At 46.4% G+C, this 71,794-nt stretch overlaps 1 protein-coding gene across 2 annotated transcripts; it reads right to left on the bottom strand.

The window, feature by feature from the left end:
* Positions 1-31,825: 31,825 nt before the first annotated feature.
* PSAT1 (phosphoserine aminotransferase 1) lies at positions 31,826-60,271 on the bottom strand. Of its 2 annotated transcripts, XM_078062223.1 has the most exons (10): positions 60,128-60,248; positions 57,797-57,886; positions 56,993-57,053; positions 55,648-55,717; positions 52,534-52,739; positions 51,577-51,749; positions 49,410-49,579; positions 41,502-41,630; positions 34,372-34,509; positions 31,826-33,019 (listed from the first exon to the last, which is right to left on the bottom strand). In XM_078062223.1, exons 4-10 carry the CDS (start codon positions 55,713-55,715, stop codon positions 32,914-32,916), a joined length of 990 nt encoding a protein of 329 aa, XP_077918349.1. In that variant the 5' UTR covers positions 55,716-55,717; positions 56,993-57,053; positions 57,797-57,886; positions 60,128-60,248; the 3' UTR covers positions 31,826-32,913. The 2 variants fall into 2 exon arrangements, with proteins under 2 accessions (XP_077918349.1, XP_035978874.1); XM_036122981.2 differs by lacking the exon at positions 57,797-57,886 and having other exon boundaries at positions 60,128-60,271.
* Between the last annotated feature and the right edge of the window lie 11,523 nt (positions 60,272-71,794).

The raw sequence follows: 71,794 nt of genomic DNA, 5'->3' as shown, positions 1-71,794 counted from the left end.
CAATGTCCTAGGATCAGCCTGGGTTGGGCTCCCTGCTTAGCAGGGAGCCCCACTTCTGCTTCTCCCTCTTCCTTTGCCCTTCCCCGCCCCCGCCCCATGTTCTCTCAAATAAAATCTTAAAAGGAAGTGCTATGAATTTGCAACAACGTCAATGTAGCTAGAGTATTATGCTAAGTGAAATAAGTCAGAGAGAGACAAATACCAGAGGATTTCACTCATATGTGGAATTTAAGAAACAAAACAATGATCATAGGAGAAAAAAGAGGCAAACCAAGAAACAGACTCTTAACTACAGAGAACAAACTGATGGTTACCAGGGCGGAAGGGGGAGGGAGGGGAAATAGGTGATGGGATTAAGGAGGGCACTTGTTGTGATGAGCACAGGTGTTGTATGTAAGTGATGAATCACTAAATTGTACACCTGAAATTAATACTACACTATGTTAACTAGCTGGAATTTAAAAACTTAAAAAAATGCTATAGAGTTGACCCTTGCATACCACAAGTGTGAACTGCTAGGGTCCACTTATATGCAGACTTTTTTATAAATATAGCACCATACTGTAAATATATTTTTCTTATGATTTTTTTTTGGGGTGGGGAGTGGGAGCAGACAAGCAGGCAGAGAGGCAGGCAGAGGGAGAGAGAGAGAAACAGACTCCCCCACTGAGCAAGGAGCCCGATGCAGGACTCCATCCCAGGACCCTGGGATCATGACCCTGAGCCGAAGGCACTTAACCAACTGAGCCACCCAGGCACCCCTCTCTTATGATTCTTAACATTGTTCTCTAGCTTACTTTATTATAATATATAATATACATAACATACAAAATGTGTTAACCGACTGTTATCAGTAAGACTTCTGATCAACAGGCTATTAGTAGTTAAGTTTTTGGAGAGTCAAAAATTATAATGCAGAGGTACCTGGGTGGCTCAGTCGGTTGAGCATCTGAATCTTGGTTTCTGCTCAGGTCATGATCTCAAGGTCCTGGGATCGAGCCCCACATTGGCTCCCATGCTCAGTGGGGAGTCTGCCTATGGATTCTCTCTCCTCCCTCTTCCCCTCCCCCTGCTCATACATGCCCACACTCTCTCAAATCTTTAAAAAAAAAAAAAAAGTTATGTACAGATTTCCAACTGTGTGGGGGTGGGGGACGGGAGGTTGGTACCCCTAGCCCCCCCACCCCCGATAGAAAGTACAGTTGACCTTTGAACTATCAAAAGCTGTGAGGACCATGGCTGGGAGCAAACAGCAAGCAACACAGGTGTCCACATCACAAATCTTTTCTTCCTAACTAGAGTGTCCCCAGCCTATGACAGGTGAGGCTCAACGTGCCCTACTCTGATGGCAGTTCCTATTTTCTTCCCCAACAAGCCTAGTCTCAACCCCGCTCTAGCTAATCCTGCTTCCTGTGTCTGAATGTCAGGAGCTCACATTGAGGAGGAAAGGATAAAGCCCCAGAGAGAGGCCGGCAGATGGAACTCCACATTCGTCCTGACGTCTGATGGAAGCACAAGTGAAATGAGCCTTACGCTGCCCTCACCAAGTTCTAAATATGATGGACTGTACTATACACACAACCCTGGAATAAGAACTGGAGATAAATTGATCTGGAAAGTTTCTTCCTGAAAAATCGTCTCAACCTGAGAGCACCAGTTTTTCTGCACCATTTTTAGTACCTATTTTTACAAACCATTTTTCAAAAGTCACCATTAGCCATAAGTCTAGAGCATTCATTTCCAAACTTGAGCACTTTTACGCAAACTTTTCCTCTTCCTCAGCTAGAGAAGCCCAAGGAAAACATTGATAATATGGGCTGCCTGGCAAAGGCTTGCCCCACGAGAACACAAGCTCCATGAAAGCAGGGATTTCCGCCTGGTTGGTTCATTCAGTGTTCCCCAGCATCTAACCCAGCATGTCCACATCCAAAGCATCCAATAGACGTGGGTTGAATTAATGTCACAGGATGACAGTCCTTCTTGTGCTGTAGGGTATGTCCTGCATCACTCTCCCCTTGAGGATTAGGATACTGATGGAGCTTCCTTCAAGATCAATGGCATGCCCTGATGAGAAATAGGGAGGTGTAGGAGGAAAGCATATGAGCCAAAGCTATCTATTTAGTCTTAAGTGGAAACTCTCAAGAGACATGTACCAAAGATGCTGGTGGGACGCTCAAAGTCACAGCCCTCCTCAGGAAGAGCTGTGTCCTGCTAGGAAGTCACTTAACATTAATGGTGAACACTTATACAAATACCAGACTTTATTCAAGTGCTTCATATAAATTACCTCAATCTTCAAAACAAGATGTAAAGCAGATACTATCATGTCCCTTTAACAGACTGGAAAACTGAGGCAGTGAGTTCAATTAACTGCCCAATTTCACATGCCCAGTTTGGGTCAGAACCAGAATTTGAACCAGACAATCTGGCTTAAGTTTCTGGACTCCCGGCATCATCACTGTGGCCACATTGGCCTCCCGGGACCTCCAGAATCCCCATTTCCTGTCTCGAGGTGGGGGGCACAGATAGGGGAACAGTGAGGAATGATGGATCAGTAAAACAGAAGTATTGCTGCCTGACGCAGTAGGGCAAGGGCCCAAGACACCAGCCTCTTGGCTGTTTTTCCCAGACCCTCCCCCCCCCCCACCGGAACAGCCCCTTAGGGCTCTAGGGCTCTAAGTATTGCCTATTTCATCCTTGTTTATAAAAACAAAGGCTAGGTGTTCAACCACTACCCCAGTGGGGAAGACTCCTTCTATCCCCACCTTAGTTGTGGGTGAGGTTCTATCTCTAGGCCACAGTCACTCCTACAGGTGCCCAGGTCCCCCCCCCCCCACCAGCCTCTACCCATCCTGGGGTCCTAACAAGAGTCCAGGACTGGGCGCCTGGGTGGCTCAGTCGGTTAAGCGACTGCCTTCGGCTCAGGTCATGATCCCAGGGTCCTGGGATCGAGTCCCACATCGGGCTCCCTGCTCTGCGGGGAGCCTGCTTCTCCCTCTCCCCCTCCCCCTGCTTGTGTTCCCTCTCTCGCTGTGTCTCTCTGTCAAATAAAAAAAAAAAAAAAGAGTCCAGGACTCCCAGATGGAACAGTAGAGGGACCAGCTCAGAAGAGACTCCGGCACAGAGAAGTTTAATGACACCCCATCCTTCCCTATCCCCCGGACCCCTGCACAGCATGGTTCTGAGCCTAAGGATCAGGGAAGGAGTGGATGTGGGCAAGGTAGCCTCTGCCATAACCAAGCCCAGAGCAATGAAAACCAAAGAACTCCAGCACTAAAGTAAGCAAGGGCATTGGCACATCTTTTTCATTAAAAAAAAAAAAAAAAAAAAAAAAAAAAAAAAAAAAACACCTAACTAAAAGAACAATGCTCATCTTTGACTGAAGTTCTTTGCACCTTCCTTAGGTCCTCAAGTGACCTACTTCTAGCACACGTGTGTGGCACAGGTACCTGAAACTTAGCTGAGCATTCAGGTTATATTCTGACCCAGTTTACATGGAGCTGACTGAAAGGAGGCACAGATCAGGAAAATAAGACATTTGAAAGGGAAATCCACGCTTCCTCGTTTAGATCTGCACCAACTCTTTTGCCCACCACAGGAAATTATGTGGTTCCTCATACAGAGAAACCCATTTCTCTTTGTTTGGGAACATGGTGATTATACTCACAAGAGGGAATAAATAAGATAAAGGACATAACGCACACTGGATTTCTCATTTGGCGAACAGAATGAAAATCATTTGAACATATCCCTGTGGAAAAAATAATCAATTTTTCATAGACTTGCTATAGGTTTCATAAAATATATTGCACACATATTTTTAAAAGAAAATGGCTTTTTAATGATATTTAAAATATATGGCACAGCAAGAATTATTTAAAGCGCATCTCTGAAGCCCAAAGTTTGGTACTCCCTGCTAAAATATAGATGATTTGGATAAGTCGGTCTTCTTGGGATAAATGTGAAACCTCGCTCATCTTATTGTAAAGCTCATATGAAGGAACTTGGTATTTGGGCAGTTAATTGGTATAAATCCTCCCAAGATATTAGATCCCCTGAACCTCTACCAGTTAGCAGTTGCCCATTGGGCTGTGTGCATTAAAAAACTACTCTTACTCTGGAGGACAGCAAGCCATGGCGCTCACAGAAAAAGTCAACACAGAGCAGAACAAGAGGACGCAGAGCTGAATTCAATGGAAGTATGAACATGGCTCATCCAACAAGTGTTTCCCAAGTGCGTAGCAGGTCCAGGAATGTAGGGATACAGGATGCAGATGGTCTGGGTTCTCAATCCCTGATGGAAGCACAGTAACTTCATTTTCATGAGCAAATGGCTTGATTTCCCACAGTGGTGAGCATGCTTTCAGCTGGCATACATGTCCACTCTAAGGGGAAGACTGTGCCCCTGTAAGCATTTAACATAGGTCTACAAAGCACAGGTAAGAATCGGAGAACAACCTTATCCCCGCAACTGGGGAAACAGGCATCTTCAAAGCCATGGCAGGAAGTCATGAGGGTCTTGTCCCTAGAGCATGGGCGGCCCCATTTATCACAGTTCCAGAAAATCAAAGTGTTTTCTCCACTCTGCCAAAGAGGGATGTGCCGGACATGAACCTGGCATTATGCATTCATGCACATGACCGAATGGATGGATGAATGGATTTTTAAAATCTACCTGAAGCAGATCCAGTATACAAAGACAAGTTTGGAAAAAAAACAAACCAACCTTGGCTTTTTCTTCATCATGTAACAGGCTACTTAAACATTACACTATTTTTGCATCTAACATCTTCCTTCAAGAAGCTATGAAGACATTCAACATCACTTATGTCAAAATTGACGATCTAGCTAGGATGAAGGGACATGCCCAAAACAAAGGTCACATCAAATATAGGACCCCAACTTTAAAGCTTCAGGAGTTTAACACAAGAGGAAGTCACTCCAGGACCAGGTTGACTGAAAGGACACGGAGCAGGGAGCATTAAGGGCATTGAAAGACAGTAGGCTTGAGATTACTGACGGGGTGGATGTGGCATTTTGTAGAGGCAGAAGAACACAAGCAAAGCTTTAGCAGCAGAAACAAGCATCCTGTTCGCGGAGAGCTAGGACAGCCCTTGCCCTGATCACAGCTGCAGGAAACCGGGCTCATTATAGGGGAGAGGCTTGTAATAGAGGAAAGGGTAAGAGGCTGCCTGAGCAGTTGATTTGTTACATCAGGGAATCATTTTAGGATCTTCGAGGAGGAGTAACGGGGTGTTCCAACAGTAAGGAGAGAACTCACCCTAGGATTGCTTTAAAGAACACGCTCCCCTTGACACGGAGTCCAGGAGCTCATTTGCACGCGTTTTTTCAATATCCCGTCTCAGTGATTCCCAACTTACGGGCCACAGAGTTACGGCAGAGGTCCCCAAAGTCACATAAGCCCAGCCTAGAAAATGACTTGCTCCCAGAACATTGCCACTATCTTGTTCTAATAAATGTAGATACAGCGTGAGACAAAATGCAAATTCACTCAAAAGCAACAGTAACCAGAATCGCCCCCAGGCACCAGCCGGTGGCTACACAGGGAGTCACTTTAACAACCCCAATGTCACTGGCACCAATCTCCCTGCTCATGCAGCACTCCAGCCTCCACTAAAATGCCCCTCAAAAATAAAGAGAGTGCCCCTCACACATTTCTGGAAGTGTCCAGGGATTTTGTAGCTGTGCCTGCAAACAGGTTCGTTTCTCCAGACAGCCACTGGGTGGCGCTGCGTCCGCACAGCTCCGTCTCCCGCTCCTTCCCGCACCCCAAGCCTCAGACCCCAGCTAGACCGAAGCTGCAGGATGGTTTATACAGAACAGAGGGGACACGCTGCATCCCTCTTTTGAGCTGCCATCCCCAAAGCAGGCATATTTGTGCCACAGACACTATTTTGTCTTAAACAAAAGGAGTGCTTCCAGGTTTTACTTAAAGCTCCTGAACTATAAATGAAAACTGTATTTGAACGTGAATCCAGTGGTGGTTGGTCAGGAAGAAAAATACCAGGGACGGGTCCCATTCTGTGCTCATCATCGTCTCCCGTAATCTGCTGTCAAAATGCCCATCCTCTTTGACCCACATTAAACTTCTAAGTGTGCAAGTGAAAAGCGTGGGAGGGTTTTCACTACAGATTAGCACGCATGGAAAAAAAGCACATGAACATCTGGTACAGAAGGGGTTAAACTAATTACGGCACTCATCCGGTAGGAGATAGGGGCCTGTTAAAAACAATGAGGATGAATCACAGACCTGTACCTCGGAAACAAATAATACATTATATGTTAAAAAAAAAAAAAAAAAAAGCAGGAAGGGAAAAATGAAGGGCGGGAAATCGGAGGGGGAGACGAACCATGAGAGACTATGGACTCAGAAACTGAGGGTTCTAGAGGGGAGGGGCGTGGGGGGATGGGTTAGCCTAGTGATGGGTATTAAAGAGGGCACGTTTTGCATGGAGCACTGGGTGTTATACGCAAACAATGAATCATGGAACACTACATCAAAAACTAATGATGTAATGTATGGTGATTAACATAATAAAATTTAAAAAACACACACACAATGAGGATGGCTTCTAAGTACTGCTCTGGAAGATCCAAGCTGTATTGAGTGAAACGAGTCAATTGAAACCGGTAACCAAAGAGTGAACAGGGCAGATGGGCACAGCCACAATTCTTTTACCCAAATCTGCAATTTTACCCAATGCTGTCGGCTCCCAGGTTTCTCTAATATTCTTGGTGACACCATGATAGCCAAGTATTAGGTTAGCTGTTTTGCAGAGACTTGAGGTTTCATTGAGAAGCTGGCCAGCACCAGTTAGGACCACTGACCTCCTCTTTGAGAACAAAATGAATAAACCCTCCCCTACTTAGTAACTTCCTTTATCTGATTTTGAGTCACACAGCCCCTGTCCCCTTTACCCAGATCCTTTTCCAGAGGTGGATTTGAGGCTTGCTCTCCCATATTTGAGAGGCACCTTTGGCTGCCTCTCCAACCCTTCCCTTGTTTCATATTCCTGTCTCAGTGATTGGCTTTTGCTGCACAGGTGGACAAACGTGGGCTCGGTTCCACCATCAGAAGACATTAGCTATAGCATGACCCCATTTCAAGATGGGAGAGTCTGGCAAGGAGAAAGGTACACAGATATTATATGTCAGGAATAAAGCCTATTGTCCTATTGACAATCTTCCTCCCCACCCCCATTCCTAAAGGGAGGTGGTTTCTTACCACTCAGATCCATCTCGAAGTTATTTGGGAGATAGATACAGACAAGTGCTAGAGTCTGCAGTTGGCCAATTGTCTTCAATTGCTTAAGACCTGGACCGTGGGAGAGAAATCTGGCAGAAGTAACATTTAACCATCTACTGCTTGGTCATGTGCCCTATGTCCCAGGATCTGCAAATAAACCCATGATCGAGATCTAGAACACCAGTGAGGTTTGGGAATCAGATTGGTTTCTTTTGCATGTTTCCATGCTGCCTATGAGGGGAGGATAAAAAGCCTAGTTGAAGGCAGCAGATGGAAGAAAACAGCAAGGAAAGACATCCCAAAAATTGTCCCAGTGGTTACCTCTGCAAAAGCAGAGTAGGTACTAGTGGACTTCGTTACAATGAGCACGTATTATATTTATGCCTTTAATAGACAGGTCTTTTACTCACACTCAGACAAGAACTTGGGTGAGGCAGGTAGGATTTCCTTTAAGGAAACACTGGTTCTCAGGGTCTTGCCAGCTCAGAGCCGGCAAACGCCCCTGTGAGGGACTGCTTACTTAAATTGAGCACCCTCGCACCCCTGCTTGCCTCACCCCCGTCCTGGCCCTGCTCACCCCTCTTCTAGTTCACTATCGTAGTTCTGAATCTCATTTAAATTCAAGCTGGAGGGCGCCTGGGTGGCTCAGTTGGTTAAGCGACTGCCTTCGGCTCAGGTCATGATCCTGGAGTCCCGGGATCGAGTCCCACATCAGGCTCCCTGCTCAGCAGGGAGTCTGCTTCTCCCTCTGACCCTCCTCCCTCTCATGCTCTCTGTCTCTCATTCTCTCTCTCAAATAAATAAAATCTTTAAAAAAAAAAAATTCAAGCTGGATGCCATCTACCACACACACACACAACATACAGAGGTGGCTGTCATTTCAAAAGTATTTTCACGTACATGTTTCACTGATTCTTTACAGCAATCTTGGAGGAAAACAAGACAGGTGTGAGAATTGCCATTCTGCAGACGCAAGACTAGAAAGGTTAGGACACCTGTCCAAGGTCACACTGCTCAAGTGGTGGTAAACTCAACCCAGTTCAGCTGACTCCAATGATTTCCCATCCCCTAGTGTTTCCATGACACCAGGCACACACAAAAATTGATACTGTTCTTCTATCAGAGCAAAGTGAACCTAACGCAAATATTCGTATCTTCCATCAAATAAGGCTGTGCATCCCTCCTCGCCCCCTTCCAAACCACAGCAGGCAGAAGCCCACGGAAGATCAAGGCACCCTGTAGCCAAGACGACCGCCCCACTAGGAGCGGCCCCTCTGAGTTATCTAGGAGGGCAGCCTCGCATGGTCCCTGGCTGCTGGCTGGCACCAGGTGTGAGCCATAAACACTCTGGAAGTCTGGGGGAGGGTCGCATCTGCACAGGAGACGCGAACCTAAGAGAAATCTCTTAGTTAGAAAAAGCTAACAGGAATGCACGCTGCTGCTGGTGGTCAGCACTTCCAGCTTTTCTCCTCAAAATGAGCAAAAGGGATACTACAGCGCTGGTAGCCGCTAACCTAGAAGCTCCGCCAGGTGGCCTGGCGACCTGGAAGTTTGCTTAGGGAGTGAGTTCAGGCAGACGCTGAACCCCCCTGTCCAACCAGCTGTGTTTTAGAGTATAGCAAGATCCCAGCACTGCATTTGATAAAAATGAAGTCCATCCCTCGCCCTGCCCTCTGAGGATTTGTTTCTCTTGGTTCCCAACCGGATGGTCTTTTAAAACTGAAGTAAAAACAAACAAACAAAAAATTAAGAAACAGAAAAGAAACACTCCGGCTTGCTAATTGTGTTTTGTATTCATTCGCGGACGCTCCAGCATACCTGGCAGAATTCATCCTGTTCTTGTTTACCTACTCCTCTAAGAAGAAAATGGATTCATTTCTCTCTAGCCTAGGTTTTAGGTATAGTGTTTAAGCCAGGTCTTTGCCTCCCTCTTCTGTTGAAAAGAGAAATAACATGCAGCAAATTCAAATTCCGTATTTGAGAAAACTTACAGGGAAACTCTACCCTAGGATGTTTACATAAGCTGTGTAAAGCGGCTTTGAAGAGAGCCGGGTATTACAGGACTATCCATAGAACGCTCCGATTACTACTTCCCAGAAAAATAAACTTTAAATCAGAGCAAATCAGGATAAATTGCACACTACCTGAGTAACTGAACAAAATCAGTGCAGGGACTCCTCGGTCACTGGACTAAAAGATTCAAGATTGACTTTTCTCCCCCTTTTAGTAAGATACAAAACTCCCTGGTAACCCAACGCGTTACTGGAGTCCAGGATCTTACAAGAATTTACGTGGCAAAGGCATAACAATTTATCTAAAACTTTCTTTCAACAGCTATACGGATGGTTGAATTTGCATGATCTCACCAGGCAATGATTTTTAAAAGCATTAACCTCACAAATGGGGGGAGGGGGGAATTCAAGTTTCCTGCTGTGTACCAGAAATCTCAATAATAAATTCTTTTGCAAACTCAGTTATATCCTAATCAATTACAACCTCTCACGATATTCAGGGATATGCAGGGAATGCTGAATTTTCTAAAGGGCCTCATACTTTCCAGAATGTAACGGAAGATTCCTTTAAGGGAGTTTTACTTTCTGGGTAAGACGCCCATGCACTGTGGACTACTAGAAGTTTCTGCTGTGCCCCACTTAATGATGAGCTGTACCCACCGTGGGGTCGTCTGGTATTCATACGGTTCTGCCTCTCCCGCGAGGGTGACCGCTAGCGAGCATTGTATTAGGCACTGCGCATACATACAACAAGTTATGATGCTCTTCGTTTCTCAGGTTAGGAAACAGAATTTAAAGGAACTTACCTGAGGAGGCAGGTGAGGTGAGAAGCAGAGCAGCAGGACCGACGGGAACTCAACGTCTGTGCCCTTGAGGGGCAACCCCTACTGCGTCTTTTAAAAAGCTCTGACCCACCAAGAAGGCACACCTGAGGCCAATATTTCTCTGGTGATAACAATCACCTGGGAAGCTTGTTCACCATAGCTTCTCAAACTCTCTACCCTGGAGATTCTGACTCAGCAAGCCCGTGTTCGGCCTAGAAATGGTGCTTTTAACAAATGAGCCAGGTGATTCTCATCCTCAGAGAACTATGGCGGTGGTCTTAGACCAGGGGGTCAGCAAGGTAAAGGGCCAGAGAGTAGTTCTGGTCTCTGTCACAACTATTCAGTTCTGTCCTAGTAACCGAAGTAGCCAGAGAAATCTCATAAATGAATGGCATGGCTGGAGTCTAAAATTGTATTTGCACAAAACAGGTGTCCGGCTCTAGTTTGCTGTCTCCTAGCTTAGACCCTTCATTATACCATTAAAAAGAGACACGAATGCTTGCTATTTGTCACCTTCCTAAGGTTGTTTCTCAAACGGGCAGCTGATCCAATGAACATGTCCCCAACACCCACGAAACATCACCTACATCAAGGGGGGAAGACAAGGTTGTGTCTTCTCTCCCTCTTCAGGGAGCAGCACTTTTAATGTCGGATGCAGGTTTGTGACCAACTCTGTCAACGCAACTCATGACAGGAGGGGAGGACGTTCGTGGGTCAGGCACAGGCCGATAAGCTTTCACTTCCACCTATTACGACATGTGGTAGGCAGAATTCTAAGATGGCCTCCAAGTTTCCCAGCCCCGTGAATCCACACCTTCTTCCAATTATCCAATCACACAGGCATTTCAGTGCCACTCTGCAGAGATTTTGCAGATGTATCTAAGGCCCCAAATCAGGTGACCTTAAGATAAGGACATCATCCTAGTGGGCCTGATCAAATCAATTAAGCCCTTTAAACCTGAGTCCAGAAGTCATGGAGGAGTCAGAATCAACATGACAGGAAGGTGTGGCTTGAGGGAAGAGTCTCCATTGCTGGTTTTAGAGAGAGAGAGGGCCACGAGGCAGGAAAAGTGGGTGACCTCTAGAAGCTGAGAGTGCCCATGGCTGATAGCCAGCCAGGAAAGGTGTCCTCGGTCCTATGACCATAAGGAAACCAGTTCTTCCAATGACTCGTGATCTTGGCAGAGGACACTGATCCCCAAATGAGCACCGAGCCTTGGCCAACACCTTGACATCACCTGGGTGAGACTCCAGCAGAGCAGAGATCCAGCCACGTCATGCCTGGCTGGGCTTGTGACCTACAGAAACCATGAGAGGATAAAGTGACGCACAGCAAACTGCTGAGTTTGTGCTCATTTGTTACACAGCAATAGAAACCTATCATAGAGAGGCCCAGGGCTTTCATGTCTCCATTACTGCTGGAGATTTTTAAGTCCAATGATTTCTGGATTTAAATATAGGTGGATGTGGGGCGCCTGGGTGGCTCAGTCGTTGGGCGTCTGCCTTCGGCTCAGGTCATGATCCCAGCGTCCTGGGATCGAGCCCTGCATCGGGCTCCCTGCTCAGCAAGAAGCCTGCTTCTCTCTCTCCCACTCCCCCTGCTTGTGTTCCCTCTCTCGCTGTATCTCTCTCTGTCAAATAAATAAATAAATAGATCTTTAAAAATAAATAAATAAATAAATAAATATAGGTGGATGTGTCCCTTTCCAGCCATATTTATTCATCATGCCTGGATCCTCCTGGGACTCAGGCCTGTGTACACTGCTCGCCTTTCAGAAATATAGTTAGGGATGCCTGGGTGTTCAGTTGGTTAAGCGTCTGCCTTCGGCTCAGGTCATGATCCCGGGGTTCTGGGATCGAGTCCCACATCAGGCTCCTTGCTCATTGGAGAGCCTGCTGCTCCCCTTGCTTGTGTGCTCTCTTTCTCTCTCTCTCTGGTAAATAAATAAATAAAATCTTTTTTTTTTTTTAAGGAATATAGTTAAAGATGCCTCCTGCAATGATGTTTATCCAAGGTCAACTTGCAGGCTTATTTTAACACACCTGTCATACACAAAGCATCAAATCAGATATTGGGCAGTGGATGGGTGATAGGGGATGAAAAGATAAATAAGGAGTTTATAGCTTGGATGAGGGACAGATGTTTGAAAAATTAACTGTCAGGCAGGCATTATAATTGAAATCTAAGGAAACTGTACAGGGGCTCAGAAAGCAGGACAGTTAATTCTGATAAAAAAATTAAAAAAAAAGATGGAATTTACATGAGAGGCCACTGTCTAAGCCAGAGAATAGAAGTGCACAGCATTTTAAAGAATTAGAAATAAGTTGTAAGTGTCAAATGTTGGAGATGTGGGGGGGGAGGGTGGCTTTAGACTATGTTATTTGTGTAATGGACCCCAAGGGCCCTCAAATCTCTTCCTGCATCCTGGGAATTAGTAGCTCTGATCACCATGTAATCTTTCAGGGCACCTGTTGTTATATCTTCTGTTTTGTTTTGTTTTACTCCTTCATCAGAATAGCTGATGCTCGGCTGAATCCAAAGGAGCGTTTGATTTGCCTGGTGTCCTCTGGGGATGCCCCCGCCTAAAGGCATGAAAAGTCACTCAACATCACAGATCATTCAGCCACGAGAGTGAAAGCCACTGTCACCTGATACCGCTTACAATAGCCAACGTCCTCTTAAGATTCTCCCCAGTGCAAGATACAGAGGTGGGAGGGTAGAAGGAAATGAGGGCGTGTGGCTTAATACAGTGGAATTTCTATTGGCACCAGCTCCCAAGCAACCTTTTAACAGAGATGTTTAATTGATCTTTATTGAGCAGAACCTTCCCTTCTGCTTATAAAAGAAATGATCGTTCTTCCCCCTGGTTGTATCTGGAGGACTTAATAGCCCCTGTTTTCTCTTATAGCGGAGATACTTAACGACCGGGAGACCATCATAAATAGAGTTTATTGTCCAAAATACAAGCCATGTTCCAATCAGCCTTCACAATGAGTTTGCCTTGCTTGTATCTGTTGATTTTTGCAGGGGCTTTTTCCTGACTGACAAGTGCATTGTTCTTGCCACTCTGGGTCTGCTGTCAAATTAACAAATGCCTTCAGCAAAATAATCTATAGGCCCTTGCCAAAGATGCTTGAGGATGCCATAATGTATATCGATTTGATCCCCTCATGCAGCGGCTCCTAGATGAGGCCCAAGAGCTGAGCCATAATCATTTGTACGTATTGTGCATGAATATTGTGCAGGTATGAAGGTGATCATTGTAACACTCCCAGGATTCAGAGATATTTCCAGGAGTCAGTACAAATAGAACCATTGCTTGGTGAGCTATGAAGAGTGACTGAGAGGAAAAGTAATATTTTCCAAGTTACTTTTGTTCATTTTTGAAGGGATTTATGGATATTAGCATTCCATTAATATCTTTAAAGCAGGCATAATACCTGGGCCTGAGGTCTCACCTGAAACATAAGGGGGAGAAGGGTTTATCCCTAAGCTGTTGGCTTTTTTTCCTAGTGTTAAAATATATATATATATTTTTTTTATATAATATAAATATTGGAATATAATATAAATATTAGCATTGAAATAACCTTCAAACAAGCAAGTATTTATATTTCCATTTTAGGTAGGAAATTTTGTATTAAATGTTCCTACTAGTATGGCATTTAAGGAATAAACTAGAGGCTAATACTTGATGCCATAGAAAACCATTATTATTTGAGGATTTGTTCTGGAGTTATGGATTTTCTGGCTCTTTTTTTCTTTTTTCCTTCTGGCTGACCTCGCCCACTTGTCACCTGCCCCTCCCTCCTCATCCTCCAAGCTGCCATCTTGGCATGATCGGCACCATGGCCACAATTCCTAAACCAAATTTTGGAAACTGTTGTGTAAAAAATACAAGTGTTCTTAGATGGAAAAGAAGACAGAATTTTTGAAATCATGACTGTCCAGAAAAATCTCAGATATAGGATCACTCTAATAAGTGAGGCTCTAACATGTCCCCAAACGGCTAGCAAAAGAATATGTGGAGGGAAGCACCTGCCCTTATTGACATAGGAATATCTTTTTTTTTTTTCTTAAGATTTATTTATTTGAGAGAGAGAGAGAGAGAAAGAGAGCATGAGCGGGAGGGGGAGAGGGAGAGAGAATCCCAAGCAGACTCCATGCTGACTGTGGAGCCCTCTGAAGGGCTCAGTCTCACGACCCTGAGATCATGACCTGAGCCGAAACCAAGAGTCCCATGCTCAACCTACTGTGCCACCCAGATGCCCCGACTTGGGAATATCTTTAAAGCAGGCATAATACCTGGGCCTGAGGTCTCACCTGAAACATAAGGGGGAGAAGGGTTTATCCCTAAGCTGTTGGCTTTTTTTCCTAGTGTTAAAATATATATATATATATTTTTTATATAATATAAATATATATTTATATTATATAAATATATATATAAAATATAAAATATTTTATAAAATAAAAATATAAAAATATATTTTATAAAATATATAATGCATAACATTAGTTTAAGTTATACAACATAACAATTTGATATATGTGTGTATTTGTGAAGTGACCACCACACTAAGTCTAGTGCATACCTATCACCTCGAGGTGCCTGGCTGGCTCAGTTGGAGGAGGTTGCAGCTCTTGATCTCGGGGTCATGAGCTCAAAACCCACATTGAGTGTAGAGATTGCTTAAATAAATCAATTAATTAAAAAAAATCCATCACCTCACATAGTTGCAATTTTCTTTTCTTGGGATGAGAACTTTTAAGATCTATTCTCTTAGCAAATTTCAAAGAAACAATACAATATTAATTACAGTCATCATGCCGTACATTACATCCCCAAGACTTATTCTATAAGTGGATGTTTATACCTTTTGACCCCCTTCACCCATTTCACCCACCCTCCCACCTCTGACAACCACCAGTCTGTTCTCTGTATGTAGCAGTTCCATTTTTTGAGATTCCACACTTAAGTGAAGACATACAGTCTTTTTCTTTCTCTGGTTTATTTCACTTAGCATCATGCCCTCAAGGTCCATCTGGCTTTTTCAGTTGGCATCACAAACATTTCAGGACCATGTTGGTGTTATTACCAGGCCCTTGTCAGGTGGTGAGGGCTGAACTGTGTCTCCCCAAAATTCATATGAAGCCCTAACCCCCGGTACCTCAGAATGGAACTGTATTCAGAGATAGAGCCTGTAAGGTGGTAATTAAGTTAAAAATTAGGCCATTAGGGTGGGTCCTAATCCAATCTGACTGGTGTCCTTCTAAGAAGAGGAGATCAGGGCCCAGAGACACCATGGATGCCCACAGAGGAAAGGCCATTTGAGGACCTGGGGAGAAGGTGGTTGTCCAACAGCCAAGGTGGGAGGTCTGGAAAGATCCTTCTTACAGCCATCAGAAGAAACCGACACTGTTGACACCTTCATCTTGGACTTCCAGCCTCCAGAACTGAGAGAAAATAAATGCATTATTTACACTACACCAGACTGTGGTGTTTTGTTATGATAACCCTAGCAAACCAATACAATGCCCCAAAAATGAACATGGAAGGAGGCCTGGAACAGTTGGTACATGACAAGCATTGTTCTGAACATGTGCCCTGTGCAGGGGGCTCTACCATTCTCATCCCCTTTTACAGACACGGAAACTGAGGCACAGAGAGGTTCGGGGAATTGCCTAAGGCCATACATCTGGCATGTGGAAACACTGGAATTTGAACCCAGTTACCAGACTGGGAGTTCCGTTTTTCCTCAAATTTCTGCCTGTATCCCCCAACTGATTGTCTACAAAACCTTCCAGAAAAAACAGAAACCTTCCAAGACTGGTCTAGGAGGCAGCATGGAAGGCAAATCTGAGGATACTCTGCGCCTCTCCTGAGACGCAAGGAATCCCCAGTTGGAAAGTTTTGGAGAGGCAAGGAAAGTTGGTTCCTCTCAAAGGCCCATGCGATGGAAGGAAGGGATACATGGGCCTCGTGAACTGAGGGCCCAGAGGCAGGAAGGTTTTTCCCACAATGGCTGTCATCCACAACCCTGCAGGGATACATCCCTGCCAGCAGGTAGCCCTGGATTCCTCCAGGCATGTTGGCCCCGACAGGCCCATACACAGGATGTGGAGTCAGAAAGGGCTCCGATTTCAAGCTATATTACAAAGCCGTGATCACCAAGACAGCATGGTACTGGCACAAAAACAGACATACAGACCAATGGAACAGAATAGAGAACCCAGATATGGACCCTCAACTCTATGGTCAAATAATCTTTGACAAAGCAGGAAAAAACATGCAATGGAAAAAAGACAGTCTCTTCAATAAATGGTGCTGGGAAAATTGGACAGCCACATGCAGAAGAATGAAGCTCGACCATTCTCTAACACCATTCACAAAGATAAACTCAAAGTGGATGAAAGACCTCAATGTGAGACAGGAATCCATCAAAATCCTAGAGGAGAACATAGGCAGTAACCTCTTTGACATCGGCCACAGCAACTTCTTTCAAGATACATCTCCAAAAGCTAGTGAAACAAAAGCAAAAATGAACTTTTGGGACTTCATCAAGATGAAAAGCTTCTGCACAGCAAAGGAAACAGTCAACAAAACAAAGAGGCAACCCACAGAATGGGAGAAGATATTTGCAAATGACACTACAGATAATGGGCTGATATCCAAAATCTATAAAGAACTTTTCCAACTCAACACCCAAAAAACAAATAATCAAGTCAAAAAGTGGGCAGAAGATATGAAAAGACACTTCTCTGAAGAAGACATACAAATGGCTAACAGACACATGAAAAAATGTTCATCATCATTAGCCATCAGGGAAATCCAAATCAAAACCACACTGAGATACCACCTTACACCAGTTAGAATGGCAAAAATGGACAGGGAAAGAAACAACAAATGTTGGAGACGTTGTGGAGAAAGGGGAACCCTCTTACACTGTTGGTGGGAATGCAAGTTGGTACAGCCAATTTGGAAAACAGTGTGGAGGTGCCTCAAAAATTTAAAAATAGAGCTACCCTATGACCCAGCAATTGCACTACTGGGTATTTACCCCAAAGACACAGATGTAGTGAAAAGAAGGGCCATATGCACCCCAATGTTCATAGCAGCAATGTCGACAATAGCCAAACTGTGGAAAGAGCCGAGATGCCCTTCAACAGATGAATGGATAAAGAAGATGTGGTCCATATATACAATGGAATATTACTCAGCCATCAGAAAAGATGAATACCCAACTTTTACATCAACATGGATGGGACTGGAGGAGATTATGCTAAGTGAAATAAGTCAAGCAGAGAAAGTCAATTATCATATGGTTTCACTTATTTGTGGAACATAAGGAATAGCATGGAGGACATTAGGAGAAGGAAGGAGAAAATGTGGGGGGGATTGGAGGGAGAGATGAACCATGAGAGACTATGGACCTGAGAAACAAACAGGGTTTTAGAGGGGAGGGGGGAGGGGGGATTGGTTAGCCCGGTGATGGGTATTAAGGAGGGCACGTACTGCATGGAGCACTGGGTGTTATACGAAAACAATGGAACGTGAATCACTACATCAAAAACCAATGATGTATTGTATGGTGACTAACATAACATAATAAAATTAAAAAAAAAAAAAAAGGCTCACTCCCTCTCCAGCGCTATTTCTTCAGAACAAGCAGGAAAAAGATGCCAGTCTGAGAGGCACAGAGGATTGCCTTCATCCTCCAGGCCAGAGTTTCTCAACCCTGGCTCTAGTGATGGTTGCAGCTAGATCTTTATTTGTTGGCGGGGGGGGGGTGATTGTCATGTACACTGTAGGATGTTTATCAGCACCCCCCTACCAACTACATGCCAGTAGCACGCCACCCACTTATAACAATCAAAAATGTCTCCAGACATTGCCAAATATCTCGTAGGGGACAAAATCACCCCCGTTGAGAAGAATTCTCTATCCTCTAAGAGGAATAGAAAAAGATACTTCCTCAAGACACTTATTTCCATCTGTCAGACAGCTGTCATAATAATATATGCAAATGTTCTACATCTATGATGTTGTATAGTGCACAACCTGCCCAAATGCCCATGGCAGTCCTCCTCTTCCTCTCTCCCTCTCAATCTCACAGGAGAATGAGGCTAATCTGCCCTACACTTGATCATTCCTTTCTACTTCCTAGACTCCTGAGATACCATAAGGAACCCGAGGGCTGACTATATTGTCAAAATTCTAGCTTCCTGACCTAAGCTCAGGGTTGGGTTTGGGATTGACCTTTCTCCACCCTCAGGTAAAGATGAAGAAAATAAAACCCATACTAATCCTTCTGATTTTCTAGTCCAGCCATTAATGTGACAGGCATGAGGTGTTAATAACCCTTTTTCTCCCTCATTGCTGAAGCAATAGATAAAACAATTTTATAGCTGTGTTCCCCTATCCCTAAAGCAGGAAGTATTAATTAGGAAATAAAGCAGTGACAGGGTGTGCGTTAATGGGCTATTAATGCCTGCCATGGGTGCCCTGCATGGTCTGGAGCCAAAGGCCAGGCAATTTCTACCACCCAGTATGCACACTAATAGCCAATTAAAGTCTATCCTAAATCGGCTCCTTTCTCTTGGTCAGGAGTTTTTTCAATTTAAAAAGTGGTGAAGTTTCCAAGTAAGCACAGGTTTGTTTTAATGCATGTTCCTTTTCTCTTCTTGCAGTAAAAGGTGAATCCACCCACCAGGGATCAGGGGAAGGAAGAACTGCAAGAAAGAACAGGAATGACGGGGGCTGACATTCCGACCTTGAAAGCAGTCCTTTGAGCCTGGTGGCTGGAGGCAAGAGGCCCCTCGGTGTGGGCTTATTTACTCCCCCTGGTTCTTTCCCGTGTGTCCAAGCTGCAGGAGGGAAGAAGGCTCACATGCTGTAGGAGCTTTTGTTCTAGAGAATACTTAGTTCTGTTGACACCTCGTCTTCTAACAATACTTGTCTCCTGGTAAAAACCGGAGCTGAGGTAACGCAGACTGGGGGGTTACTATGTGGCTGCGCCATTTATCTCATTCAAACCCCATAATGGCCCCTGAGAGATTATGATGATGGAGAAACAGACACAGACGGTTAAATAATTTACCCGAGAGCACACAGCCAGAGGATAGGAGAGCCAGTTTTTAAACCCAGACTATCTGCCTCCAATTCCAGGTGTGGAGAACCAGACCCACAGCCTACAGTTTACCTCTGCTCCCCTTGACCTAGTGGTGGGAGGGAAGTGGGTTACAGAATTCCCATTACAGAAGTTTTCTCCTTCAGCAGCAGACATCTGGCTCTCCCAGGAAGCAGGGGCAAAGGCAAGAACTACAGCCTGGCTATTGCAAGTGTGGCCCACGACCACCACCTGGGAGCTCGTTGGAAACAGATCCAGACCCACAGGAGAACAATCAGGTCCCGAATTTTAATAAGATCTACAGGAGATGCATACACATCTTAAAGTTTGAGAAGCGCCAAGCTGGGGTCCAAGTATCCCATACCTAGGGCCAAGTTCTTCTCTGCAACTAATTAAAAGGAAGCAGAGATTCATTCCATGCATTCCACGCCTACTCTGCCTCAGTCACCCGGATATTGTGCAAGCTCATTGAATCCTCCCTAGGACTGAAAATGGCCCTGCGGGTCAGAGTAGTCATGCACCCAAGGTTCCACCAAAGAAGGTGACCAAGGCACACTGGAGCCCAGAGACCCCATCAGAAGAGCCCCTCAGCACAGTATCACATCACAGGAACCCAGGCCGTGGGTCTAGGAGGTTCACACCACTCGGCCCATGTCCTCAGCAGAGCACAAAGTGAAGGTGAGACATGAATTCTTTTTGTGGAGTCTGAATTTTGAGATTTAAAGAAGAAATAGTCTTTTTCTGGGCTGGTTAAAACAGTATTACCAGGGAGTAAAGAGATGGTGTCTCCAGGCCCCTTCTGGACTTAGAATTTAATGCCTATTTATTGAGAACCTCTCGGTGCATTTGCTCAGTACTACATCAAAATGGAGTTGTTCTCTGTGCCCTAAAAGCTTATGATCTAAAAAGGCCACAGAAATGGGGGAGACATAAAAAAATGCCAGAACAATACAACAGCCTTAATCAGACCGTCTTTGCTTTTCTTTGCTTATAAGTCACCGGCTTTAAATTTAATATAGTGTCATGTCTTTATTTTTCTTGAAGTTTTCTTAAAAGACCATATAAAGATTTTCTTCCATGGTAAGACTTTTATATTGTATTTTTCTTAAAATGGAGTATGGTACATTTACCCTTCATCAGATGATTGCTTATAACTCACCTTGCTTTATTAAGAACACTGCTAGAGGCTTCTATGCCCCTAGTAATAAAAATGTACTTTCAGGCCCATTCAAACCAATGAAAATCTGAGTTTTCAGAGCACAAGATAATGAAAATTCTCTAGATTGGTGTCTTTTACTACTTTTAATCTGTTAACAGACCCTGAGTTTCTCAGATGAAAGGTACTCTAGCGTGAATTGCTCTCGTTAATAGCATTCCACACAGGTAACTCTTGATTATTCCAATTCCTCACAAATTTGGACACTTTTACTACCTCTATAACATCTCTAGGGGGTGTGAAAGAAAAGAGACCTGTACAATTTATTTCTCAAAATATACACAGAAATATAATTGCACATGCATAGAGGGAACCTTATAAATAATGTATGAGGAGCAATAGAATGTCAATACTAGAACTCCTCATTTGGAATGACAGCACCGGTCCCAAAATGCCCCCCTCACCAAAAGTGATTGGGAATTTTCAGGGACCACCAAACCAGAGATGGAAAATGACAGGAATCCGAGAGGTTTGAAAAATGAAGGTTCCTGACGACCTCTTTGTGGAAGACAACAGTTGTCTTCCAAAATGGCAAAAAAAGGTTCCAAATAATCTCCTTGTATCTTCATCCTTGGCGAGGTGACTTTTACAGTTTCTCCCATGGAGAGGTAGACTCAGTTTCCCCCACCCTGGAATCTGGGTTCACCGTTTTACAGGCCTTGGCCAGTGGAATGGAGCAGGGACGACGGTGTCCCACTTCGGAGCCAGGCCTCAAGACACGGCGTCTACCCTTCCGTCTTGAGCCCTGTCACCACCGGGAGCGCAAGCCCCGGCTCTCTGGCGGGGGATGACAGACACGTGGCCCAGCCCCACGGACAGCCCGCCCTGAGCTGACCCCACCGGGATGAACTGGGCTTTGAGGGAGAATTAACAGCATGTACGTAGGCCGTATGCTCTGCATACGTAAGACACTACTTTCCTAAAGCATTTTTCGGTTGTCATGAATCCCTGCATGGACATCTTGAAAACACTACTCCAGTCACTGACAATGGAGAGTAAAGAATGCAAACTGAAATTAAGAGTAAAATATATTAGCATATTCAAAATCGCAGAAGATGTTTATAAATTAGCAGACAATCGTCGGAAGAGAAACAGACTCGGATGAAAAAACAGTGCAAAGAACAAGAAGGGTGAGAACAAGAAGAAACACGTCAGTGTAACACCCACTATGCATCAAGGGTATAATGGAAAGCATGTTTGGTTCTTCGTATTGTTTTGATCACAGAAGCATTATTGGATTTGTGCATCCTTGGAAGAAAAGAAAGCATTAAGATTACCTATGGGTTTGCAAACTGGCCCCCGCCAGAGGGCAGGGAAAGAGGGAAGATGGAGGCAGGCCACTGCACATGGGCAGGTGGCAGGGTAAAGAAGCAAGGGAACTTACCAGGCTTGCCTTGGGTGGCCGCAAAGTGAGAGCATCTCTGCACCCGCCAGAACCTTCAGAGTTTATACAGAAGCCTGAACGGGTTTCAGATGGTCGCAACGACACACTGCTCTGCCAGGGCTGTGTCCTTGAAAGCAGCTCCCTCTGTGGGAATGGCAGGCAAGAGGGAGTGCGGTGAGGGGCCTCCACTTGCCAAGATCCAGCTTGCGGGTCAACCTGGGGTCATGACCTCTCAGTGACCTCCGCCAACATTATCAACAAGAACAAGGAAAGATACCAGAAAAGATAGCCCAAGGCAGAAACCACTCTCCACGTTATATAGATATACACACACGAATGCCAGGGCAACCCAAGCAGGTAGATAGATACACAAGTCTAATTAGGGCTTGGAAGTAGGAAGCATCTGGGTACTAGCCCTAGATTGGTACCACCCCCCTCCCTTGAGGGACAAGGACAGCAGGAAGCTGGATGGGGTCAAAAGGGAGAACAAAGAAAGGCAAGTTTGGGTGTGCAGCGATCTGTGGATCCAAGCACGCATGCGTGTCTCGGTGTGGGGCACCGCCGACCTGCAATCTCTCCGTCTCCTGGCCCCCCACCCATGGGTGCACAGACTCTGGGTTGGCTCACTCGCTTGCCTCATCACCTCTGTCCACCGGTGTTGATGACATTTCCTTCCCACAGTGACCCAACCTGGCAGGACACGACAGCTGCCGGGGAGGGGTGAGACCACCAGGAGTCAGGAGAGAGAACAGGTTGTCAACAAGGACCGGGTGGGAAGGAAGAAGCGCTCAGGGGACTGCATGGCATGAATGGCGTGGGGTGCCATTCTGAAGAGCTATAAACACGGCAGGTGCCAAAACACAAAGGGAAGGGGATCCTGAGGACACCTTTAGTTTACATATTTTGCATAAATTCCATTAAAACTGCTCTGAATAAAAAAGGGGGAAAATATGATCATTTAAACCATGATCCATGAGCTCCCAGCCAGAGTGAGAGGGAAATGGGGGTGTGAGTCCTCTGTCCTCTCAGGAAGCCTCAGGGTTCTGAGGCTTGTCACTGCAAAGTGTCTCTCCTTTTGCATTTTTCTCTTAAATATTTTATTTATTTGTTTATTTGAGAGAGAGAGAGAGCTCGCACAAGCTAGGGGAAGAGGCAAAGGGAGAGGGAGAAGCAGACTCCCCACTGAGCAGGAAGCCCACAATGGGGCTCAATCCCAAGACCCAAAGATCATGACCTGAGCCAAAGGCAGTCGCTCAACCAACTGAGCCACCCAGGCGCCCCTCTCCTTTTATGTTTTTCAAGCAAATACCCACCAGAGCTGGTTTCTGCCCCACCACTCTCATGAAAGCGCTTTCCTTGAGGCTCCAGTGATTTCTCTGCTGATGAGTTCAAAGCAGTGCTTCTCAAGCCTCATCTGTGTGACCTCCTTTTATTATTTGTTTATTTATTTATTTATTTTTAAGTAGGTTCAAGGTGGGGCTCGAATTCACAACCCTAAGATCAAGAGTCGCACGTTGAACCGGCTGAGCCACCCAGGCTCCCCCTCATCTATGTGACCTCTAAGCAAAGTTACCATCTCACACAGGGTCTCTATTGGGACAGTATCTTCTTTCTCAGGTTTCTGTGCTGACCAACCCTTCCGAAGTTGTTCTATCTCGCCCTACCCTGCCAGTCTCTTTCTGAGACTTTGCCTTTGGCCCCTCTCTGCCCTCCTTCCCCTCGGCTGTCTCTCGGAGGATCTCACCCACTCCCCAGGTTTCAGCTACCCTGGAAACCTGTCTCCACCCAACCCCACTCACTGCGGCTTTCCACCCGTGTATGTGACTACCTGTTGAACACCCCCATTCCAATGTCTCATACAGGCACCTCAAACTCGACGCGTCCGTATTACTTGATGCCCACTCAGAAAAATAGCCCCAAGACAGGCAGTTCGATACAGCAAATTTCATACGGTGATGGAAATCTAAAAGGCCCGACGGGATGGCGAGACAGCCCAGAGCATCACGGCACTGGAAGCCACAGCTGCCCCCACTGGAGGGACCGAGAAGGGGATGGCATTGCCAAGGCCAGAGCCAGGCTGCCCGGTATGAGCTGGAAGCTCAGCGGGAAGGGCTGCCTGGTGGGGGGTTGGGGGGGCACTCAGAGGCCCAGCCGCAGGTGCCTGAAGCGAGAACAGAGAGGGAGGGGGGAGAGTTACCTGGCTTCAACCTTTCTCCCCTCTCCAAACTCCTGCCAATGTTTTCCACCAGCTGACCCTACCTGGAAAAGAGTTGGCAAGGAAATCTGAGAGATAGAGGTTGCAGGGGCAGCCCCAGGGCCCTGAGTAGAGCAATGGAAAGGCAGGGAGCAAACAGGCAAATGACAGCACAGTACCCGCTTCTCCCTGTGTCCCTGATCCCATTGAGTGGAAGCATCTTTCACTCATCACTTAAACACCACACTTGACCTTTCCCTTCCCCTCACCTCCCACATCTAGTCATTCACCCTGTAAGGAGCTCATTCATCCGTCTCCTCCCCACAGCCACCGCCGTCACTCACTGTCTCCCATCTCGACTCCCCCTCTCCGATCAGCCACTACACCCCTGCCAGGACTTTTCTCAAACGCACGTCTTACATCAGTCTGCAGCTTCATGTCCTACAATGGCTTCCCACTGTGCTTAGAATCAAGTCCAGATTCCAAGGTAGGACTTGGTTGCCTCTCCGTCTTCTTGTGGTGAAAAACTCCTCCACCCACCATATCCTGACCTTCATGCTTGCCCTTGAGTTCTCTGGGGCAGCTTGACTCCTGGTCTTCACACATGCAGAATAGCATGTTCTTCATGGAACGCTCTCCTCCCCCCACCTTCTCCCTCCCTCCTTACACCTGTTCCGTGGGTCTCAATGGCAATTCTCCTAGGAAGGCTTGCCCAGTCCCCCTTGCATGTGTTCCCTTGCGCCTGACCCTTCCCCAGGTGGTGGGGTTACCAGATTTAACAAATAAACCATGCAAGTTTAACTGGACGTCTTGTATTTTATCTGGCAGCCTAACCTGGTTTTATACTTGTCCCAGAGTATGACAATTGCATGTTCATATTTTCATTTCCCTACCAGGCTCCAAATCCCTTCAGGATCACGATCTTGTCAACACTATTCCCCATTTCATTAAATGAATAGGTAAGTGTGAGTGCCTTGGGTGGATGGATGAATGACTTGGGGATGGGAGCTTTACTCAAAATTCTATAGGACTGGACTTCAGATCTAAACAGGAAAGATGTTTCAGACACTGAAAAGAGATCAAGCTGGAGGGGTTAGTTCTGGGCCAGGCTTTCAGGCCATGAGAGCAAACTGTATACCGAAGGAAAATGACAAGAGGGTGTAACCGGAAATGATGATTTAATGCTTTCAGCCTGCACAGAGCTAAGGGACCAACGTCAGCTGGTGGGGATTGCCCTGCTCCATTCTGAGAGTCCTTTGCACAGCTATAAAGCTTGTTTGTGCTTCTGAAGAGCTGAAAATGGCAGAAGAGGCCAGAAGGATGGTACCAAGGATGATAAAATATCTTACACTCTTTGCTTTGGGATGGTTTTCTTTTTTTTTAAAGATTTTATTTATTTATTTGACGGAGAGACACAGTGAGAGAGGGAACACAAGCAGGGGGAGTGGGAGAGAGAGAAGCAGGCTTCCCGCGGAGCAGGGAGCCTGATGCGGGGCTCGATCCCAGGACCCTGGGATCATGACCTGAGCCGAAGGCAGACGCTTAACGACTGAGCCACCCAGGCGCCCCTGGGATGGTTTTCTAATAGAAAGCTCAAATCTTGCTATATGCAGACCCAGTACTCAAGGGCCACGTAGGTAAAAGGTATGACCAAAAAAGTGGGCAAGGTGGGGGGCAACTGTCGGCTCAGTCAGTTAAGCATCTGCCTTCAGCTCAGGTCATGATCTTGGAGTCCTGGGATCGAGCCCCATGTGGGGCTCCCTGCTCAGTGGGGAGTCTGTTCATCCCTCTCCATCTATGCCTCCCCTGCACTTAAGCTCTCTTTCTCTCTCTCCGTCTCAAATACATAAATCAAATCTTTTAAAAAAAAAGTATCTGGGGTGCCTGGGTGGCTCAGTCGTTAAACGTCTTGCCTTCAGCTCGGGTCACGATCCCAGGGTCCTGGGATCGAGCCCCGCATCGGGCTCCCTGCTCCGCGGAAGCCTGCTTCTCCCTCTCCTACTCCCCCTGCTTGTGTTCCCTCTCGCTGTGTCTCTTTCTGTCAAATAAATAAAATCTTTAAAAAAAAAAAAAAATATCTGCTGAAAATGTGCTACTGGGGGATTGGAAACGGCTTCATGGGGGAAATGACTGGGTGATAGCCAGTTGGAGCCTTAATTTGAGCATATTTCTTTAGAAAATGCGTAAGATTACCCAAAGTTTAAATGCATCAAAAATTCAGAAATATTTCCCCCAGTGTATATTTTATAGCAGAATGGTTGCTACCTGAGGTTATTAACCTGCTCACTTGTCATTTCCTAACAACTTCCGAAGATTTCTGCTTCAACCCCTGGACTTTCACGTTAAAGAAAGTACGGTTTTAAAGTGGGCGAAGCGAGGGGCGCCTGGGTGGCTCAGTCGTTAAGCGCCTGCCTTCGGCTCAGGTCATGATCCCAGGGTCCTGGGATGGAGCCCCACATCAGGCTCCCTGCTCGGCGGGAGGCCTGCTTCTCCCTCTCCCACTCCCCCTGCTTGTGTTCCCTCTCTCGCTGTGTCTCTCTCTGTCACATAAATAAATAAAATCTTTTTTAAAAAATTAAAAAATAAATAAAGTGGGGGAAGCGAGCAGGAAGGAGTATTGAGCCAGCAGCCACCTTTAACTCTGCTGGGTCAGATCATTATTTTTCCCCCCAGAATACCCTATAACCTCTTACATTTCTTACATTTCAACTTCAAGTTTTATTTCTCAGCCATTTAAGATGCTTTCAGCTTTTTACCTGGCTAGTTGGAAGCCAAGATTTTATTTTTCTCTTGGGGGCTATTCTGCTAGGCCAGAAACATCAGAAGCAACCTTAACTTTAGGTTGTTATATGACATCTTTCAAAGTATAATCAGGCTGTGTGGTTCATGATCCGGCTATTAGATTAAGGGTCTGTGTTGCCAAAGGGCTGTTCTTCTAAAAATATTGAGAATTAAAGAAACCTGACTGGACAGGGAGGGAAAATTCCACAAGTTGGTCCCTATATCCTGATCAGGAGATTCTTTTCCTTCTTTCCTGTTTCACCAAAAAGCACACTTGCCCATACTACTCACATTCTCAAAACACATTTGTTACTCTCAGGGCTCCTGGGATCTATAACCCCAACTGTTGGCTTTTGACTTCTCAATGTACTTTTGTTTTTTTACACACCTTTGCTTATATTTTAGGGCTTCTTTTCCCTGTGGGAGAGAGAGGAGTAGGTTATAGAAATACTGGTGGAAAATAAGCCATAAATCACTCTACCTTCTCCATCATGAAGAACCGAATAGTGAGAGCCTCGAAATCTCTCTCCACAAACTACTTATTAACTACAAAGGGACAAATAATAACTTGACCGTGGAGAATCCTCATGGACACCACCTTAAGCAAGACACCAGTGAGACAGACGGACATCAGGTGCTTCCTGTCAGGATGCACAGAGGACATCACTTCTGTGGTACCCCTGCCAAAACAGGAAACAGGACCAACTCAAACCGACTCCATCATTTTCAACTACAAGCAGCCTATGCTCTGCCACGGTCAATAACGTGAAAGACAAAAAGGCTGAAGAACTGTTTTGTATTTAACTTAAGGAGACATGAGAACTAGGTGTGTGAGTGGTCAATTAAGTGTCTGCCTTCAGCTCAGGTCATGGTCCCAGAGTCCCAGGATCGAGTCCTGCATTGGGCTCCCCGCTCAGCGGGGAGTCTGCTTCTCCCTCTGACCCTACCCCTGCTCGTGCTCTCTCTCTCAAATAAATAAATAAAATTTTAAAAAAAGAGAGACATGAGAACTAAGTACCATGCATGCTTGTGGACTGGTTTTTGGACTAAAATAAATAGCTATGAAGGATGTTACTAGAATAATTGGCAAAATTTGAATATGGACTGTAGAAGAGTCAACAGTATCAACGTTACGTTTCTGATTTAGATCATCATTGCTGTGGTTACACAGGAAAATGTCCTTATTCTCAGGAAATCATCACTATTTGGACGTAGAGGAGCACAATGTCTCCAGCTTATCCTTAAATGGTTCGGGAAAAAAAAAAAAAGTATAGATGGAGAGAGAGTGAATACCAGGGACATGAAGCTAAAGTTAATAATTGGTGACTCTAAGTCAAGCAAATACAAGAGCTCCTTGTACTCATCTTGCAACTTCTCTGTAAGTCTGAAATCAGATCTATCTACATCTCTACACTGACAACTAGATAGATAAATAAAATAAACCACACAATTCAAAATAAATTCATCACCCAGGGCATCAACCTAAAATCCAGCCTACTCCTCAGGTTATTCTGAAGAAACCTGTACAGAAACAAGGCTAGGATACCAACAGCGACCAGGTCAGCAGACTCACTAATTAGTCTGTCTACATTTCTGCTAGCTTAAATTATGTTTCGTTTGAATAAAATGTATCAGACTTCCTTAAACTTAGTGCTGATGACTTCTACGCTTAAACACTCAAAGTACAAATTCCATACTTTTTCTCCCAGTGAGGCCCAAGGTTGTCAATATTCTCATGCACTAACAAGTAAGCAAGGCTAATTGCTAGAGCCCGATTGTAGAACTTCTGTGTACATAAATTTTCTAATATGCCCAGTTCCCTATTTTCCTAGAAAATCCAATTTACATCCCCAGGATGTCAGATACCACAAATACTATGCTCTTGTTTTTGTCACATCAAATGAACCATTTTATTCTTTACCCTTCTTAAAAAGAAATTCAATAAATCTTTGCTCACTGCTGGCTTTTCTCTCTCTTCCCCAGCACCTCCTTCTTTGATCAAGCTTTTCCATCCACTCTGGAATAATCCAGGGGTAATTAGAACTTCTTACCTTCTTTAGCCCAACAGGAGCCAATTTATCACAAACTGTCATGGATTCCGAATCTAAATTACCAAGAGTCCAATTACCGACAGAGGCAAGGAATCTTCTTTCCAATTAAAGTGATTGATTTCTTCCCAAACCCAGTAGCATTTCACTTTTTAATTATGTTCATTCTGATCGAATGTGAGAAAATTCTTCCTCATTTTATTTTCCTTCCAACGAACACGTTACAACAAACATTAATCACAAAGTGATACAGGCCAGACCTGCTAATTCCTTCGGCAGAAATGAACATCTAATCTATCTGTGGGTTCTGTCCACTTCATGGGTCTTACTGCCTCCTTCAGCTCCGAAGGGGGGAAAAGGAATAATTATGTGTTACATCACCTAGTTCACCAAAGGGCTTGTCAAAACTTCCAGCATCAGCTAAATTGTGATGAAGCGGCACTGGATATTTAGATAAACATAGACTAGTGGGGGGAATGAAGACTTGGAGACAGAATATAATTTCTGTTTCTTGTGCAAAGAACAGAACCGCAGTGTTGGGAGACCAAGTAGTGTGTGGAGGTAAACATAAGGAACATGGAAACAATTGTTTTTTCTCACCAGAGCAACATTAGAATGATTATGTACTGGAAGAATTTTGAAGGAGAAAAATAAAACTTCAAATTCAGTTTGGGGGGGTGGGGAGTAGAATTTGGGAGTATCTGAAGGAACGTGAGGACAGACTCCCCAAGGCCTGAAAGACACTGGTTTTATCTACTTTGCTTTTCATCTTCAAGGGAAGGATGGCTGGTTCTGGTTCCCGCGGCCTGCTGACCCAGGAGCCTGCAAGCTTATCTTCCCTCCCACCTCTCTCCACGTGGTCAGCAGATTGGCATCAGTTCATTCACCTGAGACATACAAAGGCCAAGGTTTTCACTCGATGAGCATCTTCCAGCAATCTGTGTCCTAACAAGTGACTACCCTTTGTACTTGCAGGGATGCAATCGCTGACCATTTTCCAAAAGCATTCACAGATTGATAAAGATGAGTCTGGGAGCCCTCCAAGACTTTAAATTCCCCTATTCAACCACAGAGTCCTATTTGACCATTGTAGTGGAAAATGAAATTATATTGTATACTAAGCTTTTAAAAATTAAAAAAAAAAAATCCATGTATGTTAAGATGGTACGTCTGCCTCTATTCCAAGTTCAGTTCGTGAAACTCAGGAAGACCAATATGACCTGAGTAAGACTTTTCATTCCTTAAACAGACAATTGTTGAGTACCCACTAAGGGCAAGGATGCCAGGTGCTGGAAGTGGAGAAACATGGCTCCTTCCATGATGCTCTAAGGGGAGGGCAGAGAAGCAGACACCTCGGTAGGGAATGCAGGCGTGTGACGGGCAAAAGGGTCACCCCCGTAAGAACATTGTTCCGAAGGAGGCACAAACGAGGCAGGAACTCCAGGCCAGGAGTATGTCACAGCACAAGCAAACGCATGTCCCATTCCAAGAACCATAAACATAAGAAAGACAAGCCCAGGCCACATGCTGCAAAGCTGCCGATACCAGCCTGAGAACCCTGGATTTTTAACATATCATGGAGGAGCATGAGGGAAGTAGTAGTCCAGCTGGCTGTGTAGGGGTGGGGGCGGGGGGAGACGAGGCTGCAGAAATAATCCGCAGAGGGCAGACATCAGAGCGGGCCCTGCGACAGGAATGGAAGTAAGTGGAAATTTGAGACTTGGGGTTGGTACAACGCACAGGGGCTTGCGCCCATCAGGAAAGGATGAAAAAGGTGAGGTCGACTCTGAGCACTCTTCCATGTGAACACTGAGGAGGATTCCATGGACCGGCCGGCTTTGCTATAAAAACATTTATTGTAGTCATTATTCACATCCTGCCGTGAGCCCTTGTTTGAAGCTCTTCAACATCTCTGGGACAAGTGGGGGAGTTATTTCAATCTTTCTTTTTACAGATGAGAACTAAGATGAGGGAAGCTTAGCCCTGACCAGGGGAACCCAAATAACCCAATTAATTGATGGTGAGCTGGGATAAGAGATCTGTACGGTCCTTATTACACAATCCAACAAAACAGAGATAGCTCAGAACTGTCCTATTGGCATGTTTCCGGCCTACGTGGGACAGAGTTCATAGACCTTTACACCATGAGCTATGCTGTAAGGTGGTTTCTTGATAATGGCCATTCCAAAAGCCGATGGAAGCCACCACAGTATACCGAATCACTTAAAAAAAAAGAAAAAGAAAAAACGGGGGCGCCTGGGTGGCTCAGTCGTTAAGCGTCTGCCTTCGGCCCGGGTCATGATCCCAGGGTCCTGGGATCGAGCCCCGCATTGGGCTCCCTGCTCCGCGGGAGGCCTGCTTCTCCCTCTCCCACTCCCCCTGCTTGTGTTCCCTCTCTCGCTGTCTCTCTCTCTGTCAAATAAATAAATAAAATCTTTAAAAAAAAAAAAAAAAACGGATGCACAGGACTCAAGACTTACACCTTTGGTGGAACTAAATTCCCCTTATTAGATGCTACTTTCAGACTCAAGTTCTTCCATCATAAAATTTTTAACAGAACAATCCGTCTAAAAAGCAGGTAAAGGGGCGCCTGGGTGGCTCAGTCGTTAAGCGTCTGCCTTCGGCTCAGGTCATGATCCCAGGGTCCTGGGATCGAGCCCCGCATCGGGCTCCCTGCTCAGTGGAAAGCCTGCTTCTCCCTCTCCCACTCCCCCTGCTTGTGTTCTCTCTCTCGCTGTGTCTCTCTCTGTCAGATAAATAAATAAAATCTTTAAAAAAAAATAAAAAATTAAAAAATAAAAAATTAAAAAAAATTAAAAAAAAATTAAAAAAAAAAAAAAAGCAGGTAAAGTAGGGGCGCCTGGTTGGCTCAGTCAGTAGAGCATGCGACTCTTGATCTCCAGGTTACAAGTTCGAGCCCCACATTGGGTGTAGAGGTCACTTAACATATATACATACGCTACTACATAGCAGGTAAAGAAATTTATTGACAAAGGTTTAGATGTTTTAGGACTTTCATGTCCTCCACACAGTCAAGAGAAAACACTGACAATGGATAAACAAGAGGGAAAAGACTCTTCAGCAAAGATCTTCCGGAACTCACAGCACCACTGGTCAAACACTATAAAGAGAACTGTCCAGTGAACCAACAAGAAGGGAGTTTAACAGAGAATTTTAATTTAACAGCCTAACTGAAAAATAAAGAACAAAGGGCAACCAACCAACCTTCTACCCACTAAAAGGAACGTAAAAGGGAATCAGGGAACTTCGAAATCTGGTGAAGCAGTTTTTTGAAGAGGGAAGGGGGAGGGGAGAGACACCATTGAAAGGGTTAACGCGTCATATGTGAGGTCAAGGATTCTAACAAATTCTCTTAAGTCTCTACATGCATCACCAAGAACCATATTATTAGAAACAGATTGCATAGAGATATAAACTATTTGGTATTAAAAACAGACTTTGCTATATGAACATAGCATATGTCAATTTTATCTCTTTATGAGAAGAACAGGATAAAGAAAGATCCCCCAGCTTGCCCTTCAGCCTGGAACCCCGAAACACTCACCACACAGGCAGTGTGGACCTGAATTAACAGGTGCAGAACCCAGGAGACCCCACTGCTGTCACTGTGGAAGGGATCAAGATTCAGCACCCAGAGGTCCCCACCCAGCCTCCATGCCGTGTTTGTGTGTCTCCAGAAATAAGCAACTTCAATTTGCATAATTAAGTCCACAGGCAAGTTTGAATACTGAGATCTAGCTAGAAAAAGTAGCAGCAAAGACAAAGTTAGCCGGAATTCGCTAGAAAAGCTAAAGGAAGATTAAAAAAAAAAAAAAACTTCCAGTTCAAGTCAGAATTAAGGTGGGGGCCGTTAAGTCCCACCAGCTCTGCAGAGCTGTGGATGTTTTGTTGTTGTTCTTTGAAAAAACGACATCTATAATAAGCACGTTCACTCGAGAAAAATAGCGTGTTCGCTAAGTTTCTGTCACCATTCCCAAGTTACTTTAAACGTTATACACTGTTCAAGGGCAGAGTATACACTGGTTAAGATGTGTTCATAGCTGATGCATCTCCAGAAAGTTCTTCATGAAGGCCGCCAGCTTCTGAACATCCTCAATCGTGACGGCATTATACAGAGAGGCCCGGATGCCTCCCACAGACCTAGGGTGACCAAAGATGCAGCCAGTGAGAACAAAACCATCTCATTCAGCATCAGGATGACCCTCTTCCCAGTCACCTGCTCCTGAGAGACACACTGCACCTGAGGCCATCATGTCCAACCCAGGTGGCCAGCAGGTTCAAACGTCTAATCACTAGGAAATTCTCCCTAATGCAGTGACGGCCCATCGTGCTCACACAGCCTGGATTAACTCAGTCATGTATCCGATGGGAAGCGGGGAGCAGGCGACCACTGAAGGGCCGGTGTCTCGCCTCCCCTGTGGGGAGGACACATACTTCTCACAGAGCGTGCAGGATTAACTATCTGATGTTCAGCTGCAGTGACAGCGATCCGTCCAGTCGTGGGATGGCAACCTCAGGGCCATAAAAGCCATTGCAGAGATTTTCAAAGGGAATTTTGACAAAAGCCTGCAGAGGTGGCCCCACTGTGCACCCAGCCAGGGAATCATGCTAAGGGCCCTGTAAGCAAGAGGAGAGGGGCGCCTGCCTGGCTCAGCTGCTAGAGCACATGACTCTTGATCTCGGGTTGTAAATTCAAGCCCCATGTTGGGTCTGGAGATTACTTAAAAATAAAATCCAAGGGGCGCCTGGGTGGCTCCATTGGTAGAGCATCCAACTCTTGATTTCGGCTCAAGTTATGATCTCAGGGTCGTGAGATCAAGCCCCATGTTGGGCTCTGCGCTGGGCGTGGAGCCTGCTTAAGAGTCTCTCTCTCCCTCTGCCTCTGCCCCTCCCTCCACCCCTGTTCTTATGCTTACATTCTCTCTTTCAAATAAATAAATTATAAAATCTTAAAAAGGCCGGGGGGGCGGGGCGGCCTGGGTGGCCAGCCAGTTAAGCGTCTGCCTTTGGCTCAGGTCATGAGGTTAAGCATCTGACCCTTGACTTTGGCTTAAGTCATGATCTCAGGGTCCTGAGACAGAGCCCCGCCTCGGGCTCCTGCTGGGCATGGAGCCTGCTTAAGATTCTCTCTCTCCCTCCACCCCACCCCCATCCCACTTGTGTGGGGGCTCTAGCTCTCAAAAGGAAGGAAGGAAGGAAGGAAAACAGAAAGGAAGGAAGGAAGAAGAGAAGGGGCGCCTGGGTGGCTCAGTCATTAAGCGTCTGCCTTCGGCTCAGGTCCTGGTCCCAGGGTCCTGGGATCGAGCCCCGCATCGGGCTCCTTGCTCCGCGGGAAGCCTGCTTCTCCCTCTCCCACTCCCCCTCCTTGTGTTCCCTCTCTCGCTGTGTCTCTCTCTGTCACATAAATAAATAAATAAATAAATAAAAAGAATGAAAGAAGAGAAAAACTAAACCAATTCTCTGATAAGCTTCCGGATTGGATGTATACGCACCTATGCCCTTTCAAGGAGATCATATTGAGTTCAAGAGCTTTATCAAGAAACCTTTTTTCTAAAGCATCGTCTCCTTTGGCATTGCCAATACGGAATGGAATATTCATCTTGCTTCTATTCTTGGGCTCCACTGGACATCTGAAAAACATATTGATTATTCCAGTTACTTCTCTGAAATGTGCGACAACCATTAACAAATGAACAGAAAAATCGCTTTAAATATTTTGTCAATACAAATAGAAGATTTAAAAAAATCTGCCGCAGGACATTGATAATTTTTACTTAAGGAGACCACTCTTGCATATGGAACAGTGAGTTAGCATTCCCTTGTATGGCTTGTACTTAATTTCCATGAGCCTCAGTTTCCTCACTGAATAATGGAACTAATACCTTCATTCCAGACTAGCTGTGACAGCTCAGTGGCACGACATATATGCAGCTTCCAATAAATGGCAACCACACGGCGATGTGAGTGACCCTCTCTCTACAAGCCTAGAGAAAAAAATATGCTGGTCCTAACAGTGGCTGAAGGACTCAGCCATGAAGAGCTTTCAAAGCCCTTGTCACATTGCACTGTCCCAAGCTGTGTGACCTTGAGCAACTTACTAAACCTCTCTGTTGTGTCTCACTTTCCTCATCTACTGAATAGTGGGAAGAGTAATGGAACCTACCTTCTAAGGTTGATGTGACGATTAAGTGAGCCAGTATTTATAGGGGACTTTTGTGGCTTTTAAATGGCCACAAATTCTCTATAGCCCTGCAGGAAAGAAGTGGGGTCAAGTTCTCCACACCATTTTTTTTTTTTAGATTTATTTATTTATTTATTTGAGAGAGAACACAAGCAGGGGGAGGGGCAAAGGGAGAGAGAGAAGCAGACTCCCTGCTGATCTCAGGACCCTGAGATCATGACCTGAGCCAAAGGCAGCCTCTTAACCGACTGAGTCACCCAGGCGCCCTTCTCTACACCTTTTGAATCCAGCTGGCCTTGCGACTTGCTTTGACCAAGAGACTGCAGCATCAGGGTCGCTATGCAACTTCCAAGCCTAAGCCTCAAGGGGAATAATACAGCCTCCCTACCTGCCCTCTTAAAACATGGCCTCCACGTAGGCAAGCCCGAGCTAGGCTGCTGGAAAAAAGCCCGGCAACAGCCAGCACCAACTCCCAGACATGTGAGTGAGGTCACTTGCAGACCACTGGCTGCAGGTGAATTACCATTGACTCTGATTGAATAAACATCCCAGGTGAGAGCTGCCGAAGAACCACCCAGCTAAACCCAGCCCAGCCTGCTGACCCAAAGTCATGAGCGAAAAAAATGGTTGTTGCTCTAACAACTGTCTTGTGTGTTCTGTGATGCAAAAACACATAACTGATACAGTTTAAAACAGTGTCTGAGGGGCGCCTGGGTGGCTCAGTCGTTAAGCATCTGCCTTCGGCTCAGGTCATGATCCCAGGGTCCTGGGATCGAGCCCCACATCAGGCTCCCTGCTCCGCGGGGAGCCTGCTTCTCCCTCTCCCTTTGGGTCTACCCCTGCTTGTGTTCCCTCTCTCGCTGTGTCTCTCTGTCAAATGAATAAATAAAATCTTTAAAAATTTTTTTTAAATAAAACAGTGTCTGGAACGTATTAAAACAACCTAAGTATCCGTTAAATTCAACAAATGCATCTTTTTGGTCCCAACATTTTGCACAAGGCTTATCCAAACTCTCAAAAACAAATGACGTGTGAGTTTTTACCTAGGAAAGGTTAGTATTTTGACTTCAGTTTCCGATTTGAAAAATAAGCAGCCAAAATTATGTTCCATGGACAATCAAAGGAGACAAATGGAAGAGCGGACATCTATTCCAGAATAAAAGAAGGAGTAAAATATGTAATAACCCCTTCTCCATTTTCAAGCTCGCCCTGTTTTATTCTTACACTTGTACAGGGTGTGATTCATTAAAATTAAAGAGAAAATAAAAGCAGTGTGAGGAAGCCCCCATGAAAAGTCATGCTCTCCCCTAAGGGCACATACATAATTCCTGCTAAAGTTAGTAAGAGTCAAGTGCGCACCTACAGGCAAAAGAAGGGAAACCAAATATCTGGTAATGGGCTTTGAGCCTGAATTCCGCACACCTCCCCCTTTCACGAGGTGGTAGGTTTCATGGCTGACATTTAAATTAAAAATTCATTGGCTACCCTCCTGATATCCTGCTCCCACAGGAGGGTCCAATTATAGAGGTGGCACGGCAAAGAGCACGTCTAATTTAAGAAAAAAAATTAAAAGGAGGAAGAATTAAACAACTTATTTACAGTTCAGCCCCACCCCAAATGGACCCATCCTATCATGAAAGTGGATGGTATCATGAGAGCTGTGAGTCGGCACCCGACAAATGTTTACATGGCACCCAAGAAGGTCTCTGGGAGAAGGCTCAGGGAGGGAAACAAAGATTCAAGGGGATTAACTGCTCCCAATCTAGGGACACAGCTGTGTAGGGAATTAATATGCCACGTGACAGGTCTGTAACAGCAAGAAGCACAGAGCCGAGCAAGGAATTCTGCCCGAGAGAAAGTGGGAACGTGTCTGAGGGACGTGGCAAGGTTTGGACGGGTGAGCCAGAAGGAAGGCCATTCTGGCAGAACTGCGTCTACAAAAGCCTGGGGGGCCCCCAGCAAGAACTCCAGGAACTGGAGTGTTGGGTTTCCCGGCCAGGGGTACGGCCCGGACGGTGAGGGACCCTGCAGATACACCAATGGGAACTAGACTGGGTCCTTGAGCCATGAGGAACAATCAGGTTTCCACAATATGAAATGTGAATTTTAGAAAAAGAACAACAGTACACAGAGGAGAGAATGGAGTGTGGGAACACCAGAAGGTGGAGAGACCTGCTAGAAAGCTCTTCTAAAGAAGTTCCCTGGTCAGGGGGCGCCTGGGTGGCTCAGTCAGTTAAGCGTCTGCCTTCGGCTCAGGTCATGATCCCAGGGTCCTGGGATCGAGCCCCGCATCGGGCTCTCAGCTCGGCAGGGAGTCTGCTCCTCCCTCTGCCTGCCGCTCCCCCTGCTTGTACTGTCTCTCTCGCTCTGTCTCTAACAAATAAATAAATAAAATCTTAAAAAAAAGACCCTGGAACCAGCCCCCCATGATGCTCCTCATGTGCATATCCTGGCTTGCTCCCATTTCCCAGCTGTCACCTTAACCTGTCTGTGCCTCTGGAAAATAGGCTTAATGTCTGCTTCACAGGGCTGTGCTGACAATAAAGCATTAGTATCTGTAAAGTGCTAGGGCTCTGCTTGCTTCCTTTTATGTCAGGGTTATCGCTAGACCCATCACACGCTCCCCTCTTTCCTAGGGTCTGGTCCCCACATGAAGCTAGCAAGAAAGGTGACCTCAGGTCTGGATATGGACACTATCACGTGGACACCTTTAGAAGATCAAAATTCAGCATTCTGAGTGCTTTCCATAGTAACCCAAAATAATATTAGGAACTAACTCTTAAGGAATGCTCCCTAGATGCCAAGTACTGCTTCTCATGCTTTATGCAAATTAACCCCCACCGGAGCCCATGTTCTTAAGCCCTGTTTTATATTCTTTATTCACATGGATTTTCACTTAAGTCCTCAAGGCAGTCATAAGAAGTACGTACCATCATTACGCCCACTGTACAGATAAGGAAACGGAGTCTGGAGCAGTTAGGTCATTGGCTCAAGGTCACACACTAATAAATGGCAAAGAGGGGGGTTCTCTGCCAAGAATGCTGCACTATCCACGTGGGCTCAAGTCAGGGTCGACCAGCAACACGTGGGTGGTTAGGCCATGGGATGAAGGCGGGGACTTCACGGCTGTCTCATCTAGTCTCGATATCCCTGCCAGGCTCACTGGTGCAGCCCCCAGGAAACTGCCCAGAACTGTGTTCAGTATTCTAATTCTAGGTTACTTGGTATTCCTCTTTAAAATTTTCACCTCCCAGGGCGCCTGGGTGGCTCAGTCGGTTAAGCGTCTGCCTTCAGCACAGGTCATGATCCCAGGGTCCTGGGATTGAGTCCCACATCGGGCTCCCTGCTCAGCGGGGAGTCTGCTTCTCCCTCTCCCTCTGCTTGTGCACACTCTCTCTCTCTCTCTCAAATAAATAAGATCTTTAAAAAATTGTTCACCTCCCTTTTGGCGCCATATTTCTATAGATCGAAAGAAAAGTGGAGAATTTCCTGAAAACCCAAGTGACCCCAGGAAGAGCTAGCAAGCACCCAACTGTGAACTGACTCCAGTAACAGCGTCCCGTAGGAACGTCAGGCACCGGGGTGACATTTTCTGGGCGGGCAGCCCGGGGAGGATGGAAGTTCCCAGAAAGAGGTTTACTCTAGAAGATGAAAATTCTGCATCGAGGCCATCCATAAGTAAAAGAGAAGTTTTGGGTGGGAGGTGACCTGATTTCCCAGGAGACAACCCACCTGCCATGTTGGTTGCAGCACGCTGCCTTCTGGGAAATGCCAGGTTGGGTGCTTGGAGTTTAAGAAGTTTGAGGGAAAAGGAATTCCAGGGATTTCAGGTCATGGGATTCCCAGAGTTCCTCCTATGCTTTGTTTTGTTTCTAATTCCTGGAGTTTTCCAGGCGCATTATCATTCTTTCTGTCCTTCCATTTTGTGCCTACCCATCTCCTGAGAAATAAATGGAGCCAAAAGCTAATAGAAAATTTGGTCTCCCCTCCACAATAGCCAAGTGCTTTTACTCACATTCAGGTTCTGAGCACTCTTTGGGAGTCAGAAAAGATACCCCGTTCTTCTGGGTAACCCAGGGCCTAGAACACAGTTAGCCCAGAGTAGGTGCTCAGGAACATTTACTGGATGGATGGATGGATGGATGGATGGATGGATGAACAGATGGATGGGTGTGTGAGTGGGTGATGGATGGATGGATGAGTGCGTGAAAGTAGATGGGTGGGTGGATGGATGGATGAATGGGTGCATGGGTGGATACGGACAGATGGGTGGGTACGATGGGTGAATGATGGATAGAAGGGTGGGTGAGTGGGTAGATGGGTGGACAGGTGAACAGAGGACTGAACAGGTGGACTAAACATGTCTTCAGACCTTCCTTCTAATCCAGCACAATCATCCCCTCCAGGCAACCCACTCTTTGCTCCCCAAACACAATACACTTTCTTTCCTCAGTACCTTTGCAGGGACCATTCCCTGCCTTCCTAAAAATTCCTAGAAGTACTTTTGCCCTCCTCTAACTCTACTCATGCCCAAGCCTCAAGCTCATTCAAAAAAAAAAAAAAAAAACAACCAAAAACCCCTACACCCCCTACAGGCAAAGCCGTATCATCTTACTGCTCCAAGCTCATAACTACTATTTAGACCTTGGCTGTGAACTCCTTGGACCATCTACCAAGCCCCCAGTCTGCACTTGGCTCTGTCAAACAGAACCAGAGCCCGCAGAAAGCACAGTGTGCACCCCTTCCCCCAGACTGCACGTGGGAGAGGAGCCTAAAGGCTAAGGCGTCCAGCCAAACCCAACTCCCCACAGGGCCTGTGGCCGGAGGTTCACTGCACTCCAAGAACTCAGAGGAACAGGCAACAAGCATTTTAAGGGCAGAGGTAGCAGTAACAGGCTGCTTTATCCTATCCGCTACGAAAGTACGCCCCCATCCCCCACCCTTGGGTGGTCATGGGGATGTATTAAAAGTTAGGCTCAAAGCATTGTTTTGTCCACCCCATGTGGCACATGAATTGTCAAAGAAGAATGTACATTCTCCCATTACTATCAGTCAGTTACTATCATTGAACCCAAAGAGTAATGGTCACTAAGTAGGAGGTCCAAGGCTTGGTAAAGGAGTATGTGTGTGTACAAATGTGTACAAACACAAATATACACATGTGTGTATGCACACACGCACACACGCACACACACACACACAGCATAAAGCCTCATACACCTGCCACTTTGAAGGCAGGGAAACGCAAATGAAAACATCATCTATTAAGTGTCTCGTGTACCAGGCACTGTACCAGGTGCTTCTAAGCAGGCATTTTGGTGAGAGGTCTATGGTGGGGGACTGGACAGCAGCCCCCCAAAAGGTATATCCATGTCCTAAGCCCCAGAACTTGTGGATGTGACCTATTTGGAAAAAGGGTCTTTGCAGATGTCATTAAGTTACAGGTCTCTAGTTGAGATAAATCATCCTGGATGATCTGGGTAGGCCCTAAACCCAATGACCAGAAGTGAAGACACACAACAAAGGTGAGGCCAGAGACTAGGGTGACAACACCACAAGCCAAGAAATATCTGGAGCCAGCAGAAACTGGAAGAGACAAAGAATGGATTCCTCCCTAGAGTCTCTGAGGGAGCAAAGCCTAGCTGACGTCTTGCACTTCAGGCCTCAGAGGAGTGCGAACAGATTTCTGTTAAGCCACCAAGCTACTGCATTTTTCTTCCAGCAGTCCTAGGAGACTAAGGCACGACCCATACGTGGTCGGTACCCCTCCCAGGCGTTCGTCCCGTGGTCAACACACATTCACGAATCATAGAAGACTCCTCATACCATAGCCAATTCCCTTCACAGACGGCAGGCCTATGATGGTAACATTTGTCCTGTAATAAGGGAAGCAATGAATTTTCCTAAAAAGGTAAGTGACCTAGGGGCGCCTGGGTGGCTCAGTTGGTTGAGGGTCCAACTCTTGATTTTGGCTTGGGTTGTGATCCTGGGGTTGTGATCAAGCCCCAGGTCAGGCTCTGCGCTCAAAGTGGAGTCTGCTTGAGATTCTCTCTCTCTCAAATAAATGAAACTTAAAAAAAAAGGTAAGTGACCTGGCTGAGGGGCCCAGTAGAGTCCCTGGGTAAAGCTGAGAGCTTCTAGCAAGTACACGTGTTTTTTCCCAGGAGACATATAGAGGAAGCAGACAGGGAGGAACTGAGATTTCCCAGGACAGATCTTTGGTGTGAGAAACATCACCACTCCCTGGGATTCCCCGGGTGGGGATGCACAAAGGAAGAGCCCACCTGCCCTGTAATCCTGGGGCTCAGGACTACTCAGTTCACCGCACTTCCAACAGCTCAAGAAAGGGTAATACATCCACTTCTCAAAGGCACATGACATATACACATTTTTTTAAAATTCACAAGCAGTAAACTGTGAGGCAAAAACCCATCAACTTACACATAGAATCCTTGAGAATTATCAATAACATCATAAATCATCTGTGATTTGATGGTGCTGAGCTTCTCCATGGTTGCTGCACCGCCATTGTTCTTAATCCACTCCAGGACCAAGCCCATGACGTAGATGCTGAAATAAAGATTAAAAATCCATCTAGTTCTGCTTTGCAAAAGGGCAATGACATTCAGAAAAAAGGTTTTTTTTTTTTTTTTTTTTTAAAGATTTTATTTATTTATTTGAGAGAGAGAATGAGATAGAGAGAGCATGAGAGGGGGGAGGGTCAGAGGGAGAAGCAGACTCCCTGCTGAACAGGGAGCCCGATGCGGGACTCGATCCCGGGACTCCAGGATCATGACCTGAGCCGAAGGCAGTCGCTTAACCAACTGAGCCACCCAGGCGCCCCAGAAAAAAGGTTTTAATTAGACTCCTCTCTGGAGCTCACACCGGTCCCCACCTGTCCAGCCCCAGCCCTAATGCAAAGTCTCCACAACACCCGGAACACGCTGACCTCTTTCATTGCCGCAAGGGTCCTTAGGACCCTGGCTCCCCACCCCCACCCGGTTAACCCCTTCACTTCCTACACTCCCAGAGCCCTCTGCCCGTCCTTCCCATAGTTTATACCATTCACGCCCTTACTTTCTATTTCTCTGTGCCCACGACGTGGACTCTATGGTTGTGGAAGACCTGAAGCACAGTGTTCACCTTTTCTACCCCCGAGTCCTCACCTGGGGCCCTCTACTACCTGGCGGGAGGCAGTGTGGCATGGCGCTAGAAGCACGGGCTCTAAGTCAGTCCTGACTCTAGTCTCACTGCTGGTACCACTAACTAAGAGCACCCAGGATTAGTCACCTTGGGAATCCAAACCTCGGCTTTCCCACCTGGAAAGAGGGAGGCCTACCACCCTATGGCGGACACCAGGCATTTTAGCTGCCCTGATCCTCCTAACCCCACTCCCACCCAACAGGCAGATCCAGCTGCGTCCCTTGTCCCCTGGTCTCACAGCTGGGCCGGGGACCTAAGTGGGCCAATCAGAGTCCTCCCTGGGACTCTCTGACTTGGAGTGAGGACAAAGAGGCAGACCTGTGTGTTCGTGACAGTGTGAGACATGAGTAAGAACATCCGAGGGAGACTCATCTGAGAAAATGAAGCCAATATTCCAGCAGAAAGAAGCAAGGATCAGAGAGAGGAGACGGGGTGGGATCTGTGTCCCTGGTTCCAGAAGCCACAGCCCCTCGGCCGCTCATGGAGCTTGGGAGGGTTCCTTTCTGAGCCAGAATGTCAACTCTGCCACCTGTAAGACCCTGGGGCTCGAGAAGACTATAGGAGACAGACTAGGTGACAGGTTGGGTGAAGCGCTTAGTGCAGGGCCCAGCACGTGGCAGGTAGGTCACACAAGTGTAGTTAGCAGCATCTTCATTACCAAGTGCTCCAAACTAACCCAAACACACAGTGAAAGCAGTGGGTGGCTTCCCAGCGGTCTTCTGAAAGCCCATCTCTTAAAAAGGTGCCCAGGGCTCCGTGTGCCCCTCACTGAAAGCTTGTGGGGGCCAAAGCACAGGCCTCCAAGGGAAGAGACTCCATCCTCTTGAGCTGGGAATCTGAAGATCAGCTCTCAGCTAGGCACTCTCCAGGGGTGGGACAAAGGCCCCCTATGGGAATCTGTGCAAACTGAGTTGCCAGGAGTCAATGCCCAGCGAAAATCCAGCATGGTAACCCCTGGACAAGAGCTACCTTGTTTATTAACACCATGGGTCTCTTTCCACCGTGACAGGTTGAAGCAGGAGATCACTGGATCTGGAAAAACTCTAATAGCCAGAAGCTAGTGCCAGGGGAAGCCCAAGGCTCTGACTGGTTCATTCACTGTCACAACCTGGTAGGTAGGGGACCCAGGTGTTTCCAACCCCAGAAGTTAGCAGAAGTCAATGCCGGGCTGCCCAGTAGGCAATGGGCACCCAAAACCATGTAATAGGTTCTCCAGAAACTTCCCCAGCTTGAGGAATGAGAAATAGTAGCCAGTGGCAGAAAAGGAAGGAAGAATAGAGCAGAGAACAGGCCCTGAGTAATTTACAGCCTCAGCTGTAGCTCTCTGGATCAAGACTGAGAAGGGGCGCCCGGGTGGCTCAGTCGTTCAGGTCTGCCTTCGGCTCAGGTCATGATCCCAGGGTCCTGGGATCGAGCCCCGCATTGGGCTCCCTGCTCCGCAGGAAGCCTGCTTCTCCCTCCCCCGCTCCCCCTGCTTGTGTTCCCTCTCTCTCTGTGTCTCTCTCTGTCAAATAAATAAATAAAATCTTTTTAAAAGACTGAGAAATCAGAGACACAAAGAGAAAGAAGAAAGAGGCAGGAGTATTTCCTACCATCTATTATGGGGCCAGGCATCCGGCTAACTGTTCTCCCTTTTATTGATCACAATAATCCTGAGGTCAGAGGTACCATCAGCCCATTTTACAGATGAGGAAACTGAGGTTTGGGGAGCTGAATTTGGCTAATGTCATCCATTAAGTGGCTGATAAAGCCAAGATTACAACCCCAAAGCTGACTTTGGTGTGACTCCAAAGCCCAAGCTCTTTTCACAGTCACCAAGGCATCTGGTTTAGGAGGGGCTCCAGGACCCTCCACCACTACCTCCCCTGCTCGTGGGGCAGCCAGGCTGGCACCAAACCTCACAGACACAGCTGCCAAGTGCAGGGGCTACACAGCTTCACAGCACACGCGTGTAGATATGTGTTCCAGACAGGACGCTGCCCGTCCACCCCTCTGTTCAGTAAATGCTCTCGAATTCCCATCTAACCCCAAACTGCTCGCTCCCCCACGAACCCTGCCCCATGATCCAAGCAGAGCCACTTGGTGCCCATTCACTGACAGTACTCTTCAGAGGCCACATTTTGCTTCTACCCATAGCTCTGTGACCCTGGAGTTCCCTAAGTAGTGGAAAGTAGTGCTTTCTCACTACTCAAATCCAAGGCCGCAGCAAGGCCCAGGGCAGGTCCACAATCCCAGCCCGTCCTCAGCACCAACACACTGCCCTCTCCGTGGGTGTCACGCTCAGACTCAGCCCATGCGCCCTGCCGAGCTTAATGCGATCTGAGCAGCCAATCAGCAGAAAGCCCTCCCACTCTACACGCTCAGACTCACAGCCCATGCGCCCTGCCGAGCTCAATGCGATCTGAGCAGCCAATCAGCAGAAAGCCCTCCCACTCTACACGCTCAGACTCACAGCCCATGCGCCCTGCCGAGCTCAATGCGATCTGAGCAGCCAATCAGCAGAAAGCCCTCCCACTCTACGCGCTGCCCAGAGCCCGCACCGGGAGCCTCGGCTGGGAAGCCTCAGGAAGAGGCAGACTCCTCGCAAGGAAGCAGGTTCTCCCAGTGGCTTCTCATTCTACCCCCATACAATCCAAACTCTTCAAAATACAGGGGACCTCATGGCGCCTGGGTGGCTCAGTCGTTCAGCGTCAGCCTTCGGCTCAGCGTCATGATCCCGGGGTGCTGGGATCGAGCCCCGCATCGGTCTCCCAGCTCAGCGGGAAGCCTGCTTCTCCCTCTCCCACTCCCCCTGATTGTGTTCCCTCTCTCACTGTGTCTCTGTCAAATAAATAAATAAAATCTTAAAAAAAAAAAAAAAAATACAGGGGACCTGGATGCTTATGCAGCTCTGCAACTTAGTCTCAATTCTCCCCACTAACCAATGGAACATGCCTGATGGCTGCCTTCACTCCTAAAAGGCCACCTGCATCACACAGCAAGTTTACCATCTAAAGCCGGCCTATCAATAAGTAACTAAATAAATCACAGTAGATCCATTCTGTGGAATACCTTACAGCAATTCAAAGGGAAAAAAAAAAAAAGGCAGACATTTGAGCTGACAAGGCAGAGTATAGTGTACGTGGCGTATTGCCGGGGAGAAAAAAGAAATTCACAGAATAGTCTATATGGTAAAGTTCCACTTGCATAATCTATGGCTCTGTATACTTGCACATGCCCGGGACACACAGCAGTTAAGAGCGGTTACCCCAGCAGTTTCTGCTCACTTCAGAAACCTTTGCTAAGAACATATGTTAATTTTGGGGGGCGCCTGGATGGCTCAGTCCTTAAGCATCTGCCTTCGGCTCAGGTCATGATCCCAGGGTCCTGGGATCCAGCCCCGCGTCGGGCTCCCTACTTAGCGGGAGGCGGCTTCTCCCTCTCCCACTCCCCCTGCTTGTGTTCCTTCTCTCACTTTGTCTTTCTCTGTCAAATAAATAAAATCTTTAAAAAAAAAAAAACAAACACATGTTAATTTTTTAAAGCAATACAAAGTACTCTGTGTGCTGAGGCTTACAAAAGCAGACCAGAGGGGCGCCCGAGTGGCTCAGTTGGTGAAGCGTCCGACCCTTAGTTTCGGCTCAGGTCATGATCTTGGGGATGTGAGATTGAGCCCCATGCTTCCCCTCTGCCTCTGCCCCTCCCCCACTCACACACTTCCGCAAGCGGGCACGCTCTCTCTCAAATAAATAAATAAATCCTAAAAAAAAAAAAAAGAAAGAAAGAAAAGTACACTAGAAAGTCCTTGGAAAAACTCTCCCTGGCTGTTTGTTCTGAAGATTCTAACATCTGCCTCTGGGGTTCATGGTGAGTGAGGCTAAGGCCCTGGGCAGGCCCACAATCCTACTCTGCTGAGAAAGGTGGCCCTGATGGATGGGGTTATTTTGTTTCTTCTTAGGTTACTTCCCCTCATACTACAACAAAAACAAATTTATACTCACAGGTTCCATTAGTCGAGGTAAATAAAAACTGTTTTGTGGGAACAGAAGGGAAGCTTAGGCATCTTTTTACCTGTTCATTCGTTGGGTCCAGTGTGATCTACTAAAGGGTGAAACCAGAATAACCACGTGATCCTTTATTCCACCCCAATTCACTGTTCAGGGCTACAGGCGACTATGGGAAGGCCAGTTACCCAGCCCAGTTCACACAAAATGCCCAGAGCCTGTGGTCATTCAGCTCTGATTTTATTGTATTTATTTATTTTTTTTTTTAATATTTTATTTATTTGACAGAGAGAGACACAGCGAGAGAGGGAACACAAGCAGGGGGAGTGGGAGAGGGAGAAGCAGGCTTCCCGCCGAGCAGGGAGCCTGATGTGGGGCTGGATCCCAGGACCCTGAGATCATGACCTGAGCCGAAGGCAGACGCTTAATGACTGAGCCACCCGGGCGCCCCCAGCTCTGATTTTAAAAGATAAATAAATAAATAAATAAGTAAAGGCTTCTTTTCAAATGTGGGGCCTTTCCAAGGACTTCTGTGTGATACAAAGTTCAGAAGCCTTCTGGGTGCCTTGCTGGCTTACCTTCAAGGACTAGGGAGGGGATTTGGCACAAATCTTCCCCTCTAACTTGGAGCTTATTCTCACTGGGCAAGCTGTAATTTGCTAATCTTGACTATTTAAGTACCACGAATGAACTCTAAAGTTTTTCAAATCATAGGTTTAGGGTAACTGCTCCATTGTACACACTTGTACTTTTCTTTCAGGGTAAAAGAAAGCAAAGCAACTTCCAGGGGGTGTTGTGGTCAGAACACATTTAACCCAGTCTCTTTTATCTGCTACATTTACACCATTCGAATCAGTATTCACAATCCTGCCCTGGGATGGTCTCAGTTAACACTATTCTGATCTGCCTGGGGGAAAAGGTGTGCCCCTTTTCTGCCCTTGATTCTGGCTCAGCAGCCCCCCCTCCACCCCAGCAGGCAGGAAAGCTCTGGGGAGGCAATATCTGCCCTCCCCCATCCCCCACCACACCACCCTCCCCCAAGGGACCAGCTGACCCGACTGGTCAAGGCCTGGGGCTGATGCCTGCGAGGGGAAGTGCCCCTACATGACAGTCACTGAAAGGAGCCCTTCCTCTCCGTGTGTCTAGGTCTGACTCCAGACATTGTTAACTCTTGTCATTTTGTCATATTTATTAGACAGACTGACCTGCTTTCTCACTGACTTTTCACCCTAATATTAACAAACGGCATTTTAACATATTCATTGCCTTTTGCAACTCTCAGTTACCACAGAAGGTGCCAGAAGGTGTGCCCTCTCCTGTCTCCTCTGGGCGGTGCTCTCATCTGAACTTGCCAGCTTTCAAGCCACATTTCAGGGACAATGTTCTCCCTGCCTCCTCCTGGAGCCCATGGTGGCCTCTGCCTCGCCCTGAAAGACTCACCTGACTGTGAGCTAGGCCCTGGCCCCGGTGGGGGGAGGGGGGGGTGGTGACAAACACCTCCTGTCACTGTGCAGCCTGGCACCTGAGCCCCTTCCCCAGGGTCCCTGCACCTGTGGCCTCACTGCTCAGCACACCCAGTCCTCGTGTCCAACTTGGCCAGTGACCACTGGTTGTTTCACTGCCTGGAACCCCAGAGATAGGACAGGTGGGTGAGAGATCCAGCCCCACGGCCCCCACCCTTAACGGCATTTCAGAAACCCTTTCCACCAGGATGAAACAGAGTGGGGTTTATAAGTGACCAGGAGAATAAGCACCAGTACACCCCATTCCCTGAGGAAAGCAGGAAGACACAAATGTGCTGCTACGGTCCCCATTTAGAATCCCACTGGAATTCTAATTTGAAAAACAACACCTTTCCTTCCTGTAGCAAAGTAGGCGGGAGATTTTTCTACAGGAAGCCCCGTGGGGGAGAGCTCTGACAAAGTCCAACCCCGAACGAACAGCTGCCTGCCCCAGCCCAAGCCCACCCTCCCGCCCGCCACAGAAAAATCCATGAGTGGAAGAGCTAGACTCTAATGGTGACTTATTCTCCCAAGACGGAATCCTTCAGGCACAAATAAATGCATACTGATAATACGAGCACGAAGGTACGGGGTGTACATGCCCCGGCTCTGGAGCCAGGCTACCTGGGTTCAAATCCCAGCTATGCCACGTCCTAGAAGTATGGCCTCTGGTTCTCTGCTTGCAAAATGGGAATGAAGAGTATCTACCTCCTAGGGTGCTTGGGAGGATTAAAAGGATCATACACATAAAGTATCACCATTCTACACCATACCTGCCCTGAAAGAGAAATCCATAAACTCCAGCTCTTCCCTCCCCTGCTAAGGCTCTGGGAACTAACACCAAGAGAAACAACAATAATAATACAGCAGCTAACATTTATAAATCACCAAGTGCCAACCACGAAGTGTGCTTCATCTATATATCTCCTCCCGGCAACCCAGTCGGCAGGGTATTGTTATTACTCCTGGAGGAATTTGCTGCACAGAGAGGTTAAGTGACTTGCCCAAGGTCACACAGCCAGTAAGCACTACAATCCTACAATCTCCCAGGCAACTGTTAAATCCTAGGTGTCACAAGATTTTCACAAAATATCTGAGACCAGCTGTTAAAAGATCATGGGGGGCAAGGAAGCCTGGCTCTCCCTGAATGTGCGCCAACACCCTTTTCTCACTTGGCTAACGGGAAGCCAAGCTTACAGGACACCTGCAGATTGGGTGAAAAACCAGAAGGGTGTTTTTTCCAAGCCAGGATGTTCGCTGCCACGTGGCCAGCTTTGGGCAGGCCCAGCAGGGCAAGAAAAGAAAGCCGGGGGAGGCCTGGCCTTTCAAAGTCCTTTTCCAAAGCTTCACAGGTTGTTTGAGATACAAGCCTGCCACTTCATTTGCAGAGAGCTTTTGGGTTAATGGTGAACCACTAAGGCTATCGAGATCAAACAAAAACACCACCCCAAAAAGAAAGGGCAAGAGAAACTGATCTAACAGTGCACAGAAGGTTAACAGGGAGAGACGAGCTGGGCAGAGAATCCTGATAGGATGTCTGAGCTATGAGGTCACTGTTCATGAAAACACGCTCTACGTTAAAAAGCTACCTCCCTCTGTTTTGATGGGAAACGGTGAGAACCCCTCCGGCAGTCCCCCGAGCCCTGCCCCCCGGAGTTCACCTGAAGCATGGAGGCGTGTTGTACAAGGAGCTGTTTCCAGCCTGTACTTTGTATTCCAGGATCGAGGGGCACTCTTGGAGTGCGAACCCCAGCAGGTCGTCGCGGATGATCACTACCGTGACCCCAGCAGAGCCCACGTTCTTCTGCGCACCAGCAAAAATCACACCAAACTGAGAAAGAGAAGACACACTGTTGTAGATACACGTGGTCATTTTTCATACATGTAGTCCAATTTCACCATCTCTTTCCAAAGTATGAGGAGCTGATTCTATTTCAGCGCTGCTCAAAGTGCATCCCATTCTCTAACGGCATCTCCATCTGGGACAGCAAATCAATCCTCCCAAGGTCCGAGGCCTGAAAGTTACGTATGTGCCTGGTCCTTCTCACCAGCAAGGGGCTAGTCCAAGCATCACTATAAAGATCTTATACATATTCATTTTCGCTCTGTATACCTCCTTTCTACACCCAAACCAGTTTTTAAAATGAGGCTGCTGGGGCGCCTGGGTGGCTCAGTCGGTTAAGCGTCTGCCTTCAGCTCAGGTCATGATCTCAGGGTCCTGGGATCGAGTCTGCATGGGGCTCCCTGCTTAGCAGGGAGCCCGCTTCTCCCTCTGCCTCTGCCCCTGCTTGTGCATGCGCTCTCTCTCACTCAAATAAATAAATAAAATCTTAAAAAAAAAATAAAAATAAAATAAAATGAGGCTGCTAACTGTTCTTGGTAACCAAAAGAAACAGTTTTTAATGCATTCATGTTTATATAAAGGGCAGTCAGAAGATGACGAGAAATAATAGACAAGCTACCGGAGAAGAAATTTTAACAAACAGAAATTAAGCTAAAGTTCCTTTAAAGGAACTTCAGAAAATGTTGTCATATAAGACGCACAGCCCTCTCCCATCTCCTCTCGTGAAACCTTTCTAAACAGCGAATTGCATCCCAAGTGCGAGGAGGAAAGGCAGTCTGGCCTGCTAGGGCACTGTTGAGAATTGCCAATGCATGGCAACTGGTAATAAAAAGCAGGCTATAAACAGAATGTGGTAGAACCACCCAATGGAATATTATTCAGCCTTAAAAAGGAATGAAGTCTGGGGGCGCCTGGGTGGCTCAGTCCTTAAGCGTCTGCCTTCGGCTCGGGTCATGATCCCGGGGCGCTGGGATCGAGCCCCGCGTCGGGCTCCCTGCTCAGCGGGAGGCCTGCTTCTCCCTCTCCCACTCCCCCTGCTTGTGTTCCCTCTCTCGCTGTGTCTCTCTCTGTCAAATAAATAAAATCTTTAAAAAAAAAAAAAAAAGGAATGAAGTCTGACACCTGCCATCGCATGGATGATCCCTGAGCGCATTACTCTAAGTGAAATGAACTTGACACAAGAAAACAAATATTGCATTAGTCCCCTTATGAGATAGCTGGAGTAGTCCAATGCAGAGAATGGAGGCTCCCAGGGTCTGGGGGAAGGCTGAGGACTTACTATTCCATGGGCAGAGTCCCAGTCTGGGAAGATAAAAAGTTCTGGAGACGGATGGTGGTGATGTTTGCCTGACAGTGTTAATGTACTTAATGCCCCTGAGTGTACACTCAAAAATGGCTAAAATGATAAGTTTTATGTTATATATATTTTACCATAATATTTTTTTTAAAAAGGCAGGCTACCATTTAGTGCGTTTGTTTCTAAACGCTTTACAGATATTATGCCCCCTCGCTGCATGCACCTGAGTGCACTGCTCCCCTGCCCGCCTTGGCGGGCCACCTAGATGGTCTCTGTGTCCTGTTGATGCTCTTGGAGTTGAGGTGGGCTCGAGGTAGGGTGGAGCTCCTTCAGAGATCCCCCGAGCTTGGGTCATCTGCATCCTCCCCGGAAGTCAGCAAGCTACTCCCAATGTATTGGCCAAAACATTTCCTAAGAGGCACCCTCAAAGGCAGATGAATTCCCCAAGGACTCCAGTGTGACTCCGTGAGGTAATCATTAACACAGGGTGGAACACATCAAGACTTACACGCTCCAACAACCCACAATAAACAAGCAACTGTTGGCCTGGGCACTGTGAATTGTCTTGGCTTCAGGGTTTCTGCTGGCCCAAGACATTCTGTGCCTTTCCTTATTCTCGTATTTCTTAAAATGCCCTTACGAAATCTAAGACACTGGGGTTCCCCCACCAGGCCCTTTTACGCTCTACCTTGGAAACATCCACCGGCTTGGATAGGAAGTTTGAGGACATGTCGCAAACCAGCACGGCTCCCTTGACGTCAGGGATGAAGTCAAACTCCACTCCGTGCACGGTCTCGTTGGCGCAATAATACACATAGGAAGCGTCTGGGCTGAGGTTCCAGGTGCTTGGATCTGGAATTTCTATCACAGAAGAAAAGGTGGAGAGTCTGCGCTTTCATTCCTCTTTCCTTGTGTAGATGGGAATGACCAGGAATGACAGCCCTCCCCTAGCCGTGAAAGGCTGATTCCAAAGTCCTCCCAAGTGACACCACCCTATCCATCTTACATTATAATCCCCATCAACAACCTAAAAGGATGATCCATCCCATCCTTTTGACGGTTACTGGGGCCAACTAATGGTATGGTGGATATTTGGTATTTTTCCTATTACCCAGTACCCATCCATCCTATGTCCACTGAGTTCCTTCTTGGGGCCCCAGCCTCTCCAGCTCAGCTCATGTAGTTCCGGTGTAGTCAATTCCACCTACAGCCACATGACTGATTGGGAATGGGACACAGAAGATGTGAGGCTGTGATTGGGAATGCTTGAGCAAAGGCGCTAAAACTTGGGAGAATATAAGGTCAGGAGTATCTTCTAAAAGGGAAGGGACAGCTTTCCTGACTGTGGAGCCATTATAGAGGAGACCTGGAGAGACACCAGGACCTGCAGACATTGTTGGGGGCCCTTGATCAAGCCATACCTAAAGCCAACCCGGCCCGTAGGCTTTCTGCAGCAGCCAGTTAGTAATCTTAACAAGTAAGACCATCCACTCTAAATGGTATCAAATCAACTACCAACAAGAAGGAATTAAAAACTGCAGGTTGCCCTGGGCAGGGGTAACCTGATATCTGAAGAGGGACCACCCACCCGGCAGCATTTGTCCACATTTCATTGTCATTGTGGAACTCAGATCCCAGCACTTACTCGTGTAACTCCCAAGTTTGGGGTGGACGATATTCACAGTCCCAAACTTCTTGGCTTCTTCTGCGGCCTTGGCTGACCAAGATCCTGTCACCACATAGTCGGCACACCTTCCTGCTTTCCAGCCAATCAGGTTTAAGGGGACAGCACTGAACTGACCAGACCCACCTCCTTGCACAAAAATCACCTTGTAGTTGTCTGGAACGGCTCTGGGCAGAAGCGCGGGAGACAGTAAACAGGGACACACAGCGTCAAAGAAAGAGAATGAGCAATGATCTACCAGCACTTTACCTTGGGTGGATATACTATAAGAAATACAGTAAAGTCCCACCCCTGCTTCACCTTCCCCAGAGCCCTTCCTTGGGCTCTGTGTGGAAGCCTATGGGTACTGTTTGGAGGGAACCTAATAACACCCTGCTGTTCCTGTAGGGAATCATCTTGCTACCACTCAGTCTACACGGTTCAAGGGTGGCCAACCCTGGCTCCAGCATGAACACATGACCCAAGCTGGCCAGTGGAGTTTGGTTCTGGGACCTTTGCTCAAACTTCTGGAAAAGAGGAACGGTTTCTACTGAGGGAAAGAATAAACCAGCTAATCCTACAACCACCGGTGGCCATCTGGTGAAGCCAAAACATCAAAAAGCAAAGCCAGGAAATGGAGGAAAAGACCTTCCTGGACATCACCTGACCTCCTAAATCCCTCCTGCACTTTACAGTTACACGAGGTAATACGTTTTCTCTTCTGCCAAGAGTTGGGCTTCTGTCACTTGCAACCAGAAATCCTAAAAATAGACATGTGCTGCTCCATGCTATGAACCAAGTGGACACTTGTAAAGGATCTTAGATAATGTGTTAGGCCTAAGCATGTAATCACATACCGACAGACATCGAGATTAACAGTGAAAACTTTTTGACTCCAGCGTAGAAAATTAAGATGTTTGCTGAAATGGCTACAGGCCGTAGGAGAAGGCCAGCTCCAGAGGGACTAGGCCATGGAAACTGGACCCCAGCCCTTGAGGAAGCTCAGAGCTTGGGAACAGGTACACAGCAGGCAGATGGCTGGGGACAGAGATCCAGCACGGAGGTGTTCAAGTACCAAAGGGCAGGGCAACATGAGAGGGTCCTGGGGAATGGGTGGTGTGAACCATATCTGCCTGCGATCATCCAGGGCTTGTAGGCAGCTCTCGTTAAGAAGCTCTAAACATGAGGGGCGCCTGGGTGGCTCAGTTGGTTAAGCGACGGCCTTCGGCTCAGGTCATGATCCTGGAGACCCGGGATCGAGTCCCGCATCGGGCTCCCTGCTCAGCAGGGAGTCTGCTTCTCCCTCTGACCCTCCCCCCTCTCATGTGCTCTCTCTCTCATATTCTCTCTCTCAAATAAATAAATAAAATCTTTAATAAATAAATAAATAAATAAAAGAACTTTAAAAAAAAAGAAGCTCTAAACATGAGGTCTCAGCAGCTGGGAGGACTGGCAGCCCAAGGCAGGGTTCCAGGTTTATGTTATTCACATGCCAGATAGAGAAGAAGGCCAACACCTGGATGGAAGGACACGAGACAGAGGCCCAGGTACAGGGGTACAAGGTAGGAACTTGGTTAGGAAACTAAAGGATAGGCCCAGAAATTGAACTGGGAGTCCAGTCCCAAGAGGCTTGCAGCCATGCAGGTCAAATGCCATGTCTTCTGGGCCGAGGTTCCAAATACCTGTTCCGTGAAGGACAGGCTTGTGCGGTGAACATGACATGGGACCCAACAGGCAGACCCCATGTGTGTAGCCAAGCAAATGATGACTGGTTCTGGCCACTCACAATGCAATGGGTTCTAGTGTTCCTCACAAAAATGGCACCAGCCTGCCCTCTTTGAAGCATTTTATCAAGACAGTTTAAAAGGAAAGTAATAGTTGGTACAATTCCAATCATGTTAATGAAATCATGCAAACTTGGACCCTTAAAATGTTAACAATAATTACTTCTGACTGGTGGGGTTATGGATAATTCCAGGTTAATTTGTGACATTCAGTTTTTCCTAAACTTTCTACCATGAATATGCACTAGTTTTATGAGCAGAAAACATGGGTTGTTTTTTTTTTTCAAGATTACCATATTCTTAATGTTCATGTGAATATACTTAGATAATATATAAATCTCTCCTTTAAATAGCAATCTATTGAAGAGTAAGGTTTCCTCTGGGTAAGGAGAATAGTGCAGATAAGCTAGGAAGGATCATTTGAGAAGTTCCTGAAGTGAAGAACTCTTAAAATTACCCAAAAAGTCTGTTAAAGATGAAGTTTCTGAAGAGATTCTGATTCAGCCGAGCTTGGTAGGGCCCTGCACCTGAATTTTTTAATACCTGCCCCCAGCTAGGTGATTCTGACACGTGGTAGGAGGCCCATGCTTTAAGAACCAGTGCACTGACCAAGATGACCATTTCTTTGTTATTTAAATCCCTTTTAAGCCTGAAAAATCTTTCCTAGATATAATGATTTCAAATCTTTGGAAACACCACATAAAATAAAAACACACAGGGGCGCCTGGGTGGCTCAGTCAGTTAAGCGTCTGACTCTTGATTTCCGCTCAGGTCATGACCTCAGGGTTGTGAGATTGAGCCCCAACTGGGGCTCCGCACTGGGCATGGAGCCTGCTTAGGATCTTCCTCTCCCTCTCTAAAAAAATAAATAAATAAAAATAAAAACACAAAAGCAGGATTGGAAACAAGTAAAAACCATTATGTACTAATGGAGTGAATTTGGGAGAAATCTTTAAAAGATTTTTTTTTTTTTAAGATTTTATTTATTTATTTATTTATTTGACAGAGAGAGAGAGAGAGAGAGAGAGAGAGAGCGAGAACAAACAGGGGGAGTGACAGGCAGAGGCAGAGGGAGAAGCAGGCTCCCCGATGAGCAGGAAGCCCGATGCAGGGCTCGATCCCAGGACCCCGGAATCATGACCTGAGCCAAAGGCAGTCACTCAACCAACTGAGCCATCCAGGTGCCCTAAAAGATTATTTTTAATTATGAAATATTCTTAACACACAGCAGAGTAAATACCGTAACAGACACCCACACATGTGGTTTATCAAACAAGAGTAATGACTTCGGTCTTTAAAATTTTTAACTTACAACAATTCCCGCACAAGATTCTCTGTGTTGTTAATAATCTTGGCAAAATCTGATGACCTGTGGCTCATTTCTGTGGAAGGAAAGATAAATAAGAAAAAAAAAGTTCCCGTTTAAAACCAAACACACAGAAGTAACTTTAGAAGTAGCTACACAATTTGCAAATAAAATAATAAAGGGAAATTTTGGTTATTCTGCCCTCAAATTGTGGGCCAAGGCTGACTTCGTTTAGGGGAAAAATCCAAACTGATTTTCAAATTGCACACATTTGAGACTTATGGTCACAGCAGAATGATTTTTCAAGTGGCATACTCATTGAATGAGCCATTTACTAATTCATCCTTCCATCTCTGTGATTTTTCACATCCTTCTCACAAACATGAAACCACGGTGCAAAGACTGCCCCGTAGAAACAACAGCACAAATTTCCACTCTGCGGCTCTCACTGCGCAGAACCCAAGTTTAGTCCCCAAACCCACAGGAACAAAATTGAATAGCAGTGAGCACACAGTTAACCTTATGATCCCTTCATACTATGCAGCCTCGGCCTTGGGAATTACCAAACAAAGAAAAAGGAAATTAAAATTTAAAAAGTAAATTTTAAAAATTCAAAAGGACCCTTCCTCAATGATAAAGGAGAAACTTAATGAAATTATTAAGGTGCAAGATCTTGAGCAAAGGCTTATAGACTTTTAAACTTTTACTCAGTTCATTTTTAAGTTCCGTAAAAGCTTTGAAACGAATGGGAGGCAAGACTGCAGAGGTTTGGAGCCCTGTGATACACCTGTTTGGCATCTTCTGATCTCAGATGCCAATCGAGCCCCGTGGCAGGCCCCCTGCTCAGCGGAGAGCCTGAGTCTCTCTCTCTCTCTCTCCCTCTGCTGTTGCCCCACCCTCATGCTCCCTCTCTCAAATAAATAAATAAATAAAATCTTTAGGAAAAAAAACTGCTTCTATCAAACATGCCACCAAAGTTACTAAAATTTAAAAATATATCTACAGGGTGCCTGGGTGGCTCAGTTGGTTAAGTGACTGCCTTCTGCTCAGGTCATGATCCCGGAGTCCCGGGATCGAGTCCCACATCGGGCTCCCTGCTCAGCGGGGGGTCTGCTTCTCCCTCTGACCCTCTTGGCTCTCGTGCTCTCTGTCTCTCATTCTCTCTCTCTCTCAAATAAATAAATAAAATCTTTAAAAAAAAATAAAGAATAAATAAAAATAAAAAAATAAAAAAATAAAAATATATCTACAAAGGCCTAAAGGGAGACCGAGGCGAAAAATTCAAGGCTTGATGCATTTTCATCAGTTCCCTTTGGAACCTGGATATTCAGAGTCAAAAAGTAAATCTTACCAAGAACACTAATCCCAATTCCTTTGTAGTCTAATAGTTCTTTTTGTATCTCTAACAATACCTAGAAGAAATAAAAGAAAATAAAATGATTTGAATATTCGGCACAGAGCTCTCCCTCTGGACATCAGACCAGCGAGGGGGGCCACCCACAGAGCCTGTGAGGTCTGGAAGCCCCTGTACCACGGCCAATCCCCTTCCTCCCACCCAGACTACAGAGCCCTACTGATGCAACTTACACACACAAGTGTGAAATTATGTAATGTGATTGATGTGAAAATACAGTTTTCCCAAAGGCATGAATTTACTTAGATATAAAAATGACAATGAAAAAAACCCACCAAACCTTTATTTATTTATTTATTTTTAAGAAGAAAGAAAGTCCTATCAGAGATGAATGCTAAAGTGTATTTGTGAAATGACATGGTATCTGGGATTGGCTTTAAAATACTCCGGGGGCGCCTGGGTGGCTCAGTCGACTAAGCGTCTGCCCAAGGCTCAGGTCTTGATCTCAGGGTCGGGCTCCTTGCTCAGCAGGGAGTCTGCTTCTCTCTCTCCCTCTGGCCCCTCCCACCGCTCCTGCTTGCTCTCAAAAAAAAAAAAGGAAAAAAAATCCAGGGGCAGGTGCGGAGAAGGAGGGTGTAGACGGGTGCGGCAACAGCACTGGCAAAATGTCCACAGAAGTTAAAATCCTCAGAGATGGGTCCATGGATTCCCCTGTCTAGCTTTGTGTCTGTGAGAACAGCCATAACATGAAAAGAGAGGGGGGGAAGCTCTAACAACGTACACAAAACAGGTGAGACAAACCCTCTGTTAGAAGCATCTTGCCATCAGAGATTTCCTTGAAAGAGGCTAAATCGGATGTCATAAAACAATCTAAACTGGATTGCAACTTGTCTGAAAAAAAAAAAACATTTTAACAGTAAAGAATTAGACAAAAGATCTCCCTGGCAAGGGGGGGTTAAGAATTTGTCTTGTTGGGGCGCCTGGATGGCTCAGTCCGTGGAGCATGTGACTCTTGATCTTGGGGTAGTGAGTTCAAGCCGGGTAGAGATTACTTAAAAAAATAAATAAATAAAAGTATCGGTCACTGGTTTTGCAAACTATGGGATGATTATTAGCACTGGCTGATTAAAAACACACTTAATGAATCCTTTCTTTAGTGAACACAAACAGATAATAAAATCATCTTTGAACTCATGTTTAAGATGGGATTTCTCTTACAGACAGTATCCCCTGAAATGTGTTTATGATCCAAATCATTACAAAGAGTTTTAAAGACTTCTACTCAAAAAGCATGCCTCTCCACTCCAGTGAGGTTTTTTTCAAACTGCAGAATGCAATCTTGTGGGTCACATTTTTTAAATGAAATACAACAGACGAGCAGAATAGCGGAATAGAGTACAAAAGTATGTATGTCATAGTTATTTAGGCTAAATACTTCACAAGGCTTTAATTATAATTATATGCATATACTTTGTCATTTTGTAAAATATATTTTTCATTGTGGTCACAGTCAACAATAAAGTTTAAAAAGCTTCTCTAATCCTTACAATAAAATTAAATTGAAACTCATAAAAAGCAACATCTGCCACTTCCTCCCACCCCCATCTCCCCTCAGAGAGGGCATCTGAGGACAGAAATCCTCCCAAGAAAATAACAAATAATTGTATTACTAATGATAACTGCCATGATAATAAATGCATAAGAAATTGCACTGGGAGGGGCACGTGGCTGGCTCAGCTGAGATTCTTCATCTCCGGGTCCTGAGTTCGAGCCCCACAGGGGAGAGAGTACTTTAAAAAAAAAAAAGAAAAAAAAAATTGCACAGGGAACAAATACTCAGAAGGCTCCAAACCACGGAGACGGGACAAAGGTGAGGAGGGTACAAGAAACGTTTGCACAGCTCTAAGCAGGGAAGGAATCTCGCCTAAAACAGACTGCAGTAAGTGGGGAAAACCAAGCGTTGTTCCTTCAGCTACTATGAGCCCTGCCCCTAGGGAAGCACGAAGTCCTTTCCCTTCTAAAACTGTAAGATTCTCTTGTTCCTACAACACAGAGGAGGCTTTATCCCAGGGAGATTTCTACTCTGTTCAACAATAGATAATTGTAAAGCACTTGGCTAGGCCCCATGTTGCTACAACATAGTATCAGAGTCATTGTGGTTAGAAAAATAAAAATGTAACAGCAGTGATAGCAGCTTGTCAATCAAGGCACATCACAAACTGCCTTCTTCACAGTTGGGGGGGGCGGGGGTTGAGATGATGTGGGAAGGAGAATGGGCGTTGGGGGGAGAAGCTGAAACCTGGCTTGGGGCCTAGGAAGGCAGGGAGTGAGTTCCACTTGCACTTGAAAAGTCTGGTTGTGGCCCCAGGGAGAATTCAATCATTCCATTTCCTCCAAAACAAAGTGAAGCGAACTGGGCTGGCAGCCCACTGCCTACCAGAATTTGAATACTCGCATGCCTTTAGAAGTCAAGCCAGTTAAAATTAAAAAAAAAAAAAAAAAAAAAAAAAAAATCTACGAGTGAAACGGAGCTGAAAAAAGCGGGGGAAGGGAAGGTTCTCTTGGGAAACAAGGAAGGAAAGCCAGGACTGCAGGCCTGCAAATTTACATTTCTGAAAAGCAATGTTCCCAAGTGCTGGCTAAACCAAACACTCCTTACGACGGGTCAGGCGCGGGACTCCAGTTTGCAATCCCCTCCAGTTTAATGAGATCCCCATTCACCATTCATTCAGTGTCCATTCACGGATCCACTCAACACTGCCTGGCTCGCAGCAATGCCCGGCAAGGCGAACCCAGAGATGAGAGCTTTTCGCCGCGTCCCGGGCCCAGCCCAGGAGAAGGCACAGTGTGCAGGTGCGCTGCGCCGGCGAGCCAAGTTGTGCAGGCCGCTCACGGGCAGTCGGCGCCAGGGGCAGCTGCACAAGCATGCTGGCGAGCTTCCTTCCCCCAAGTGCATTCTTCCAGAAGCCCACTAGCGAGGGATCCCGAACTGGGCGTGCACGCTGGTGCGGAGCGTTCGGAGGGCTCCCGGGCAGGGAGAGGGGATCCCAGCGCCCGGCGCAGAGATGCACAGCCACCCGCGCGCGGCTCCCGCTCGGACCGCACTCCCGGCGCGCGCTCGTGGGGACTTACCGAGCGCGGCAGCTTGGCAGGCCCGGGCCCGAAGTTGACCACTTGCCTCGGGGCGCTCATGGTGCAGCAGCGCAGGCGACGGGGACAACGGGGAGAGGCGTGCGCGGCGCGAGTCTGCTGCCGGCCGAATCAGCAACTTGCCTTCTTCCAGCGCCCAGCCGGCGCCACCATTGGCCCGCGCTGTCGCAGGCCTTGCGCTAATTGGTTCGCGCTACGGGGCTCTCATCCCCATTGGTCGTGCTCAACAGCCAAGGCCCAGGAGCAGTTGCTCCTCCTCTCGTTTACTGTTTCAACTCTCTTTTCTAATCAATGCAAGGCGCGCGGGAGATTGCACCAGCCACCCGGCTCGGCAGAGTGCCCGCCCTAGGATCGTGGGCGGCGGGGAAAAGGCTGCCCCTGCCAACGTGCATTAGTGCTTCTGCACCTTGGATCAGGCCCGTTCCCGTCCTCCAACCCGGAGCCCAGCCCCTCTCTCTTGGTTGCACCAGAAGATGTGGAGCAAATCGCTCCCCAGTCCAACCACCTTTCCTTCACCATGCCCCTGGTCTGGGTTCTGATGCATATTTCAGAACCAGCAGTTATTAATTCACCAAGCTTTTCTGATGCATATTTCAGAACCAGCAGTTATTAATTCACCAAGCTTTTCTGATGCATATTTCAGAACCAGCAGTTATTGATTCATCAAACTTTTCTCCGCGGACCCCACATACTCCAGTGGAGAGGCAGGGTTCCCAAGAAAGGAACTGCAGGGTGAAGGCTGGACCGGAAGTGGGTGGGTGGGGAATGAGGTTCTCTGCACGTGCATAAAGCCTAGGAGTTCCAGCAGGATGAAAGGATGGAGGGGGAGAAGGACTCTGGAAGGAGCCCTAGCCTGGAAAACCTGGATGCCCCCCAGGCAAGTCGTTGCAAGTTGCTGAGTCTCCATTTACTCCTGTGAAAAGAGCGAGCTAGAACCTGGCTTTAGCTGTCAGTTTGCGCCAGCGCTGACAAGCTGTGAGTTTAGAAACGTGAGGAGATATTAACTGCAATGCGATATCCCTAGGGACTCAGCGCAAGCTTGGGGAGAGGCCGGAGCCAGTCTGCAGCGCAAGCCAAGGGAGAGGCCCAGAGCCAGGCCGGGCGCGGGGCCAGCGCTGCTCAAACTTTTACAAAGATGCATCCTTCTCAAAAGAACCCCCATGGGGTTCTGAAAGAGGGAGGCCCCCTTCCTATATGAAGGACATTTCTTTGAAGTCTGGAATTTCATCATTTATTAAACTACGAAGTTTGCATTCTACTCCATCATTTAACCTAGTTTCTTTGAACATAAAAATATTGTACCAAATTTTTGAGCAAAATTGATGCTCCAGGAATATACACAGTGCCTATCCTGGGACTTTTTTAACATCACCCACAGCGTCAATTAACCGGTGTGAAAAGGCTTGTAAGTTAAAAGGGGTTTTGGCTTCTGTTTGTTTTTTGTGGTATGTGGGCAGGATGGGGCAGGGGGTGTAGGTCCTGCTTTGGATTCGTGAGTTGGAGGGCAAAGTTTCTAGAAAAAGCTGAAATTAACAAGGTCACTGCTTTCCACAGCACCCTCAGTTAGAAAATTGCAAAACTGAGCACAGGATATGAATCTCAGTCCATAAACTAAGATGTGCAAGAATTGTCACGTATCCATTATTTTATGTAATGACCTATCTGTAGACCCCTAGCAGCTACTCCCCTGGTGGAGCCGGGAAGCTGGCCTTCCTCCTTCCTGGAGTCCCTAACCACAGGGATTTACATGGTCCTGGGGTGTGGGATGAAGAGGGAAGCACACATCCATTTGGTCCTCCAGCCCCAGAAAATGTGGCTGAGTTGTGTCCACTATCCAGGTTTATATGGCTGCTTCAGCCAGTTAGCTCTCTACCACTGCTATATCCCACAAGGTGATGAAATTTGGAAGTTTTTGGGTTCGTGAGTGAAGGAAGACGTGAGCAAAGAAAGAATTCTTGAGATGTTTTTGGTGCAAAAAGGTGATTGTATTATAGCACAGAGACAGAACCCATGGGTAGAAAGAGCTGTACTAGGATTGTGAGGAGATTATATGCTTTTTCATTAGTGGGGTTTAGGGATAGTGTAAGTCTCCAAGGAATTTGTAAACAAGGCTTTCAGGACCTTGAGGGGCTAGCTGCCATTGAGATAAGGTTACTTTTAGTCTTTAATAAAACATAAACATTAAGGCACTAAAGGCAGCCGTGAGGTCCTTGAGGAAGGTCAGGCTCTGAACGTCTCAGGTATCCATCAGTGGCCTGTGAGCTGTACGGAGATTTAATTTAAGCTATGTTTCTCTGGCCTTTGTTTCCCTCATCAAAGGGACACAGGAAATTTGGGTGGGGGTGGGGGTGGCTATCATCCCATATTACAGATGATGATATAGAGGGTCTGAGGCGCACAGACCCTCTACTCAGGGACTTCGTCATGAGCCTGCTCGCTACGAAGGCGCACACACGACTTGTGTCTTCCCACAACATCAGCTTTATTCAATCATAAAGCAAAGTTAAATCACAATGAGAAAGTGGGTTCAGGATTCCAAACTCAGTGACAATTCCCCATGTGATTAAACTTGGCTTCTTACACAGCACACAAAGCAGGACAGAAGACAAACCGCCCAACAAACGAGGTAGCAGAGGGGTGCAGGAACCAAATGCGAAGTCAGTCTGTGGGCGTGCAGTTGAGATAAGGCCTCTGTCTGGCCCAGGTCAGCTCTTGGCACTTACTGCTTCTGATGCTCAAGCAGGGAAGGATCTCGGTTCTGTTCGGAGATCCACTGGGCAGAGCCTTTGGGGACAGTTGCCTTTTTTAAGTGGTCAGGTCTGAAGAGTCTGACAGTTTGCTGCCCAAATCCTCCCCTTTTTCAAGGGATTTAGTCCGTCTCAGGCCCCGCAGACCTCCTCTGGTTCCGCTCATTATCAGTTCTGGGGTGTCACCTGACATTGGCTATATGTCCTAGCTGCACTACCTTAACGGCTTGCGTCTTTGCTGAGCACAGGCTCCTGCTTGACATGAGAGACTCCATTTTGCTCTCTACAGACTTGCTGACCTCTGCCTCTATCTCTCTTCCTCCCAGCCCGAGGGAGTCTCTTTTTCATTCTAGAGAGAATCCACTTCTTTCTGTTTCTCCCTCCCACTCTGTGCACAAATACCTTAAGCCTGGGCCATGAATTTCAATGTTTCCTGGGCCACAAAGTTCAATGTTTCCTGGGCCATGAATTTCAATGTTTCCTGGGCCACTCAGGAACAGAAAGGTGGTGGTGAGATTGTGCTGAATTGGAACGCACCCATTTGTGGGGGAGTTGCAGAAGCCCGCCACACATCCGTGCTTCCATCCCATGGAACAGAGTCATTGCCAGGAAGTGGCTGCCCCACCAGGCTCCACATCTCCCAGCCCCCGCTGCATCTAGGCAGATCACGTGACTGGATCCCATCAGTGGAATGGTGCAGAGGATGTCCCTTTGAGACCAAAGTGGTTGAGACGCTCACGGTGTGCTTCTCCACTTCTTTTTCCCATTCTACAGGCTGAAGTCAAAGACTCCAAGGCACCTGGGGATGGTAGAGATGCAGGAAGGAAGGATCTTGAGTCTCTGTATCACTGACTCTGGGGAAGGAAGGATCTCGAGTCTCTGTATCACTGACTCTGGGCTTGTTATTCACAGGTATGAAGTTATCTTCTTTTGGATTATGCCACAGAAATCTGATTTTGTTTCAGCAGCTCGTGGTATCCTAATGAATACAACATTCTCAATGCAACAGCTGCAGCTGAGATCCAACTGCTGTTGCCAAACGGGCAAACAAGGTTGCTTGAGCTGTCTTCCCATTTATAAGGAAAAACCAGAAACCCAGATTGTTATGTAACCCAGAAGTTACCCAAATTTAAATTTCAGAAAACACTGTGCAGATCAATATTGTTGAAGGGCCAAGCCTAGTTTCCCTGCAGTCCTGATTCAGCTTGCTGGCTATAGGCTTTCTCCTTCTAAGGACTGCTTTATCGTATTCCTCCATGTATTGCCCTCATTCAGCGAGGAACACACTGTTCCCTGCTTGAATAAGGGAACAGAACAAGAAAAAACACTGGGGGGAAATGTAATGTAATCTCAAAATATTATTCTGTCACTGTAGAGGCCACTTTTAGGCAAACAGGCTTGAGCAATGGAAAGGGCCCAGAGTTACCCCCTGGCTGAAGACAGCCTGGCCCAGCAGGTGACCCACCATAGGCCCTAACTAACCAATGCGCTACTTATAACCAGTTACCAAAAAGGGAATATCCAGACTCCTCACCTTCCCCTTTTAAAAGCAGCCCCCAGGGGCCTCTGGGTGGCTCAGTCCCTTAAGCATCTGCTTTTGGCTCAGTTCATGATCTCAGGGTCTTGGGATCGAGCCCCATGTTGGGCTCCCTGCTCAGCAGGGAGTCTGCTTCTCCCTCTCCCTCTGCTGCTCCCCCTGCTTGTGCTCTATCTCTCTCTCTCTCAAATAAATAAATAAAATCTTAAAAAAAAAAAAATAAAAGCCGCCCCCACCTGCTGCCTCACTGCTGTCCTGCCCGCCACTCCCTTGTGGTATATTCAATAAACTTTTATCTCCTTTGTTCTGCCTCAGGTGAATTCTTTCACCTCCTGTGCTGTTGGCTTCTGCCGGATCATTGCTCCACATTTGGGGCCCCCATCCGATCGACAGACACCCCATTGAAACACCACAGTCACCCTTTGCCTATTTTGCAGTGCGGATGTACAAGGACAGCCCAGGGAACTCCTACATTTCAGGAGGGCCCCTGTCCCCTCTTAGTAGGCTGTCATTGAATAGGTAAAAACAAGCTTCTTCATGAAAGGCATTTTTTGTAAATGTTAATTTTCAGAAGTGTTCTTTATTGAGCCCTTATTATACATCCGTGAAAATGCTACTGTTTCCAGTCAGATCGGCCGTCCCATTTAGAGAGGCAAGAGGAGAGAGGTAACTGAAGAGAAAAGAACCCTGTTTGGAATGAGGTGAGATTATTCCTGTTGCCCTTTTTGTAGCTGGAGCTGAAGACCCTTTTCCTGTATCATTCGTTATTCCCAGGGGAAATGAGGGATGGAACGAGGGTGTCAATGTAGTTTAAGTAGCAAAAAGAAACAAAAAGTCAAAATCCTATAACATTCTTCATTCTGACCCCAAAAGTCAGAAAAAGTTCCTCATCCTACTCATTTTGCTTACCTCAGTTTATTTCCTCCCCCTACTTTGCTTCATTTTAAAAAATTGTGATAAAAAAATAATAAAATAAAAAATTGTGATAAAATATACCTAACAAAATTTACCATTTTAACCATTTTTAAGTATACAGTTCAGTGGTATTAGTACATTCAGTGTTGTGCAACCATCACCACCCTCCATCTCCAGACTTTTTCAGCTTCCCCGACTGAAATTCTGACTGTACCCATTAAACCATAAGTCCCCACTCCCCTCCCTCTGCCCCTGTAAACCACCATTCTGCTTTCTGTCTCTATGCATTTGACCGCTCTGAGTATCCCCCGTAAGTGGGACATACAGAATTTGTCTTCTGTGACTGGCTTATATCACTTAGCACAATGTCCTCAAGGTTCATCCATTTTGCTCTATTTTTTTAAACTTTTTTTTAGTAGACTTTATTTTTAGGGCAATTTTAAGTTCAGAGGAAAATTGAGAGGAAATTACAGAGATTTCTCATCTACCTCCTGCCCCTGCACATGCATAGATAGCTTCCCCGATTATCAATATCCCCCACCCGAATGGTACATTTGTTACAAATCAATGAACCTATATTGACACATCATTATCACCCAAAGACCAGAGTTTACATTAGGGTTCACAGTTGTTATACATTCTATGGGTTTGGACAAATGTATAATGATGTGCATCCACCATTATAGTATCATATAGAGTAGTGCAGTGCTCTGCACATTCATCCCTCTGTCTCCCCTTTTTTTTTTAAGATTTGTTTATTTATTTGAGAGAGAGAGAGAGAGCATGAGTGGGACAGAGGGAGAGAGAATCCCAAGCAGACACTGCACTGAATGCGGAGCCTGACGGTGGGCTTGATCTCACGCCCCTGAGATCCTGACCTGAGCTGAAACCAAGGGTTGGATGCTCAACCGACCGTGCCACCCAGGTGCCCCTCCCTTTTTTTTTTTTTTTTTCATTTCTTTAAAATAATCTCTACACCCAGTGTGGGGCTCAAACTCACAACCCCAAGATCAAGAGTCACATGTTCTACCAACTGAGCCAACCAGGTGCCCTCCTCTGTCTCCCTTTTTAAATGATCGGTATAGAGAGCATTCTACTGCAGGGTTTGCACAAGAAAAAACTCTAAGGGAGTCATTTTAAGAGAAATGCTCTCTATGGACCAGTGGGAAAATTACACAGGGGACTGCACACCGCTTATATCTCTCAACAGCATAAAAAGATTCTGGTATGGAGAAGGCATTGGGATTTTTTTAAACCTGAAAATGTACTTATTTCGCTATTTTTTCGTTTTTGTTAAAGGAAAGGAGCAAAACTCATTGGCACCATCTCTGGTGTGTAGACATGGTATTCACCACACCCAGCCGGGCTGGCTCTGCTCATGGACAGGTGCATTTTTGCATCAGCACTCTTCACCTGGGCTACCTCATCCCAGGGTTCCACATGGAAGCATGAAATGGCCGCAGAGTGCTTGTTTAATCACCTGTCCAGAGTCTATGTGTGTCAGGGCGCCTGGGTGGCTCAGTCGGTTAAGCATCTGCCTTCTGCTCAGGTCATGATCCCAGGGTCCTGCGATCAAGCCCCCCATCAGGCTTACTGCTCAGGGGGGACCTGCTTCTCCCTCTCCAAGTGCCTGCCACTCCCCCTGCTTGTGCACGTGCTCTCTCTCGCTATATCAAATAAATCAAAACAAAACCATGTGCCTATTATAGAAATCATCAAGTCTTTCTTAGAATGACTTTTGCACTGTTAGTGATGTGGTGGGGGTTTTATTTTTTCCATTTATTTATTTATTTATTCATTTTTTTTAAGATTTTATTTTTAAGTAATCTCTACATCCAGCGGGGCTTGAACTCACAACCCCAAGATCAAGAGTCGCACGCTCTAACCACTGAGCCAGCCAGGCACCCCTCCTTTTATTTTCTTTCTGGGGGCCAGAGCAAATACTAAGAGAAAGGAAAATGGGGGCAAAGCCAGGGCAGGACTCGGAACTTCCTGCTTCTACTCCTCTTTTTCTCATCCCCCAAACTAAATCCCAACTCCAACACACACTGCTTCAGCGATAGATGGTGGTTGTCATCTAATTGATTGACTAGCTTACGTTTGGTACAGAAAGGCAGCAAAGATTAATAAAAAATAGCAAGAATTCAGAGCTGCATAGGTGAGAGCCATTTCTGTAATCCTAGAGATGAAATGGAGGAAAGGCAGGGTGGGCAGCACGGCTGGAGGGGAGTGACTGAGAAGCATGGGGAGACCAGTTCGATATATCACGGTTTATGCTTGTGGTGAATGCATACACGTACAGGTGATGCATAGGAAGACCTTTATTTTTTTAAAGATTTATTAGAGAGAGAGACAGAACATGAGCAGGAAAACCAGAGGGAGAGAGAGAATCTCCAGCAGACTCCCCTCTGAGCGTGGAGCCTGACACAGGGCTCGATCCCAGGACCCTGGGATCATGACCTGAGCCAAATCAAGAGTCAGACTCCCGACCGACTGAGCCATCCAGGCGCCCCCTCACGAAGACTTTTTAATGACACAGGAATATGCTCGGTATGAAAAAAATCAAATGAAAACAAAAGCCGCTTTCCACCACTACAACCACTGATCAGCTCCATTCTGCAAACATAACAATGATTCCCCCCACTTAAAAAATAAAAAAGCCCACCTCCTTGGGGGTCACAATTTCTACTCATACTTAGACAATAATTTATAGTCCCAAACCAGAACATTAACAAATGCATTCAGACTCATGTATTCATTCCACAAATACTGCATTCCTACCATGAACCTCAAAGAATGCAGGCATAGTCCTTGCCCTCCCGCAGCTTCTGGGGTTTGATATGTTTATAGAGAATCTTTTCCTATTTTGCAAATGTCATCAGCTCAATGAGGCCTGCTATGATCACCTTGATAATATCAAAACCTCGCCCTCTACACCTGGGGCTCCTGATTACTCTTACCCTGCTAGCGTTTCTCTTTTTTCCAAAGCATGAATCACCTCTCACATGCGATAGAATTCATCCATTTATTATTTATTCATGTGTATGAAGGGAAGGAAAAATTCTTCTCTATCCTTCAGGGTCTTCCAGCTGAACTAAGAATTAAATTGACCCGAGACCCATTAACAGGAGGAAAAAACCAGAGTTTTATTACATGCTCACAGAGGCCCAGTAATGAAAATGAGACCTAAGGAAATGACCAAGGCAGGCAGATTTTATGCTTCCTAGACAAAAAGACAATAAACCTGTGAGAAATTGACAGGACAAAGAGAAGTTAACTTTGGGAGCTTCACTTAGTAAAGAATTCTCAACTGAGTTTGGGCTGGGGGATAATAAATTAGTAAAAAGAAGCAAGGGTTGTTTATTCAGTCTTTTCTGCTCTAAATTTTCCATCTCTGGTGAAAAGGATGTCTCTTTACGGCCTGGTAGAGGGAGGGGACTTTTCACAGGGGAAGGTTATTTCCTGCTTTCAGGGGGATGGGGGAGGGCCTGAGTGTCCTTCTTGCACAAGAAACTTTTATTTATAATAATCAGTATGCCAAAGTGGAACATTTTGGGACAGCCTGCCCTTGGCCCCTATACGTATGGCCTGTGTGGTAGAATGCAGAGTCTGTGGATTTGCTGGTACACCTAGATCAGTGCCTAGCCCAGGGTAAGCTCACAAGGATTCGTTGAGTGAAAGACTGAAATTATAAATACTAGATCTACTATGATCTAAAGTGAAGAGATCTGTCCCAAAGTTGGAAGTCTCCACCTCTAGAGACAGAAAGCTGCTTGCCTTTATTTCTTTTTAAGGTTTATTTATTTATTGGAGACAGAGAGACAGAGCATGTGTACAGGCATGCAAGCGGGGGGGAAGGGGCAGAGGGAGAGGGAGAATCTCAAGCAGACTCCGCCCTCCCCCCCCCAAGACCGGAGCCTGATGAGGGGCTCGATCTCACGACCCTGAGATCATGACCTGAGCTGAAATAAGAGTCAGACACTCAAATGAATGAGCCACCCAGGTGCCCTCCTGTTTGCCTTTATTAATAAACTATTCCCCACCCCATCCTGCAAGGTTTCAGAGGAGGGATACCTTCCCTCATTGTCATATTCAATCTCTTAGCAAGTCTATTGAACCTCAAAACTTTACCCCATCCACTTCTCTCTATCTCTGCTTGCCTATCCAAGCTCCCATGGTCTCTCTCTTTCCAGACCCCTAGACCTGGTCCCCTTGCATTCCCTTTGCCCACTTAGAATCCATTCTCGAAACAGGGCAACAGTCATCCTTGAAAAACGCACATGAAGTAGATCTTGTAACTGCCCTACTTAAAGCCTTTAACAGCTGCCCATTACTTTTAGAACAACCAGACTCCTTACAGGCCCACAAGATACTACCTGGCCTGGTCCTTGGTCCCCTCTTGGCTCAGGGCTTGACTTGCTTCCGCCCCCATATTACTGTGCCAGTCCCGGGACCCTCCCAAGCTCCTTCCCTCCCTGGCATTCTCTGGCTTCCCCAAGGCTGGCTCTGCCCATCCCTCAATCTGCAGTTCACACCACCTCCTCAATCTTGCCTGGCCACCTCATCGAAAGTGCCCCCAGTGTACCCTTTGGTTCCTCCTCACCATATTTCCCAGGCTCTTTCTCTCAGAACTTGCCACGTCTCCGAAACACTCGTGTACTTAGTCACTGTCCACCTCTCACATCCTCTGAGAGCTGAGACCACACCGGCCCTTTTCACCCTGGACTTCCAGCAACAGCACAGTATGTGCTTGGTAGATACTTTTTGAGTGAATGTCCAGGGCAGGAAGAAGGAATTAATAACAATGCTGACAGTCTTTGTTGCTAGGAGAAAGAACTTGTATCTCTTACTGCTCCAGAATTTTCTGTAGTGAATATTAAAAATAATAATCATTTTTTAAAAGTTGGTTATTTTTAGGGGCATCTGGGTGGCTCAGTCGGTTAAGCATCTGCCTTCACTGAGGTCATGGTCCCGGGGTCCTGGGATGAAGTCCCCACATCCGGCTCCCTGCTCAGTAGGGAGTCTGCTTCTCCCTCTGCCCCTCCCCCATCCCCATCCCCCCACCCCCCACTTCCCACCTCCCCTCTTGTGCGCGCACACTCTCTCAAATAAAATCTTAAAAAAAAAAGTCGTCTATATTTAAAGAGTGGGGTGAGCTTGGACATTGGACCGTGAGAAACTCTGGTGATCCTGGCGTACCACTTTGCAACATGGTGAGTGCTGAGGCCCGTCCTGCCCCGGGCATGTGCTGAGACTTGAAGGCTTCCTCTCGGCATCGAGTATGAACACGTCGCGGCGCAATTAGAATTCTAGGTAAGTGTTTTCACTGGTAAGTGAGGCTGCAAGTGGGAGATTACCAAGTCCCTCCCTCCTGTCCTACTAAACTGGCGCTCGATCCGTCTGCGCTGCCCTGACTTGGAGCAACCACCAGAGTTCACGGCGGCCCTCGGTGAGTTGCAGGTGGTGGAAGCGATGCATTTTGTGCGGGAAGAAGGGGTGGGTAGAGGAGCAGGGTGGCAGGGGGTGACTCAGAGGAGAAGCTTTCTGACTGATTGGTGACCTAAATTTAGAGACGTTTGTGTTAGAAGACCCCGTGGCTGGGAGAGTCCCTCTTCTTCCCTACTTTTTGAACTTGGTGCATTTACACAGTCTTGGTCCCTAGAGAAGTATCTGGTACTTCGCCTTTGTTTTTCTAGATGTCCTTACCTAGGAAAAATGTTAACAGCATGTGTTGTTACATAACAGTCTTCTCCGTTTTGAAGTTTTCCCGAGGCATATATAACACATGATTGCTTTTAAAATGTTCAAACATGGACGCCTGGGTGGCTCAGTCCTATAAGTGTCTGCCTATGGCTCAGGTCATGATCCCGGGGTCCTGCTATCAAGTCCTGCATGGGGAATCCTTGCTCAGCGGGAAGCCTGCTTCTTCCTCTGCGCCTCCTCCTGCTCTTGCTTTCTCTCTCAAAAATATAAATAAAATATTTTAAAAAATGAAAACAAAATGTTCCAACATTATACATATTCAGAGCATAGACAGAGAATGTCCAACCTTTGAGACAATTTTAGTTTAGGTACTGAGTCTATTTTTTGAATTGGTAATACATTCACATGGTTCAAAAATCAAACATATAAAAGATGTACAGTGACAATTTCCTTATCCTCCCACCCAGCTAGCTTCCATCTCGTCTCCACTAGGAGACACTTTTGTCAGTTCCTTTCATATCTTTCCAAGTTTCTTTAGCAAATACAGGCAAATATAAATATATAATTATTCCCTCTCTCCCTTTTACACATAAGGTAACATAATATAAGCACTGCTTTGCATCTTGCTTTTTTATTCTACATAATAGATATTAAGCAAATTTTGATTCAGAAGGTTAAAAAAAACAAAAGGCCATATGCATATATGTGCATGTGCATATACCTGGGCGAGCACACACACACACACCT

Source organism: Halichoerus grypus, chromosome 14, assembly GCF_964656455.1.
Source record: "Halichoerus grypus chromosome 14, mHalGry1.hap1.1, whole genome shotgun sequence".
Classification (NCBI taxonomy): domain Eukaryota; kingdom Metazoa; phylum Chordata; class Mammalia; order Carnivora; family Phocidae; genus Halichoerus; species Halichoerus grypus.
Note: the sequence above shows the minus strand (reverse complement) of the source record. Positions and strands in the feature narration are given on the sequence as shown.

Bases quoted from the DNA above. Each gene is read 5' to 3' on its own strand.
- PSAT1 (XM_036122981.2), bottom strand. From the start codon at position 60,187: ATGAGCGCCCCGAGGCAAGTGGTCAACTTCGGGCCCGGGCCTGCCAAG. The intron at 57,054-60,127 runs GTAAGTCCCCAC...TATTTCTTCTAG, and splicing joins CTGCCAAGCTGCCGCGCTCG to GTATTGTTAGAGATACAAAA. The intron at 51,750-52,533 runs GTAAGTGCTGGG...CTTCTGTGATAG, and splicing joins CAAACTTGGGAGTTACACGA to AAATTCCAGATCCAAGCACC.